The sequence below is a fragment of the Scyliorhinus canicula genome, chromosome 16 (genome assembly GCF_902713615.1).
Source record: "Scyliorhinus canicula chromosome 16, sScyCan1.1, whole genome shotgun sequence".
NCBI classification, from domain to species: domain Eukaryota; kingdom Metazoa; phylum Chordata; class Chondrichthyes; order Carcharhiniformes; family Scyliorhinidae; genus Scyliorhinus; species Scyliorhinus canicula.
This window is the reverse complement of record NC_052161.1, coordinates 22,702,573-22,774,661: the sequence shown is the minus strand read 5'-3', so window position 1 is coordinate 22,774,661 and position 72,089 is coordinate 22,702,573. Positions and strand designations below refer to the sequence as shown.

The 72,089-nt window shown below is 47.4% G+C and overlaps 1 protein-coding gene across 2 annotated transcripts; it reads left to right on the top strand.

The window, feature by feature from the left end:
• Positions 1–13,724: 13,724 nt before the first annotated feature.
• On the top strand, positions 13,725–64,033 carry LOC119950898 (pancreatic lipase-related protein 2-like). Of its 2 annotated transcripts, none has more exons than XM_038773811.1 (13): positions 13,725–13,787; positions 13,946–13,994; positions 17,214–17,368; positions 40,542–40,667; positions 45,399–45,533; positions 45,623–45,731; positions 46,629–46,748; positions 46,836–46,955; positions 47,134–47,252; positions 53,817–53,946; positions 54,055–54,166; positions 61,532–61,699; positions 63,469–64,033. In XM_038773811.1, the coding sequence occupies exons 1-13, from the start codon at positions 13,740–13,742 to the stop codon at positions 63,539–63,541; spliced, it is 1,464 nt and encodes a 487-aa protein (XP_038629739.1). In that variant the 5' UTR covers positions 13,725–13,739; the 3' UTR covers positions 63,542–64,033. The 2 variants fall into 2 exon arrangements, with proteins under 2 accessions (XP_038629739.1, XP_038629740.1); XM_038773812.1 differs by lacking the exon at positions 13,725–13,787 and adding an exon at positions 13,824–13,865.
• Positions 64,034–72,089: the final 8,056 nt, after the last annotated feature.

Sequence of the window (72,089 nt, the reverse complement as noted above, 5' to 3'; positions counted from 1 at the left end):
ACAGTTATTCCTTTCTCGGGTTCCTTTTCCAGTCCTCCTCTTGCCATCGGGTGTTCTCGAAGAATTGTGACCCTTCAATCAGGAGGGTCTCCAAGTTTCTTCTGAGCTAGGTCTCCCAGGCATTGATGTTGCCCTTAGTGTCCAAAATTGCCCTTAGTGTTGGGTGGGGTTACTGTGTTATGGGGATAGGGTGGAGGTGTTGACCTTGGGTAGGGCGCTCTTTCCAAGAGCCGGTGCAGACTCGATGGGCCGAATGGCCTGCTTCTGCACTGTAAATTCTATAATTCTATCCCTGCACATCGCTGGATATTAAGAGGGCAATTTAGCATGACCATTCCTGGAGACAAAAGGGCAAGTTAATGTGGCCAATCCACCTAACCTGCACATCTTTGGACTGTGGGAGGAAACCAGAGCACCCGGAGGAAACCCACACATACACCTGGAGAGCGTACAAGGTCCACACAGACAGTCACACAAGGCCTGCATCCATGGCGCTGTGAGGCAGTACAGTGCTAACCAATGTGCCGCCATGCCACCCCATTTCCTCCGGGTGCTTTGTTTTCCTCTCACGGTCCAAAGATGTGCAGGGTAGGTGGACTGGCCTTGTTAAATTGCCCCTTAGTATCAAAGGGTTAGGAGGGGTTATGGAGATAGGAGAGGGTCATGGGCCTCGCTAGGGTATTCTTTCGGAGTGTCAGTGCAGACGTTATGGGCCGAATGGCTTTCTTCGGCACTACAGTGATTCCACAAATACTAATCAAAACAAAATCAGATGTTGCAAGGACAGTGACAGCAAAAAGACTGGGGAGCTTTTAAAATCTTACAACCATAATCTAAATTAAAACATAGAAACCATAATATAAATTAAAACATAGAAACATTTTTAAGCATGCCACACATAACATTATATCATAATATATTGCAGATTTAAATAGTTTCATGGATTTAAAACAAATAATCAAACCTATGTTCAGTAATAAATAAATAATCACCTTTAATCAGAAAACAAAAAGAAAAATGACTTTAAAAGAATCAACAACAATGGTATGATGCCTGTTTAAATGAAAGAGCAAACAAATCTGTTTTTTATCCGGATGCCTTGAAAACACTGGTTATATTAGTTGCCTGTTGTTTCCTATCTATGTTTAAATGCGTGCCCTCAATGGGCATTCCCAAGCTGGCCTCTCCTAAAGGGAGAGCGGCTGCACTTCTTCTGTGCTGCGCTGGAGCCTGCGCAGACTGGGGTGCTGGAGGCCACAGGCTGCTATGGAAGGTTGGACGTATCATCAGAGCGCAGATTTCACTTTAACATCGGCAGCCCTTGGCTTCCCACCGCTAGAAGGAAGTTATGTGTCTATATTTCTCTTTGACGGATTAATTTTTCTTTTTGAAGGCATTTTCATTTTTAAAAATAATTTTTATGAAGATTTTCACAAAATATAAACAACAAAACAATATTAACAAAACAACCATGGTAAAAACCCAAGAAAAACAACCACCCAACTACAAAAGCAACTACAAAAACAACAAAAAAAGCAAACAACAAAAAGGAAAGAGATAACACCCGCCACATCCAACAAACCCATGTACCCAATTCTCCCTCCCACCGAACCAAACCCCTCCCCCAGGGTTGCTGCTGCTGCCGGCCTATTTCCCTACCATTCCGCCAGTCCTGGAAAGGCTGCCACCGCCTAAAGAACCCCTGTACTGATCCCCTCAGGGCAAATTTCACCTTCTCCAATTTGATGAACCCCGCCATATCATTGATCCAGGCCTCCACGCTTGGGGGCCTCGCATCTTTCCATTGAAGCAAGATCCTCCGCCGGGCTACTAGGGACGCAAAGGCCAGGACACCGGCCTCTTTCGCCTCCTGCACTCCCGGCTCCACTACAACCCCAAAAATTGCAAGTCCCCAGCCTGGCTTGACCCTGGATCCCACCACCCTCGACACCGTCCTTGCTACCCCCTTCCAAAACTCCCCCAGCGCTGGGTACGCCCAAAACATATGGGCGTGGTTTGCTGGGCTCCCCGAGCACCTAGCACACCTGTCTTCGCCCCCGAAAAACCTACTCATCCTCGTCCCAGTCATGTGGGCCCTATACAGCGCCTTGAACTGTATGAGGCTAAGCCTCGCAGAGGAAGAGGAAGAATTCACTCTCTCCAGGGCATCCGCCCACGTCCCCTCCTCAATCTCCTCACCCAGCTACTCTTCCCATTTACCCTTCAGTTCCTCCACCGAGGCCTCGTCTACCTCCTGCATTACCCGGTATATGTCCAAAATCCTCCCTCCTCCAACACACACCCCGAGAGCACCCTGTCCCATACCCCACGTGGAGGCAGCAAGGGGAACCCCTCCACCTGCCGCCTGGCAAACGCCCTAACCTGCATGTACCGAAACATGTTCCCCGGGGGAGCCCAAACTTCCCCTCTAACTCCCCCAAGCTCGCGAACCTCCCCTCCACAAACAGGTCCCTCAACCTCCTAACCCCTACCCTGTGCCAGCCCAGAAATCCGCCATCAATGCTCCCTGGAACAAACCGATGGTTCCTCCGTATCGGGCCTCCATCGAGCCCCCCATTTCTCCCCTATGCCGTCTCCATTGCCCCCAAATTTTGGGGGTAGCCACCACCACCGGGCTCGTGGTATACCTCGCTGGAGGGAGCAGCAACGGCGCCATTACCAGCGCCTCCAGACTCGTGCCCACACAGGACGCCATCTCCATCCTCTTCCATGCTGCCCCTTCCCCGTCCATTACCCACTTACGCACCATCGCTGCGTTGGCAGCCCAATAGTACCCACAAAGGTTGGGCAGCGCCAGCCCCCCCTATCCCTGCCCCGTTCCAAGAACACCCTTCTCACCCTCGGAGTCCCATGCGCCCACACAAATCCCGTAATACTCCTGTTAACTCTCCTAAAAAAGGCCTTCGGGATAAGGATTGGAAGGCACTGGAACAGGAACAAAAACCTCGGGAGCACCGTCATCTTAACGGATTGCACCCTCCCCGCCAGTGACAGCGGTAACATATCCCACCTTTTGAACTCCTCCTCCATCTGCTCCACCAACCTTGTGAGGTTGAGCTTGTGCAAGGCCCCCCAGCTCCCAGCCACCTGGACTCCTAGGTACCTGAAGCTCTTCCCTGCCTGCTTCAGTGGGAGCCTACCAATCCCCTCCTCCTTTAAAGGCATTTTCAAATGTACTCAGATTAAATATTTTGATCATGTTTTCTTTTAAAAATAACATGAGAGATTTTATTAGCATTGCAGATGGCATATTCCATATAAGTTATCTAAAGAAAACAAATGGTGCAACCCTGCACTTAAACATAATCTCAAAATAAACCTTTGGCTGTTCCTCTAAACAACAAATAGAAATAATCATAAAAGCAAGAAGTATTGGAAACATCCTGGAGTTCTGGCGCTATTCGAAGCATAACTTAATATTTTGGGACAGCTTTCCTTAACCTGCATCGGGTTCTCTTGTCGTAAAGGTTTGTCGAATGGTTGAATATCTTTATGGTTTATTGTCTTTTTATGCTCATCAAAATTATGTCTATTACTGCCGAGGAATGGATTGCATCATTTTTCTTGTCAAGCATTCAAAGTCAGTATGAACCATTCTCAGGATCGATATTCTCGGGCTGGACACTGCACTGCCTGCTGCCAGTAGCAGAGTTCCCAATGAGGCGGAGAATCCAGTGTCAGGGAAAGAAATTAGATTGGCGCCGTTTCCGATGCTCCGGTCGGGGTTGTGGTTAGCGCCACTTGCCAGCGGGAGGGTGCAAATGCGTCATTGAGACCTATTTGTATCCTATTAACGGGTCGGGTAACATATTCTCTGGACCTGTGTGATTCTCCGGTCCTTATGAGCAAAGAATTGGTACAGGTCCTGACAACCACATTCCTGACACGGTGAACCTTGCAGTGGGCTAGGGGGTTACTCTAAGGAAGTTGTCCAACACCACCCCCCCTCCCCCCCACACACACACACACCCAATGCAAGACCTGCCCATCCCACTGACCGCCTCCAGAGATGACCTAAATAAAGAGACACCACTACAGAGACCCACAAACTAAACAGAGCCCCCCAGAGATGCCCTCAATAACTTGATCCACCACAGAGATGGCCTGATTGAAGAGATTCCCCCCAGTGATCCCAGAAGAGAGACCTCTGCCTGGAAGCCCGAGAACAGTCCAGACAGAGGTAGTGGGTTCGGGGTGAGGGTGCTGAGTTGCGTTGTGTGTGGAGGGGGTGTGCGGAGCTGCAGGACCTCGCTATCGGGCCATCCACTCAAATGCGGCCCGATAGTTGCAATCCTTGCAATGCATAAATTTGCATGGCTGAGGATTAGGACTAATTTCCTGGTTTGTGCTCTGAGCGTGAGTGCAATTCAGTTCCGGCGGGAGAACATAGGTCTCCCAAATAGAGAATTCTACCCATGGTATCGGAAGACACAAAGTGAAGCTTCCCAACTTTGACTCAACGGGAAAATTCATGGGCTAAAATCCTTGCATTTCATGGAATTTGTGGGAGGGCACCTAACATACATTTTGGGCACATTTCTCCTTGCAGCTAGAAATCTCATGCTTACCTATCATTGCCCAGAATCATTGCTCTTCTTGCTAGTTTCTTGTGCATAAGTCCTTTACCTATTAAGCATACTCAAAAAGCTGCAGATGGTAACGTGTCTAGTAATTCAACAAAGCATTAATCTTAAATATAACAAAAACCCATAAAGAGTCATGCAAATTAGCTTTGCGTTTGCCTCTCACCCGCAAGAAGTTTAATGAGGGATTGCAAAGATAGCTTCACCAAGCATATTCATTCCATCAGGTGTCAAGAGGTCTCTATATAACTAGATAAAACATTCTGGAAATAATATTGTCTCATACTGTAGAACCATCCAATTGTTCAAATAGATTGTCAGAGAGGAGAGAATTAGGTTGGACTGGCCATGAAAATTGCCCCTTAGTGACCAAAGATGTGAATTTAGGTGGATTGGCCATGATCAATGCGTGGGGTTAGAGGGATAGGGTGGGGGAGTGGGCCCAGGTAGAATGCTCTTTCAGAAAGTGGGTACAGGCTCGATGGGCCGAATGACCTCCTTCTGCGCTGTAGGAATTCTTTGGATGCCTTTTCACACCATGCTGCTACTTATTATCAATGCTTTTCTCAGGGCCATAGCTTAATTGTAAACAATTATTAATGCATTTTCTAGGGCAACATACTACCTTTTTATATGCAAGTTTTCTTCTCTAATATTATCAATATCTTTGAGGGGAAAAGCCAAGCTCTTCAATCACACAATAGAAATATCTGACTCCATTATTTTCTGATAAACAGGAGTAACATAAAAACATTGTTGATTTTCTTAAATTCCACACTTTGTGACTAAAGGAGACCATTTCTGCTGCCTTGCAAACTTACTTTCTCATCAGACCTGATGCTTTTTATCATATTTTCTATTAACTTCTTTCAGGGTTCGAACAAACCAACCGTTATAATAAAGACATCCAGCAAGAATAACCTGTAGGCAGAAGATTCCAGTCTGTCCCAAAGATGCTATGTACTATCTCCCACCATGCTAACCCCAGGTAGCAATAGACTATCATCATTTTGCTGTTGCATTATGTTGGTACAGTTCTTGTGAAGTTTTGATGCATTGTTATATCAGTTTAAAACTTAAAAGGCAGGATTGAATGGCTAATATTCACCACTGCTCATTTCCAATTTCTCTAGCATTGCAGACCCGAACATTCAATTTTACCCGAAATTTGTTCGCTTTAGTTGGTTTTGCATTATTCGTCAAACCATTAATCTGTTGTTGAATGCAAAATCTTCCTCTCTCTGCAATTCAGTTCTCTTGGAGTTCCAATTGTTCAACTACGGTAGTGCCATTAGAAACATAGAAAAAATTGGAGCAGGAGAAGGCCATTCGGCCCTTCAAGCCCAGTCCTCCATTCATTATGATCATGACAGATCATCCAACTCAGTAGCCTAATGCCGCTTTCCCCCATATCCTTTGATTTGCTTCGCTTTACATGCTATCTAACTGCTTCTTCAACCATACAATGTTTTGGACTCAACCATTTCCTGTGGGATTCTTTACCAGGGTGAAACCACATGCTAAAGATAAGCTCTGCAACAATTAATCTTTATTAGTGTCACAAGTAGGCTAACATTAACTGCAATAACGTTACTGTGAAAACCCTGTAGACGCCATCTGTTCAGGCACACTGAGGGAAAATTCAGAATGCCCAATTAACCTAACAAGCACATCTTTCCAGGACTTGTGGGAGGAAACCAGTACGCCCAAAGGATACCCACACACACAGTGTGCAGACTCCACACAGACAGTGACCCAAGCTGGGAATCAAACCCAGATCCCTGGCACTGAGAAGCAACAGTGCTAACCACTGTGCTTACATAGCAGGCAGCATGTTACCTGGAACTACAATAGGTATCCGAGGCTTTCCAGACTTTCACTGAATAATTTGCAAACTTTTTCCATATTCCTGTTTGATTTGAAGATTTTCATTTGTTTGCTTAACATAACATTTGATATTGTTTGCTCAATCTTTAGCCTCTTTTGTGTGAGATTTAAGTTTTTAAAAAACCTCCAGACATACATTTGAAATCAACTGTTCGGTCTTTTTCATTCCTTTAATCTCTTTGAACACTTGGGGCAGGATTCGGCGGACTCGAGTTAAAGTCCGCTGAATGGCACATTTAGGGGGGAGGGGGGAATGGCACATTTAGGGGGGGGGGGGGTCTCTTGGTGCCTGTAGCACCATGAAAGATCCCGCTATTCATAGCCACTTTGCTGTTATATTTGCCTCAGCTCGCCAGTACAGGAAGACTCCTCGAGGATCAGTGCACCATTTTTAAAGGCAACCCCGAACTTTAGACCTTCCCCAAACCCCTCCCCAACTCCTTCTGCACTCCTACAGCAGCCTCAGGACCTCCCACTTCACCCACCTGACCTCTTCCGGGGTCCTCAAGCCCCTCCTCACCCCGCCTCTTGTGGGCAAGGCACCCCCTCCCCTGGCACCGACCCCTAACATAAGTAACCTGGCACCTATCCACCCTGGCACTACCAGCATGGCACCTTGGCAGTGCCAGGGCACCTACGTAGCAGTGCCAGTGTGCCAGTCTGGGTCCAAGGTTCCCAGGTGCCAGGAAGAGTGCCAGGGTGCCATGCAAATCTCGAAGCAAGGCTCTCACGTGATTCAACAGCCCTGCCCCAACACCAAGTTGGGTGCAGCAAGGCTGCTGAATCGTACCGAGAGAGAGAGAGAAATACAGCACAGAACAGGCCCTTCGGCCCACGATGTTGTGCCGAACTTTTATCCTAGGTTAATCATAGAATTTTGGACACTAAGGGCAATTTATCATGGCCAATCCACCCAACCTGCACATCTTTGGACTGTGGGAGGAAACCGGAGCACCCGGAGGAAACCCACGCACACACGGGGAGGATGTGCAGACTCCATACAGACAGTGACCCAAGTCGAAATCGAACTTGAGACCCTGGAGCTGTGAAGCAATTGTGCTATCCACAATGCTACCGTGCTGCCCTTAAGAAGAAATTAATCTACACTCCATTATTCTACCCTAATCCATGTACCTATCCAATAGCCGCTTGAAGGTCCCTAACGTTTCCGACTCAACTACTTCCACAGGCAGTGCATTCCATGCCCCCACTACTCTCTGGGTAAAGAACCTACCTCTGACATCCTCCCTATATCTTCCACCATTTATCTTAAATTTATGTCCCCTTGTAATGGTGTGTTCCACCCGGGGAAAACGTCTCTGACTGTCTACTCTATCTATTCCCCTGATCATCTTATAAACCTCTATCAAGCCGCCCCTCATCCTTCTCCGTTCTAATGAGAAAATGCCTAGCACCCTCAACCTTTCCTCGTAAGACCTACTCTCCATTCCAGGCAACATCCTGGTAAATCTCCTTTGCACCTTTTCCAAAGCTTCCACATCCTTCCTAAAATGAGGTGACCAGAACTGCACACAGTACTCCAAATGTGGCCTGACCAAGGTTCTGTACAGCTGCATCATCACCTCACGACTCTTAAATTCAATCCCTCTGCTAATGAACGCTAGCACACCATAGGCCTTCTTCACAGCTCTATCCACTTGAGTGGCAACTTTCAAAGATCTATGAACATAGACCCCAAGGTCTCTTTGCTCCTCTACATTGCCAAGAACCCTACCGTTAACCCTGTATTCCACATTCATATTTGTGCTTCCAAAATGGACAACCTCACACTTGTCAGGGTTAAACTCCATCTGCCACTTCTCAGCCCAGCTCTGGATCCTATCTATGTCTCTTTGAAGCCGACAACAGCCCTCCTCACTATCCACAACTCCACCAATCTTCGTATCATCTGCAAATTTACTGACCCACCCTTCAACTCCCTCATCCAAGTCGTTAATAAAAAACACAAACAGCAGAGGACCCAAAACTGATCCCTGTGGTATGCCACTGGTAACTGGGCTCCAGGCTGAATATTTGCCATCCACCACCACTCTCTGTCTTCTATCGGTTAGCCAGTTTGTGATCCAACTGGCCAAATTTTCCACTATCCCATGCCTCCTTACTTTCTGCATAAGCCCACCATGGGGATCCTTATCAAATGCCTTCCTAAAATCCATGTACACCACATCCACTGCTTTACCTTCATCCACATGCTTGGTCACCTCCTCAAAGAAGTCAATAAGACTTGTAAGGCAAGACCTACCCCTCACAAATCCGTGCTGACTATCCCTAACCAAGCAGTGTCTTTCCAGATGCTCAGAAATACTCTCAGTACCCTTTCCATTACTTTGCCTACCACCGAAGTAAGACTAACTGGCCTGTAATTCCCAGGGTTATCCCGATTCCCTTTTTTGAACAGGGGCACGACATTTGCCACTCTCCAATCCTCTGGTACCATCCCTGTTGTCAGCGAGGATGAATGGATCATTGCCAACGGCTCTGCAATTTCATTTCTTGCCTCACATTGAATCCTTGGATATATCCCGTCAGGCCCGGGGGACTTGTCTATCCTCAAGTTTTTCAAAATGCCCAACACATCTTCCTTCCTAACAAGTATCTCCTCGAGCTTACCAGTCTGTTTCACACTGTCCTCTCCAACAATATGGCCCCTCCCGTTTGTAAATACTGAAGAAAAATACTTGTTCAAGACCTCTCCTATCTCTTCAGACTCAATACACAACCTCCCGTTACTGTCCTTGATCGGACCTACCCTCGCTCTAGTCATTCTCATATTTCTCACATATGTGTAAAAGGCCTTGGGGTTTTCCTTGATCCTGCCCGCCAAAGATTTTTCATGCCCTCCCTTAGCTCTCCTAATCCCTTTCTTCAGTTCCCTCCTGGCTATCTTGTATCCCTCCAGCGCCCTGTCTGAACCTTGGTTCCTCAGCCTTACATAAGTCTCCTTCTTCCTCTTAACAAGACATTCAACCTCTCTTGTCAATCATGGTTCCCTCACTCAACCATCTCTTACCTGCCTGACAGGGACATACATATCAAAAACACGCAGTACCTGTTCCTTGAACAAGTTCCACATTTCACTTGTGTCCTTCCCTGACAGCCTATGTTCCCAACTTATGCACTTCAGTTCTTGTCTGACAGCATCGTATTTACCCTTCCCCCAATTGTAAACCTTGCCCTGTTGCACACACCTATCCCTCTCCATTACTAAAGTGAAAGTCACAGAATTGTGGTCACTACCTCCAAAATGCTCCCCCACTAACAAATCTATCACCTGCCCTGGTTCATTACCAAGTACCAAATCCAATATGGCCTCCCCTCTGGTCGGACAATCTACATACTGTGTTAGAAAAGCTTCCTGGACACACTGCACAAACACTAACCCATCCAAACTATTTGATCTAAAGAGTTTCCACTCAATGTTTGGGAAGTTGAAGTCACCCATGACTACTACCCTGTGACTTCTGAACCTTTCCAAAATCTGTTTCCCAATCTGTTCCTCCACATCTCTGCTGCTATTGGGGGGCCTATAGAAAACTCCCAACAAGGTGACTGCTCCTTTCCTATTTCTGACTTCAACCCATATTACCTCAGTAGGCAGATCCCCCTCGAACTGCCTTTCTGCAGCTGTTATACTATCTCTAATTAACAATGCCACCCCCCCCCCCCCCCCCCCCCCCACCTCTTTTACCATCCTCCCTAATCTTGTTGAAACATCTATACCCAGGGACCTCCAACAACCATTTATGCCCCTCTTCTATCCAAGTTTCCGTGATGGCCACCACATCGTAGTCCCAAGTACCAATCATTGCCTTAAGTTCACCCACCTTATTCCTGATGCTTCTTGCATTGAAGTATACACACTTCAACCCATCTCCTTGCCTGCAAGTACTCTCCTTTGTCAGTGTTACCTTCCCCACTGCATCACTAAGTGCTTTGGCATCCTGAATATCGGCTTCCTTAGTTGCTGGACTACAAATCCGGTTCCCATTCCTCTGCCAAATTAGTTTAAACTCTCCCGAAGACTACTAGAAAATCTCCCCCCAGGATATTGGTGCCCCTCTGGTTCAGATGCAACCCGTCCTGCTTGTACAGGTCCCACCTTCCCCAGAATGCGCTCCAATTATCCAAATACCTGAAGCCCTCCGTCCTGCACCATTCCTGCAGCCACGTGTTCAACTGCACACTCTCTCTATTCCGAGCCTCGCTATCATGTGGCACAGCCAACAAACCAGAGATGACAACTCTGTCTGTCCTGGCCTTTAACTTCCAGCCTAACTCCCTAAACTTGTTTATTACCTCCACACCCCTTGTCCTAACTCCGTCGTTGGTACCAATGTGCACCACGACTTCTGGCTGCTCACCCTCCCCCTTCAGGATCCTGAAGACACGATCCGAGACATCCCTGGCCATGGCACCCGGGAGGCAACATACCTTTCGGGGGTCTCGCTCGCGACCACAGAATCTCCTATCTATTCCCCTAACCATTGAATCTCCTATCACTATTGCTTTTCTATGCTCCCCCCTTCCCTTCAGAGCCCAGAGCCAGACTCAGTGCCAGAGACATGACCGCTAGGGCCTTCCCCCGGTAGGTTATCCCCCCCCAACAGCATCCAAAACGGTATACTTGTTTTGAAGGGGAACGGCCACGAGGGTTCCTTGCACTGTCTGCCTGTTAATTTTATTTCCCCTGACTGTAACCCAGCTACTCTTGTCCAGTAACTTGGGTGTGGCTACCTCCCTGTAACTCTTCTCGATAACCCCCTCTGCCTCCCGGATGATCTGAAGTTCATCCAGCTCCAGCTCCAGTTCCCTAACACGGTCTCTGAGGAGCTGGAGTTGGGTGCACTTCCCGCAGGTATAGTCAGCGGGGACACCAGTTAAATCCCTCACCACCCACATCCTACAGGAGGAGCATGCAACTGCCCTAGCCTCCATCCCCTCTTACTTTACAGAATTAGCTGCCCAGTAGACCAACTAGACCTCCGCACTCCGACTCTGCTTCCAGTCAGCTGTACTCTAAACTCCTGGCTCCCTTCACGCTCTTTGATAAATATAGGAAATGAAATGTAAGGAGCACTTTACTCCCTCCTCAGTCACCAAACTCTCACTGTAGCACTCAAATACAACAAGCTCAGCACTCCAGTGCAAACAAAGTCTGCACTATAACTAGCTCAGCTTTATACTGTGACTCTAGCCTCTGAAAACTGTCCTAATCCTTGAACATTATGTTTTTCTTTTCATTTTTTACACAGTAATTTATGTCAATTCCTCTGATTTTGACCTGAATTATGCTGAGCAAAACTGTGTATTATTTATCTTAGTAGTGCATGATTACATTTTACATTTTGAAAATTTCATTTATGTAATGTGGGCTCCACTTGAAAAAAAATTAATTTAAGTGATGTGGGCTCCACTGGCCTTGGCCCACATTTATTGCCATTCCCTAATTGCCCTTGCGAGGGCATTTAGGAGGGCACGTGGTTCCATAAATCAGAAAGTAAAGTTTCAAAAGGAAAATTTAACAGGGGATAATTTCCAAATTGTACTAGTGCTTTTCCTTCTCACTGACATTGCCTCGCTTCATCTTTTGTTTAGTTACATATGGGATTTCACTGTTACTATTTAATGTCAATCCCCATTTCAAACCATTACCACAATTGATGAATGTTAATTACTTCCCTTTTTTTTACCATAAATATGGAGATAAAGGGCAGCACGGTGGCGCGGTGATTAGCACTACTGCCTCATGGCGCCGAGGACCCGGGTTCAATTCCAGCCCCGGGTCACTGCCCGTGTGGAGTTTACACATTCTCCCCACATCTGCTTGGGTCCCACCCCAATCCAAAGATGTGCAGTGTAGGTGGATTGGCCACACTAAATTGCCCCTTAATTGCGAAAAAATAATTGAGTATTCTAAATTTAAAAAAAAGAAATATGGAGATTAATAGACTTTTGTTAACCAAAGGTAATACAGAATATATGGTAAAGGTAGGTATGTGGAATTAGTGCACAGGTCAGTCATGAACTCATTGAATGACAGAACAGGCTTGCAGGTTAAAATGGCCAAACCCTGGGCGGCACGGTGGCGCAGTGGTTAGCATTGCTGGCTCATGGCGCCGAGGTCCCAGGTTCGATCCCGGCTCTGGGTCACCGTCCTTGTGGAGTTTGCACATTCTCCCCATGTTTGCATGGGTTTTTCCCCCACAACCCAAAAGATGTGAAGGGTAGGTGGATTGGCCACGCTAAATTGCCCCTTAATTGGAAAAAGTGAATTGGGTACTCTTAAATTAAAAAGAAGAATGGCCTAATCCTCTTTCAATACTCAAATGTTCTCCTCCGTTCCGAGTACTCTGTTCCTCTGACTCCAGCCTTTTGTATATCTGTCCCTCACTTTACCCATCATTAGTGGCAGACTCAATTTCGACTTCAGTCACCCTTTCTGATCTCTCCCTTCCTGACTCAATGACCATTTTCCTTATGTCAAACTATGAAGTACTGTGGGACTTTGTTTAACATTAAACATCCTCTGCTGGATTCTCAGTCAGCGGGATCCTTTGCTTTGCTGGCAGCGCACCCACGCCCGCAGGTTTCCCAACGGCGTGGGATGGCCACAGTGGGAAACTCCATTAGCCTGCTGCCTGAACGGAGGACCCTGTGCTGGAAAACAGGGTTGGGGGGACAAAGAATCCAGCTCCCTATTTTTTATTGTTACATTTAGAAAATCATATTTCAATGCTCGATGACATCAATGTAGAAAATAAGAACATAAGAAATTGGAGCAGGAGTTGACCACGCAATCGTTCAATCCTGCTCCGCCATTCAATATGATCATGGCCTTCAATTCCATTTTCATGTTAATGCTGAGGACAGGATGAGACCATACATCTTTGAACCGTGAAGCAATGTTTTTCTGAAATGAAATAGATATTACCAAGTAATAAAGCATTCTGCATTCCACTTTAAGTGTCATGTATTATTCAGCTGACCAAAAGTTTATGACAGTTAAAACAATATCTGCCAGAGTTAAAAATAAGTTTTAGTGTTGCACCTGTGTAAATCACTTTACTACTTCACTGATAAGGAATATGAAATAAGCAAAAAATGTTTTCAATTTCAAAATATCTGTTTGCAATAGTCTGGTAAAGTTAAGGAAACTTTACACTCATAAAGCTGCTTGGCATTGTTTGAAGTTCCTCCAGGAACTAATTTGTCATCTGCCTGTTTCACATGCATGATCGTAGCGCCAATGTTACAGAGCAAACATTAGCACAGTGGGTATGTGTGTATATATATTTTTGTCCACCCATTATACTAATAGTTGCTTCTTGCTTCCACGCTACGATAGTTGCTAAAGTAAGTCACAATTCATGAATATGATTTCTGAATACAACACTTTCAATTTTTAAAAATGTTTTCTGCTGAATTCCATTTAGATGCTGTGGCTCATAATTGTAGCATTTACTTTGGGCAACACAGTAAAAGGTAAGAACAGAATCATACAGCTTGGTATCAATATGTCCAATTAAGTTGTTGTTAACTGTAAGATAACCAATATTTGCAGTATTGCAACTCCAAAAATATTGTAATTCTGAATGTATTCTTTCCTCTGTTTCTATCTCGAACATTATATATTTTTGTTTTTGACTTGTATTAGACAGATCATTAGATTCATTGAACGGGCAGACCAAGGATAGAGGACAAGATTTAACGGCCACCCCGCCACGTGTTTTTCGGTGCCGGGGGAGGCGGCTCACCAGCAGGATTTACCGACCCCACCGTAGTCAATGGGATTTCCTGGTGGCAGCACCCCTTGTCACCCGGGAAACCTGTGCGCCCGCATGGGAGCGGAATTTCCCGCAGGCGTGAACAGCTGGTAAATCCCACCCAGAATCTCATTAGCTGGCTGAACTGGTATTGGAAGTGGGATGGAGTTAGAATTTCAGAAAATCTCACCTCAGGACAATTTCCCGGCACATTCCCGCCTCTTCGATAGATTCCACTCCCGAGCAGTCTTGCTGGAGGTGGGGTCTGAATGGCACTGGCTCCCTGCTGAGTAATGGTGGATAGCTAATTATCAACAATTAATTGCCCACTTAGCAAATTGGTGACAGTACCAGGATCTTGCTGACAGCAGACTGACCTCTTGCTGAGCCCAAAATCAATAGGTGCTGGAGCCAAGCCGCAACAGCAGCAGGCCATCCCTGGAACCACTGGAGCCAGAGAGCCATATCTCTGACTGCAGGCCTTCTGTGGAAGAGTTCCCTCGCCACAATGGTGGCCTGGCAGCTGTAACCACCGTTTATTTTTAAGCATTCAAATGTTTTTGGAGGGTACCTCTATCTTGAAATGCCCTTGTGGTCTCCCTCTTACTCTGTTAGCGCCCACCATTCCCTGTGACACAACTGGCTTCCCAGAACCTTCTGCACTCGCATTGGCCTTTCTGGCTGCGTCACCCGCTCACCATCATTAATTAGACCGGGCTCCAGGAGTCGGCCTGTTAATTGTCATCCCCGGGTAAGATTGCTCTGCTGGGCAAACCTCATGAACTGTCAGGGATTGGACTCAGAAATTATGACATCCCACATTCAAAAACTAAGGCGGTAAGAGTCTATATTAGGCTTAAGTATGTTAGGTGTTGGCGTGATTGAGTAATTTCTACCTTATCATTCTCATATTACAGGTGTTAAATCATGTGAATTACTTTTTACAGATCCTCCTTTTTAGTCAGTTTATGATCCCATCAATGTCAAGAGATAAATGGAATTAAATTGCTTCCCCAGTTAGTTGCTCTCCAGTGACAGCAGATTCGATGGCCACTGGCAATATGCGCACACCTGGTCCACAGTGAAGGAAGCCTTACACTAAGATTCAGTGATCTCAGCAACAAAATGCCATAAAAGCTGAGCATCATGTGGCACGTGCTTAGACAGGCCGAGAGAGCTGACCCTCTGCCTGTCAACCCTGTGTTGGAGGTATTGTCTCCTTCGAACTGGGGCTCCATGTCCATCCCCTCTGTCCTGAGGAGCAGCATGTGGCGGAGGAGAAGGCAGCTGGTGCTGTTGATGTCAGTGTAGCTGTTCCTTTTCTGCATCAGGGGTCTGAGACAGAGCTGCACAAACTGTTCCAATGCTGTAGTGAAAGCTGAAACAAGCAAGAGAAAATCAAGGTAATGAAGTCCGAGATAGAGTAAATTACTTCAGAAATTGTGGAATTCTCTTGAGAAAGAGTGAAATTAGGTTCTCAGAACAAGTGTTGCAGTATAAGCCTTACCCGGAGGCAGGCCAGTAGCTCTTCACTGTTCAAAGGCTTTTTCTTAATCAATCGTCCCCACAGTATTCTCTCCTTGTTAATCCTGGCAGGTACCGCACAGCTCGGGAAACATGGTTCTCTGGTTGTCAAAGCCAGAGTTCATGTTTGAAGACTTAATTTATTTATTACGTAGATATTTAATTGCTTGATCCGACAATTTGCCTCCAAATGCAGCAGTGAACCCTGCAGGTGGGCTGGATCATGTTGGGTTTTAAACCCAGCAACATTTTTCAGAGCTTTAACCTCTGCCCCTGGCCACTCCCGAACTCGGTCCTAGTTCACAGTTGAAATCCTACCCTGTATTAAGATCCGTGTGGTCTGTTGCATGGTGTCGAGTCTCAATATCATGAACGGATATCTCTTGCCACCAGCTGTTCAATGAGCAGCTGAGAAACAAGAGGAAGTGGAGGAGAAATTGATTGAGTTCGGATTGTGATTAATGGAGGCGTGTGTAGATAAGTGATGCGGTAGTGCATCAGGGTAGTGGGCCAATTGGGGGGGGGGGGTGGCATTTGACAATTCAATTAGAGACCTTGATGTTTCATATCCGATCATTTCACTTTTGTGGTACTGTCCTACACACCCGCCATTGATTACCACAGTTATCTGCCCTTACTACCTTTTCTTGGAGTTTGTTTGAAGAACCTCCTGCTCCCTGTCAATTCTTGCCATCTTTTTTTCTCTATCTCTCCTCGACCAGGGTTTCCAGTTCAGCGTCAGAAAATCTTGGAGCACACTCGCTGTACCATTATTTAGTGTTTTTCTTGCTCACATTCGTTTTTGGCACGAATTCCCACACTTTCTCCAAATCATCCCCTTTGAAGGGTACAGACTGGCCTTAAGTAGTGCTAGCCACTCACTGTTTTGCAGCCCCTATCACCAAAGTTTGTGCTTGGCTGAATGCAGAATTTATTTTAAGAGCAGGTGGCACAAAACATAGGTGCTGCTTGTGTTAGAAGCAAAGGTCATGGATTAATCATGCATCACAATCTCTGTGATCCTTTTCCAGGCTGTACCAAATTTCATGGCTGCCATCTCTGCCAAGGTAACTGTCTATCGGTATAGACTAACTTATCAGCTTGTATATTATGCTCAAGTTTCTGATGCGGGACTGGAACCCATCATTTTTAAAGAGGCTATAATGCTAGTTCTGAGTCAAGGCTGACACATAAAAGCAGATAGTTGTCAACCACACATCAGAACAAAACGTCTCACATTTTCTTTTGTTTTTATTTACAATTTCTAACATTGGCAGGTTTTCTTTACCTATTAAATTACACTTTCTACTAATTAATATCATGTTCGGCACTGAGTGACATAAATGAAGGGACATTTGGTTTATCTAAATCTTATTTTGTGAAACTTGCTTAAAAAAATGACGTCTCTTCACAGCTGCTGAAGTCTGCTTCAACCATCTAGGCTGCTTTACGGATGATGTTCCATGGGGCGGGACAAAACAAAGACCAATTAAAAAACTACCCTGGTCCCCAGAGAATATTAATACGCGCTTTTTGCTTTGGACAAGACAAAATCCAGCAGCTTTTCAGGTAGTGAGAATTTTACATTTTTAAACATCTACATTCATCACAGCAGCAGAGGTGGATTGGAACATTGTATATATTAACAATGCTGCGTACCTCTTATCATTATATTTTTCAACTTTAACCATTGTCAGCTGGACCCAGCAGCTTCATTGATCTGTGGAATACTTATTTCAGGAGATTAAGGGTGTGATCCAATGGAAAATGACGCAATCTACCCACATTGAGACAGAGTCCCGGACCGCATATTAGCCAGGGTTTTCCCAGCACTCGCAGCACTGACAAACACACCACTATCTAACATCCAACCGGGTAGATCAGGGGCCTCAGCAGGGAGCTCCCCGACAAGGCCGCACTCAGTCTCGTATTCTGCACTGAGGAACTCCACTTGCCGGAAGTGGCAGTGCCATCTGGGCACCATGGTAGTGCCAGGCTGGCACTGCAAGGGCGTCCAGGTGGCACCAGCAGTGCCAGGGTACCACACTGCCCTGAAGGCATGCACCTGGGGGCTTCCAAACCCCTGGGAGACCCACACAAGTGCCATTCCGTCTGATGGAGACCAGCACGGAATAGCGCTTGCCCGATGTCTCCAAGGCAACGGGGTTAGGTTCCACACCTTGGGTAGATCTTGGGAATCTAGTGGGATGAGTTGCCTCACTCCAATATGGAGATTTTCCAGAAAGTGATCCCACCCACAATGGGTTAGATCTCCATTTGATCTCCCAAGACGTGGCGAGCTGGGTAGATCCCGGACGTGGGAAACCCCGGCATCCACCGGTCATGTTGCACCACATTGCTTTTCGGGACCAGTAGATCCTGCCCTAAGTGCCATTTGTGGCAGGTTTTGCTGGGGGTTTCACCCTAGCTCTGGCGGCGAGTTCCCCACCCCTATCTAACCATTTTTGGGGCATTGGGAAGTTTCTCCCCAATCAAGCCCACACTTCATCACTGGCGAGCTGGCCAGACCGGCTCCTCCGATATCGGGCCACCATTTTGAAAGAGTGCCCTGAACTCTCAGTGGGTTTGTGGGTCCCCCACACCTCCAACCCAAAGGTTGTCACCCCTCCACATACATGGGAATTACCACAAACCCCCCCCCCCCCCCCGATAAGTGATGACACCCCGCTATGGGGTTGCTGAAGGTCGCCCTTTTCAGGCATTCCCACGCCACCTTTCGGAACCCCATTCCAGGACACCACCCTTCACTCCCCTAAACCTTCCAGAGGGGCCCCTTTATACCCGCCCTGCACCCCCACCCTTCATACCTCCCCTTGACCCTTCTTTCACGGGCATGGCCCCGTAAGGCCCTGACCCTTGGCAGTGCCACCCTGGCACCTGGGCACCCTAGAACTGCCACCCCGGATTTCTGTCAGTGCTCCTGTTGGGTTTGTAATTTCATCCGGGAATCATGCCAGTTGATAACATTCAGGTATTGCCAGGGTACCACCCGGATACTGCCCAGGCATTACCCTCCATCAACTGAGCGGTGCACTCACCTGAGAGGTCTGCTCACCAGATGCATGTCTTCGAACATCAGTCATGTATCATGTTGTTTTGCCATTACACCACCATGGGTGGATTTTCTGACAAGGGTACTGCGGGATGAATCTGACGTAAGGGCCTAATAATGACATCATTCATTATAATCATGATCCCGAAGTTGTACATCGGGAAACGAGCCTGTTCTCTAATGAGGTGGGGAACATCGACATGAACTGCGATTTTGCAGTTCTCGCAATATTTTCCACTCCTGTAGTTGAACCTGCCCAACGGGAAAGGGAGTGGGAAGGAAGAAAAACCAAGTCAACACCATCAGGCAAAGCCCATCAGGCCAAGATGTTCCGTAAAAGAATAGTCAGGATTTGTACTGTGCAGTGAGATAGAGTTAGTACGATGTGACTTGAGACATGGAAACGAAGGAGTGTAAATAATTAGGAGTTGGCCAAGAACTGAGGAGAAATTAAGAATAAAATGGCACAAGGGAGAAGAAATGGCAGGAGTAAGGAAAAGAACTGAGAAAAGTTGGAGGCAGCACGGTCGTACAAGTGGCTAGCACTATGGCTTCACAGCGCTAGGGTCCCAGGTTTGATTCCCCGCTGGGATACTGTCTGTGCGGAATCTGCACGTTCTCCTGGGTGCTCCGGTTTCCTCCCACAGTACAAAGACCTGCAGGTTAGGTGGATTAGCCATGCTAAATTGTCCTTAGTGTCCAAAAAGCTTAGGAGAGGTTATTGGGTTACGGGGATAGGGTGGAAGTGAGGGTTTAAGTCGGTTGGTGCAGACTCGATGGGCCGAATGGTCTCCTTCTGCATCTATGTTCTATGTAGAGAAGAGAAATCAGCCTGAAAAAGGATAAGCAAAGGAGAAATATCAGAATTAGGTTAGACAGTAAGAACAAAGATAATGAAAGGCAGTGAAGCAAACAAATAAACATATTAGGGAAGATTTCCTCTTATAAAATAGCTGTGAGCCTGATTATAGAGATACCCTTCCCCCATTGTGTAACTGAAACTGATATTGAGAATTCCACCAGCTGTCATTTGAACCCTTGTCCCAGAACATTGAATTGCTTATCCAATGATATTACTGCCACCATCTCCCCACAATAAAGGGAAACAAAACAGCAGAGAAATAAAATGCAAAGTTTAAAAATGGACTGCAGACAGTAAAGAGATTGACAGGGTCACAATAACACTGTTAAAAAGCAGCTTGATTAGGAAGACCAGGGTCTTCCTGAACCAGACAATACTGTTATTTGTTAGAGTGTCGCATTATTATTCATAGAAACCGTACAGCGCTGAAGGAGGCATTCAGCCCATCAAGTCTGCACCGACCCTTTGAAAAAGCACTCTAACCAGGTTCCCATCCTATCCCTGTCAACCTGTAACCCCACTTAACCCGCATATACCTAGACACCAAAGGACAATTTCGTTAAGATTGGTGGGGACCTAGTGAGATTTAAGACAGGATAGAGTGGACTGAATTTAAACAAAATACTTGTTTCATTACTCCGTGTTTTTTTTTTGGACAGTGTTTGCTGACTTGAGTGAATGATTCTGAGAGAGAGAGGGACAATTGAAAAAGCACAAATAACAAAGCAAACGCGATTGCAAATAGAAGTTATGACAATGTTGTTTATGAAATTGCGGGTTTGTTGTGACAGTTTTATAAACTCAATAACTATAGTACCTAATAGTTGTAAATGCAATAATTGGCAACGACTAGTTAGCTAACTAACGATGGGTTTATTAAGAATTCCAAAGCACAGACAGAGTACTGTAAGCTATGTCTTCATGGGGCTAGCTACTACATCTATCCCTCTTTAAGGGACTTGTTACACAGTACATTGATAACTTATACATCTTTCAAAACATTTACAATAATGAACGATTTTTAACAGACTTTATCAGAAACTCAGTCTGTCAGGGGACTTTTCCTTTGGCATCGACGTAGCTCAACTGGTTGAGCTTCCGCTGTAGAGGTAGTTTCAATTTGACTTTCTTCACTGCAACACTCTCTTGGTAGAAGCACATCACTTTCCACTACTTTCTCAGTCTCACTGGGAACAGACCTTTGTCCTGCCATTGGCTGAGGAGCTGCTTCACCCCATCGACAAACAACACTACTTGCCGGCTCAATAGGATCGGGCAGTAACACTGGCACCTGGGAGAGCTCCTGCCTCCGCAACTGATCTACGTGTTTCTTCAAAGACTTGTTCTGCACTTTCACTTCAAAGGACAGTGGACCCGTCTTCGCCACCACAACTCCCGGGACCCAATTTGGGCCCGTTCCAAAACTCTTTAACAAAAGCTAAATCGTCTGTCTCAAATGCTCTTTCCACATCTGCCGAATCGTGGTTCCTTTTCTGGCAACTTTGACTTGTGTCCACCCTCCCCACCAAATTTATAACTACTAGGCTCAACCTGGTTCTCGAGCGACAGCCATCAGAAGCTCAGCTGGAGTTATACCAGTAGTCGTATGCAGGGTTGCTTTGTAGGCTAACGGGAACCGTGCTATCTTGGTTCCTCACGATGCAGGTGATTGCTTCTTCAGACCAGCCTGTCACGTCTGAACTGCTTGTTCAGCCAACCCATTTGACGGGAGGGGATGTGTAGCGGTCTGAATATGTTTTATTCCATTAAACGTCAGGAACTGCTGGAATTCCGCATCTGAGAATGCCATTCCATTGTCCGAGAAAATATTTCTGGTATGTCATGAGTGGCTAAAATTGCCGCAGTTTCTCAACTATGGCGTTGGAAGTTGTGGACTTTATTTCAAATGCCTCCATCCATTTTGAGTGAGCGTCCACTAGCAAAAGCAACATCATGTCCTGGACTGGGTCAACCAGCCATTCCGAGGGGTGAAAGGGAGCTGCAGCTGGCAATGTCTGGTATAACTGGCATTGACCACATTGCTTCACAACCCGTTCTATATCCAAATCAATGCCAGGACACCAAACATAGTTTTTCATAGAATCCCAAAGTGGAGGAGGAGGCTATTTGGCCCATCGAGTCTGAACCGGCCATCCAAAAGAACACTCCACCTAGGTCCACTCCCCCACCCATTCTGCCCTTTCACCATAACCCTGCAACCTCACCCACACATGCCTGTAAACTCAGGAACAATTTATCAGGGCCAATTCCCCTAACATGCACATCTTTGGACTGTGGGAGGAAACCGGAGCACCCGGAGGAAACCCACGCAGATACAGGGTGATGCACCATCGATTGCACGCGAGGCGAGTGATTTACCAATGTCAGGCTTTAATTAACTAGAACACAGCCTGGCGATCGTCTACAGTGGAAAGGGACGATCGTCAGGCTTCTGAGCATTTATACCTCGTTGATAGAGGCGTGGTTAACTCAGCCTCTCGGCCAATCGGTCGAGAGGCACATGACCGACCAGGGCCAATGGTAAGCCGACGTTCTGGCCCAATGGCAGACGAGTATGCAGATCATATCATCACACAGGGAGAATGTGCAAACTCTAAACAGTCACCCAAGGCTGGAATCCCTGGTGCTGTGAGGCAGCAGGACTAACTGCTATACAACCAATGGTGGCCCTTCACATTAACATTCTCACGAGCATTTTCATCTTGGACTGGTCCGAATGTGCGCTATGAAATTCGTCAAGCAGAATTCTCCTGCTGGTATAGGGACAACCACCCTCGTTCCTCAAAGGATGACATCATCTTTAATAATGACATGGGAGTCCACAGTGAGTAAAATAAGAATCAAAGTTTATTTACGAGAATGTTATGTATCCGGTAGATCCTTGACGGGTTCTCCTCTAGTCGGTGCCTTAATCCAACCTGAGCTCATAAACTGGTTAACGGGATATCCTCACACTCCGCGAGGAGCACGGGGAAGACCAGCATTCCCATCCCGTAGGTCCCATGCGGGATATTACATTCCTCCCCCCTAAAGTCCAAAGACCCCCTCGACGAGTGATGTGGCGGAGAAGGAGGAGCAGGTGGAGGATGTCGGAGTTTCTTTGCTCAAGCAAGACTTTCTGGAGCTGACTTCCGGTGGCATTTGCGAGCGGGGCGGCCACATCAAGAAGAGCTCCCACCAGTGAAGAAACCCACGCGGGTGTCGGGCAGCGGGGGCTGAGGCGCTGGGCCCAGCGCAGCGCAGAGGTTGGAGCAGCGGGGGCGGAGCTCAAAGGAGGCCGAGGTGGCAGACCCGAGGCCAGGGCGCGATGTAGGTGGGATGTCCCACATCGGATGGCTCCCACCTAGGATGAAGAAGGAAGGCTGATGTCCAGTCCCAGGGGAGCTCTGGGGAATGTAAAAGAGAAGAGAAAGGAAGTTTAAAGAAGTTTGGTGAAAGGTTTTTCTTCTCCCCCTTTTTTGTGTGAAGGAAGAAAAATTGTTTTATTTTTCAAAAAGAAAATTCAGATCGATGAAGGACGGGTGGGTGGAAGGGGGAAGAAAAGAAAGGAAAAACAATAAGCCGCTAAAGGATGCGAAGAGCAGCGTCAAAGAAAGGAGGAAACGCGGGTTCAGCACTCAATGAGAGGATGAAGTGCTGACAAGATGGCGGAAGCCGAACCGCTAGGCCCAGTTAGGGTGGCTGTGGCAAAGACATCGGCCGAGGTGAGAGAGCAGGGTGAGAAGGTGAAGGAAGTGGAGGAGGCTGTGTCACGGCACAGCGACCAGTTCACCTTGATGGGGGACGAGCTGCGGAGGGTGGTGGAGATCAACAAAAGACTCCGAGCAAAGCTCGAGGACTTGGAGAACCGGTCAAGGCAACACAATTTGAGAATTGTGGGCTTGCCCGAAGGGACAGAGGGCCCAAGACCAACACAATACTTCACTAAGAAGTTGGCGGAGCTGATGGGGGAGGGTGAGAACCCCTCCCCGGTACGAACTAGACCGAGCTCATCGGTCATTAAGGCCAAAGCCCAAAGTGAACGAGCCGCCAGGAGCAGTAATTATCTGCTTCCATAAGTTCTGCATGAAGGAGAAGGTATTAAGCTGGGCAAAGCAGAAGCGTGAGGTGCAGTGGGATGGTACTGCGGTTCGGATCTACCAGGACTTGACGATGGAGTTGGCAAAAAAGACGAGCGCCATTCGGGTGAGTGAAGGTGGCATTGTACAAAACGGGGGTGCGATTTGGTATGGTGTGCCTGGCGAAGCTGAGGGTAATGTATAACGCCAAAGACTTTTATTTTGAGACAGCGGAGGTGGCTGAGGCGTTCGTGAGGGCAGAAGGCTTGGGACAGACGCGAGAAGTGGAGCTGGAAGAGAGACTGTGGACTGTTTGGGCAGCTGGAAAATGTATAAATGCTGCAGCTTTCTTTTTACTGATGTGTATTGTAATTTACTTCTCTTTGCATTGTTACAGAGTTCAAGTTAATGGTTGGGTTGATTGGCGTTCTGTGTTGCGACGGTTAAATCTTATGTTAGTGAATTGTATGGGTTGGATTGTTGGTTTTGTTTTTTCTTTCTCTGGGACTGGGTGGAAGGGGATGATATATCTTGGCGGGGGGAGCCACCCGCGCTAGCTAGCTAAAGTGAGCTAGTGAACGGAGGCGAGGTGAGAGGAGGACTGCGGACGTTGGAGCCTGGTTAGCAGGTTTCAATGGGCCTACGAGGCGAGCGAGAGGGGGGGGAAGGGATTGATGTTTTTTCAAGGGGAAATGTAGGGGGGGTTCTTGGGAGGGGGGGTGGAGTTCGATGTTAACAATGGACAGGGGCGGGTCAGGCTTATGGGGCTGGGCCCCATGGTATGATGGTGGTGGATAAGAAGGGTGGTGGAGGTTGAGAGACCCCCAATTAGGATAGTCACGTGGAACATGAGAGGGCTAGGAGGTCCGGTTAAGAGGTCAAGGGTTCTTGCGCATCTTAAAAGTTTGAAGCCATTTGGCAATGCTGCAGGAGACTCACTTGAGGGTGAAGGACCAGGTGAGACTTAAAAAGGGCTGGGTTAGCCAAGTGTTTCACTCTGGATTTGACGGAAGGGCTCAAGATGTAGCGGTGCTGGTCAGTAAAAGAGTACGCTTCCAGATGGAGAAGGTGGTGGCAGATCAGGGGGGTAGATATGTGATTGTGACAGGGGCGCTGGAGGGGAGGTTAGTGGCGCTGTTAAGTGTATACGGTCCCAATTGGGAGGATGTGGGATTCACAAAGAAGGTGTTTGGGGCCATCCCCCGACTTGGACACACACAAACTGATTGTGGGGGGGGGGGACTGGAACATGGTGCTGGAGCCAAGGCTGGACAGGTCACGGCCACGCTCGCTGGTCCCATCAGGGGGGGCAAAGGCGCTGGCTGGGCTAATGGTGGAAATGGGAGGGGTGGACCCTTGGAAGTTCCTGCACCCAAGGGAACGGGAGTACTCGTTTTTCTCAGCAGTCCATAAGGTATTCTCACGGATCGACTTTTTTGTGGTGGGGAAGGCTTTGCTGGCTGGGGTCAAGGGGTCGGAATACTCGGCAATTGCAGTGTCAGATCATGCTCCGCATTGGGTGGATATGGTGCTGGAGAAGAGGGTAGCGCAGAGGCCGGGGTGGAAACTGGATGTGGGGCTTTTGGGGAACCAAGGGTGAGATTCTCCGCAAATGCGGAGAGCCGTAAAGGCTGCCGTGAAACTGGCCATGTTTCACGGCAATCTTCACGCCCGTTCCCGGGACCCGATTCTCCCCCCCCCCATCGGGGCTAGGAGCGGGACCCCGGGAATCACGGCATCACGGCCATAACGACCGTCGTTAAGGCCGCGCGCCAAGATAACACGCGGCCGGCTCCAACCCGCGCATGCGCGGTTCCGCATTTCTCCACTGCTGCCCGACAAGATGTGGCGGCTTGATCTTGTCAGGCGGCGGAGGGGAAATAGTGCGTCCCTTTTGATCGCAGGCCCGATGATCGATGGGCATCGATCGCGGGCCTGTCCCCTCCCGAGCACAACGGTGTGCTCCTGCCCCAAACGGGCCTCTGGATGCCCCAAACGGGCATCCAGCACCCGTTTTTACGATGGCAGCAAGCAGGTGTGTTTGCTGCCATGATAAAACGGGCGTAAAGGCCCGGCTGCTCGGCCCATCGGCCGTGGAGAATCGTCGCTCGCCGTAAAAAACGGCAAACGGCGATTTGTGACGTGGGTCGGGCGGGGGGGGGGGGGGGGGGGGGGGGGGGAGAATAGCGGGAGGGCGTGAAAATGTCGGGAGGCCCTCCCGCTATTCTCCCAACCGGCGTGGGCAGCGGAGAATCGCACCTCAAGTGTTCTGTGAGAAAATTGAAAAGATAATTGAGGAATATGTAGGTTTCAACTGTACGGGTGAGGTGTCAAAGCCAATTGTCTGGGAGGCTCTAAAGGTGGTGGTGAGGGGTGAGGTAATTTTGTTTAAGGCCCAGGGTGGACAAAGAGGAGAGGTTGGAGCGGCAGAGGGTAATAGATGAGATGTTGGAGGTAGATAGGAGTTATGCAGAAGATGGGGACCCAGCCAAGCTGGAAAAGAGGAGGGGACTACAGGCGAGCTTCGACCAACTGTCTACCAGGAATGGTAGCGTATGTTAGCAGGTCTGCTCCGGCGGAAAGCAGTGGCAAGGGAAATTCTTCAGGTGAGGGATAGGGCAGGGAGGTTGGTGGTGGCTGCGGAGCTGATTAACAAGGTTTTTGAGGAGTTTTATGAGAGGTTGTACAGGTCAGTGCCACCCGGGGGAGACCGTGAGATGCAGGAATTTCTAGATGGGTTGGAGTACCCGAGGCTAGGGGAGGGGGACAGGGCTACATTAGAAGGAGCAATAGTGGAGCAGGAGATAAAGGATGCAATTGGGAGAATGCAGTCGGGGAAGGTGGCAGGGCCGGATGGGTTTCCGGTGTAATATTGTAAAAAATTCAAAGATAAGCTGGCACCCCTGATGGTGGGGATGTTTGAAGAGGCGATAGGGAAGGGGGTGTTGCCACAAACCTTGGGGCAGGCATTGATTTCCCTGTTGCTAAAAAAAGATAAGGATCTGAATGAGTGTGGATCCTGTAGGCCCATATCACTTCTTAATGTGGACGCAAAAGTATTGGCGAAGGTACTGGCGGGTAGGCTGGAGGGGTGCCTCCTGAAGGTGATAGGTGAGGATCAGACGGGGTCCGTGAGAGGGAGGCAGCTTTCTTCGAACATTAGGAGGGTTTTGAACGTCTTTATGGCACCGGCGGAAGGGAAGGAAACAGAGGTGGTTGTAGCATTGGACGCCGAGAAGGCGTTTGGGTAGAATGGGGGTACTTGATGGCAGTTCTGGAGCGGTTTGGGATTGGACCAAGATTTGTGAACTGGGTAAAACTATTATATAAGGAGCCGAAGGCGAGTGTCCGCACAAACAACATCAGCTCGAGATACTTTTCTCTCTACAGTGGGACAAGGCAGGGATGTCCTATGTTCCCCCCCCCCCTCCCCCTGCTGTTTGCACTCGCGATTGAGCCGTTGGCCATTGCATTAAGAAGTTAGGGAGCATGGAAAGGAATAGTGAGGGGGGGATAGAACTTAGGGTGTCCTTATATGCTGACGACTTGCTGATGTATGTGTCGGAACCGAGTGTGTCGACAGGGGAATATTGGAGCTACTGCGGGTATTTGGGTCTTTCTCGGGGTACAAGCTGAACCTGGACAAGAGTGAGTATTTTGTGGTGTCTCGGCCAGGGGTGGGGGCAGGGGTGGGGAGGCTGCCATTCCGTAAGGCAGGGACTCACTTTAGGTATCTGGGGGTGCAGGTTGCCCGGGTGTGGGGGAGGCTTCACTAGTTTGGTGGGGAGAGTGAAGGCCGATCTGGCAAGGTGGGATGGTCTCCCTCTGTCACTGGCGGGTCGGGTACAGACGGTTAAAATGAATGTGTTGCCGCGATTTCTGTTTATTTTTCAATGCCGACCGATTTTCCTGCCAAAGGCTTTTTTCAGGGAGATTGAGGGGAGGATTACCTCGTTCATATGGGGAGGGAAGGTGGCCAGAGTGAGAAAGGTGCTGCTAGAGAGGGGAAGGCAGGCAGGGGGTTTGGGTCTTCTGAACCTGATGTACTACTACTGGGCGGCGAATGTGGAGAAGGTGCGGAGCTGGGTCAGAGGGGTTGATTCCCAGTGGGTCAGAATGGAGGTGAGTTTGTGCAGGGTGTCGGGACTGAAAGCACTAGCAACAGCGCCGCTCCTGATAGCTCCGGGGAAATACTCGGGGAGTCCGGTAATAATAGCTTCATTGAAAATCTGGAGGCAGTTTCGCCAACACTTCGGGTTGGGGGCAGGGTCAAGGGAAATGCTGATTCGGGGGAACCACAGATTTGAGCCAAGGAGGTGGGATGGAAATTTTCGGAAATGGGAAGAGAAGGGGATTAAGACACTAAAAGATTTGTTTCTTAGGGGTCGGTTTGCAGGATTGAGGGAGCTGGAAGCGAAGTATGAGCTGGAGCGGGGGGAAATGTTTAGATACATGCAGGTTCGAGATTTTGCCAGAAAGGAGATACAGAGCTTCCCGGAGGAACCAGCCTCCACATTGCTGGAGGAGGTGCTGACGACACCGGGACTGGAGAAGGGGGCAGTGTCAGCGATGTACGGAGCTATTTTGGAAGAGGATAAGGCACCACTGGAAGGGACCAAAGCAAAGTGGGAGGAAGTGTTGGGAGAGGTTATAGAGGAGGGGGTCTGGTGTGAGGCGCTCTGGAGAGTAAATGCCTCCACCTCATGTGCGAGGTTGGGGCTGATACAGCTGAAGGTGGTATACACGGCACACCTCACGAGGGCGAGGATGAGCAAATTCTTTGAAGGAGTAGAAGATGTGTGTGAGCGTTGCAGGGTGGGGGGTCCGCTCATCACGTTCATATGTTTTGGTCCTGTCCAAAGCTAGAGGATTACTGGAAGCAGGTGTTTAGGATAATTTCCAAGGTGGTGCATGTGAAACTGGACCCAGGTCCCCGGGAGGCCAGATTCGGGATGTCGGACCGGCCAGGGTTGGAAACGGGGGCGGAGGCAGATATCGTAGCCTTCGCCTCGTTGATCGCCCGAAGGCGGATCCTGCTGGGTTGGAGAGCAACCTCTCCACCCTGTGCCCTGACTTGGCGGGGGACCTGTTGGAATTCTTGACTCTTGAGAAGGTTAAGTTTGAACTAGGGGAAGGATGGAGGAGTTCTACAAGTCATGGGCATTATTCATTATGCACTTTCAAGAACTGGATAACATTGAACATTAGTTGGGGAGGATGAGTGGCAGGGTTGGGGGGAGGGGGGCTGTGTATATTAAAGATGGCTATGGGTAATCCCTGATTCCTTTTTGTCATTTGTTTATGTAAACATGCGGGCTGATGTTTGGGGTTTGGTGGGAGGATGGGATCGTTGTTACTGTTATGGGGATTAACATATTTGTTGCTGATTATTGTTTATTGTTGGTGGGTGTAAACTCAGGAGAAAATGTGAAAAAGGAGGAGAATAAAAATATTTTAAAAAAAAACTTTATGGAGCTGATGTGCCGAAGCAATCAGCGTATACCGTGCTGCTATATGTCGGCTGTGGCAGGAACATCGTGGAGGAAGATTATCGGGAGGCAGCTGAACTACATAGTTGGCGTCTGAGACCTCGAGTTCAGCAGCTCTATCTTGGAATCAGAAGACATGACGTCAGCCATGTCGGCATCGAGTGAGACTGGAGATATAACAGCAGGCTGGTTCAAGATTGGAGTCAGACGATCTAGTACAGGCTGTTTTCGAGCCACTTCCCGAGGGAGCTACCTCCATGGGCGGTGACCCAGGTGCCGTTGACTTAGTTGCCCTTGGACCCTAACCTAGTACGAGACTGGCCCCGTTCGATGGATGACAATCCCAGAGAGCCGGCAAGCCCCGTTGTTAAAGTTGCAAATGAACATTGCGTCATCAGGTGCGGTGTCAGAGAGAGGCTGAAGTTGAATGAGCAACGCCTTTGCATCTCTTGGTTACAGCATACTTTTGCCTCAATGTCTGGTTTAATCAAACTCAGCTGAGTGCGAAGTCTATGACCCATTAACAACTCAGTGGGGGCTACCCCAGTAACTGTGTGTGGCATGGTTCGGGAGAAAAATAAAAATCTTGCCAGTCTGGTGCCCATTGAGCCGGACGTCTGCTTCTTGAGCCCTCGTTTGTGCAACACAATTTATATTTCTGTTCCTGGAGAAAGGGGAAATAAGCCAGTTCTTGAGTTACGGCTGTACTAAATTTATACAGCATGCATCATTCTTCTCAGAAAAATTCACAACCACGATGTAATCTAAATTTTTGCTGAGCTGCTAGTATATATTTGATTGACAAACCTTGGGCATAATATTGTTTGGGGAGATGGTGGGGTCATGGTATTGTTATTGGCCAGGGTTTAGAGAACCCCAAAGTGTATCATGGAGTTCACCTGACCCACAACTTTTAATAGATTGTGGTATGGGGAGCACACGGCCCACTCTACAGCAGTGGTACAGCAGAAATGGAAAAGTATTTTTAAAGCAAAATGATGTTTATTCTATGAACTCAAGATAACCTTTTTAAAACATACAGTGAACATCTTAGCAACCATTAATTCAAATACAACCCCCAAATAATACAACACTACGTAATCCTTAAGCTGTCCTTTTAACATCCAGAAGACTTAAAAAACCTTTAAACAGAAGCACATCAGGTTAAAGTCACGACTGAGAACAGTTATTAGTTTTAACTCACCAAAGGATCGATTTATAGTCTTTAGAATACAGAGAGAGAGACTCATACACCTTCTGGCTGTGACTGCAGCTATCCAGCTCTGAAAACGGAACTAAAACACACCCTGCAGCGAACAGCCTGAAACAAAAGTAAAAAGCTGACAGACAGCCCAGCTCCACCCACTCTCTGACATCACTGCAGTAATAAACACCCATTTCTTAAAGGTACTCTCACGACAGATATCTATATACAAAACCATTTATAAACACCCATTTCTTAAAGGTACTCTTACATTACAGTATTGTCACTGGTCTAGTAATCCAGAGGCCCAGGTTACACACTGAGGACAGGCGTTAAAATCCAACAGGGCACTGGTGGAATTTATAAATCCAGAGATCGAAAGCTAGTCTTACTAATGCCCTTTGAGGAAGGAAATCTGCCACTCCTACCTGGTCTGGCCTATGTATGACTCCAGACCCACAGCAAGTGGTTGACTCTTAAATACCATCATTCAGTTGGAATGGGCAACCAATGCTGGCCATTTACCAGTGATGACCACCTCCCAAGAATGAATAAAGAGAAAATATTAGCATAAAAGCGGCAGATGCCATTTTTGTGGTAGACTGTAGGTTGGTGCCAAAGTAGTCAGAATGGAAAGGTTTAGCTCCAGAATTGAAATGTTTAGTAAATTTAGTGATTTATTTGTAGACACTTTGCTCACGAGTTGATTTTTCTATGATTAAATATCCTGAGAGAATCAGCATTGGGCCTCCAATCATTCTGCATGCCACACGCAGGCATATGCAAGACAGACAAAACCTCCATTTATACAGCAGCTTTCATGATGCCCCAAATCACTTTACACCCAATTAAATATTTTTGAGTTGTAGTCACAGTTATAATGCAGGCAATGCTATCAAATAATAGAGTGGCTGAATGGCTCCTCACTCCTGCTCCTCGTACATATACTCATATGTCATCCTGGATCAGTAAGATGAGCTGGGCTAGATGGCCTTTATCATTCATAATTATCTTTCAACAGAGGGTGGCGCCATGGTTGGAGTTCTGCTTATTTTAATGGAAGTTGACTGTGCAGGCTTTGTGTGGTGAAAATGCCGGGATAGGAGCGCATAGCAGGCTCACAGTGAATCAGTGACTTTTCTATTGACTTCAATATTGTCCTTTTGTCTATTTACCTATTACCCCACTCTAACTTGGTGCTTTATGAGTTTTCTGAGGTACAGAATATATGACTTGCTTCAGTATCGGAAAAGTTGAAAATGGTGATGAAGCTTGTATGTCCTCAGTGAAAATCCCCACTTCTGGCTTTATGATGGAGGGAAGATCATTGATGAAGCAGCTGAAGATGTTTGGGCCAAGGAGGACACTACCCTGAGGAACTCCTGCGGCGATGTCCCTGGACTGAGATGATTGACCTCCAACAATAAAATACATTGTCCTTTGTGCTGGGTATGCTTTCAAGCAGTGCAGATTTCCCCCCCCCGATTCCCATTGACTCCAGTTTGGCTAGGGCTCCTTGATGCCATAGTAGGTCAAATGCAGTCTTGACGTCGAGGTAATCACTGTCACCCCACCTCTGGAATCCATGTCTTTTATCCAGGTTTGAATTTAGGCTTAATGAGGTCAGCAGCTGACTGGACCTGGCAGCACCCAAACTGGGCACCAATGGGCAAGTTGTTTCTGGGTAGGTGCCACTTGATAGCACTGTTGAAAACCCCTTTTATCATTTAGCTAAAGAGGGGGACAAGAATTGGCTGTGTTGGATTTTACCTGCTTTTCGAGTACAGGACATTCCTCAGCAATTTTCCACATTGCCAGGTAGACAGCAGTACTGCAGCTGTACTGGAACAACTTGACGAAGGGTGCGGCAGAATAGCCTTTGCAGTATTTGGCACGTGCAGCTTTATATGATGTGGAGTGAATCGAATTGGCTGAAGACTGGCAATGTAAGAGACCTCAGGAGAAGGCTGAGATGGATCATCCACTTGGTGTCCGATATAAAACACATCTTCCTTTTGTGCTAGGTATGCTTCTAACCAGTGCAGAGTTTTTCCCCCTGATCCCCATTGACTTCAGTTTGGCTAGGGCTCCTTGATGCCACACTAGGTTGTTGCAAGTGCTTCTGCCTTGCCTTTTGCACTGATGTGCTTGGCTCCCCCATTACTGAGGATGGGGATATTTGTGAAGCCCTCTTCTCTAGTTAGTTGTTTAACTATGCAACACCATTCACGACTGGATCTGGCAGGACTACAGAGCTTCGATCTGGTTCGTTCGTTGTGAGATCTCTAGCACATGCTGCACTCAATGTTTGACATACAAGTAGCCTGTGTTGTAGCTTCAACAAGTTGACATCTCAATTTTAGTTATGCCAGGACGGCGCGTGGTGTAGTGGTTAGCACTGGGACTACGGCGCTGAGGACTCAGGTTTGAATCCTGGCCCTGGATCACTGTCCGTGTGGAGTTTGCACATTCTCCCCATGTCTGCGTGGGTTTCACCCCCACAACCCAAAGATGTGCTGGTTAGGTGGATTGGCCAAGCTAAATTGCCCCTTAATTGGAAAAGAAAAATAATTGGGTACTCTAAATGTAAATTTTTTTTTAGTTATGACTGATTCTGCTTCTGGCATGCACTCCTGCACTCTTCATTGAACCAGGATTGATCCCCTGGCTTTATGGTAATAGTTGAGCAGAGGATTTGTAAGGCCATGAGGTTATAGATTGTGATTGTTTACAATTCTGCTGCTGCTACTGATGGCCCACAGCACATCATGGATGTCAAGCTTTTGAGTTGCTAAAACGGTTTGAAATCTATTCCATTTAGTATGATGGTAGTGCCACACAATACGATGGAGGGTATTCTCAATGTGAAGTCGGTACTTTGACTCCACAAGGACTATGCGCTGGTGACTCCTGGTAGATTGGTGAGGATAATATCAAGTAGGTTTACCCTTGTTAGTTCCCTCGCCAACTGCCTCAGACAGCTGGTACTGTTTAATAAGCACAGTAAATTGTCGCATACATAGTAATTACTCTAAGTTAATTAAGAAAATAATTAAGTTAAATTAACTAAATAAAATAAATATCAATGACAGGACAGATGTGTTATAGTAGGAATGAGGAGCTTTTGGATGCCAAGGCAAGCCAGGTGAAGCACGTCTGCAGAAAGTTTAAGCAGCGAGAGGAATTCTGGATCAGGGTTATTAATCTAGAAGCTGAACTGCAGACATTGCACAACACGGGGGAGGGGAAGGAATACCTGGGCACTTTGTTCCAGAAGATGGTCATACATACCTCTTGGAAGAGAATCATCTGTCTTCGTCAGCAGTGAGGGACAGGAGGGTGTGACCACGAGTGGAGGCAGTTAAAGGGCCGAACAAACGGTAGTGGAGGAGTCTCAGACTTTGCAATTATCAAAAGCGGTTTTAGATGCTTACAGAGAGATCTGGGAGTTCTGGTCCATCGTACCCTGAAGGTGGCAACGCAGGTTGATAGAGTGGTCAAGAAGGCATTACAGCATGCTTGCCTTCATCGGACGGGGTATTGAGTACAAGAGTAGGCAGGTCATGTTACAGTTGTATAGGACTTTGGTTAGGCCACATTTGGAATACTGCGTGCAGTTCTGGTCGCCACATTACCAGAAGGATGTGGATGCTTTGGAGAGGGTGCAGAGGAGGTTCACCAGGATGTTGCCTGGTATGGAGGGTGCTAGCCATGAAGAAAGGTTGAGTAGATTAGGATTGTTTTCGTTGGAAAGACGGAGGTTGAGGGGGGACCTGATTGAGGTCTACAAAATTATGAGAGGTATGGACAGGGTGGATAGCAACAAGCTTTTTCCAAGAGTGGGGATGTCAGTTACAAGGGGTCACGATTTCAAGGTGAGAGGGGGAAAGTTTAAGGGAGATGTGCGTGGAAAGTGTTTTTACGCAGAGGGTGGTGGGTGCCTGGAACTCTTTACCAGCGGAGGTGGTAGAGGCGGGCATGATAGCATCATTTAAGAGGCATCTAGACAGGTATATGAACGGGCGGCAACAGAGGGAAGTAGACCTTGGAAAATAGGAGACAGGTTTAGATAAAGGATCTGGATCGGCGCAGGCTGGGAGGGCCGAAGGGCCTGTTCCTGTGCTGTAATTTTCTTTGTTCTTTGTTCTTTGTGTGGATGAAAGCAAGGTCTACAAGGTGGATGATCAGGCTGGCTATGGCATGATGATACAGGGAGCCATTCAAACTGGTGAGGAACAAAGGATGGAGTAGGAAGGGGCAGTGTGGTAAGGGGAATTAACACTGTTCTCTGCAGCAAAGATTGAGAGAGTCCAGTCTCTGAGTTGTCTGCCTGGTGTCAGTGTTCGGCACATTTGCTCAGGGCTTCAGGGTTGGAGAGGAAGTTACAGTGAAATGGGGGAGGATAGAGTTGTCATTGTCCATGTAGATACCAATGACATAGACAGGATAAGAAAGGAGTTTCCGCATAATCAGTATGAAGAGCTAGGCACTAAATTAAGAAGCAAAACTGAGCCGCCACGTGCAACTTGATTTAAAGATGGTGTGGTAGAAGTGGGTCTGGTTCGTGGGGCACTGGCCTCAGTAAAAATGGGGGATGTACCATTGAGATGGTCTTTACCTGTACAGTGTTGGGCTCAGTGTTCTCGCAAGCCATATAACTAGGGAAGTAGAGAGGATTTTAAACAGTACATGGGGGTGACGGATCAGGCTCGGATAGCTGTAATAGGGGTAGGGTCAAGATGGGAAATCAAAATAATAATATTGGAAATGAGGGTCAGAGGGTAGCAGGAATTGGCAGAGAGAAAAACAAATCTAAGAATACACCAATAGTCAGGACTAGATGTTACAAAGATTAAAAACAACTAAAAGATTTGTATCTGAGTGTGTATAGCATTGAAGACAAAATAAATTAACTGATAGTACACATTGAAGTAAATAAACATGATCCGCTAAACATTATGGAGAGGTGGCTGCAGGATAATAAGGATTGGGTCCTGAATATTAAGTGGTATATGACATTCAAAAAGAATAGGAAAGTAGGTAAAGGTGGAGGGGTATCACTGTTAATCAAGGACGGCATTGATGCAATACGTAGCAATAACCTTGGTTCAGAAAATCAGGACGTACAATCAGTTTAGGTGGATATGAGGAATAGTAGGGAAAATAAGTCACTAGTGGGAGTGGTCTACAGGCCCCCGAACAGTAGCCACAATGTAGGACAAAGGTAGCTGAGGCAAAATCATGGGTGCGATTTAAAGGCCGGGTCGCGCCCGGCTTGTGACGCAACATTTACCCGACTCGCCACACCTCACGAGATCTAATGGGATCTCGCAAAACGTCGCGATCTGGATCCTGCCCACAATGGGCAGGGCCTAAATTTGAATATTGAAGTGTGCAGTTAGGTACATTTGAATATGCATTCGCCGGACCTATCCAGCCCCTGTGATCTAACAGCTTGCTGAGGAGACACCAGTCGGGTAATGTTTAGCACTGGTCTCCACAAACAGGGGTCAGGCAGAACGGCACTTGAGAGGGGATTGGATGCCCCCAGGCATTCGGTCTCTGGGCAGGGTGGCACCCTGGCACTGCTGATGCCACCTGGGCACCTTGGCATTGCCAAGCTGGCAGGGAGGTGTGGGGGTGCTCGATTACCCCCTTATAGGTGAGTTGGGGCATTGGTGGAAGGGGGTGGGCGTCGGAGGCTGTGGTGGAGGTTCTAGAGATGGCACCCTAATTTCCTCCTGCACTTGCGAGCAAAGCTTGCTGGTGCAGGAATGGGGACCAAGTGTGGTCTCAGTGGGGCATTCCTCACTGAGGCCCACAAATGAAGCCGAGTACCGTCTAATAGTGTGGTCGGTCTTGGCGCTGCCTGCGCCAGGAAAAATCCGGCTAAATGTGCCCGACACGGGACTATGTTCCATTTCCGTTAAATGGGTGCGGGAAGGTGGTTTTAATCTGCATACAAACTTGAAAAATGAGATTGGCAGTAGAAACATAGATGAGGATTCATAGAATGTTTTCGATAGTGTCTTCGAGCAACCCAGAGCATGTTCTGGAATCAATCAGAGAGCAAGTTATGTGAGAGTTGACATTATGTAATGTGACGGTGATAATTAATGACCTCAGAGTAAAGATACCCCTGTCCTGCAGCAACCACATTTTACATGCAGTTTGAAAGGGTTTAAGACTCACATGTTGAACTCAAACAAAGGCAACTGCGTGGGTATGAAAGCTAAGCTAGCTGAAGTGAATTGATATATTCAACCAGATGATAAATCAATTGAGAAGCAATGGCAGACATTTAATAGGATATTCCAGAATACTCAGAATAAGTATACTCCTACGAGAAAGAAAAATTCCAAGGGGAGGATCCACCATCCGTCATGAACTAAATATGTTAAGGAAAGCAGCAAACTTTAGGAAAGAGCATTAAACATGTGCTTAGATGAGTGGCAGGTCAGATGATTTGATCAGACTATAAAGAACAGCAGAGAATGACAGAAAGGTTAATCAGGAGAAAGAAATGTGTCAGGAAACTAGCTAGAAATGTAGAAACAGACAGCAAGAGTTTCTACAGGTATTTAAAAAGAAAAAGAGTAAGTGAAGTGAGTGTTGGACCTCTAGAGAGTGACATGGGGAATTAATAGTTGATAATATGGGATGGCAGATAAAAGGACAAACGTTTTGCTTCTGTTTTCACTATAAAAGGTACAAAAAATATTCTCATAACACGTGGAAGGGAGAGAGGAAGTTGGTGAAATTGCAATCACAAGGGAAGTGGTACTGAGAAACCTGAGGGAGCTGCGGGTTGACAAGTCACCGGGTCCTATTGGACTTGCATCCCAGGCTCTTGACAGAAGTGTGGCTGATGAGGTAGCAGATGCGTGGTGTTCATTTTCCAAAATCCGTTAGACCCTGGAAAGGTCCATTAGACTGGAAAGTAGTAAATATAACCCCTCTATTCAAGAAGAGGGTGAGGCAGAAAACAGGGGGCGAATTTTCAAGCCATTCCCGCTGGGAGGACCTTCCAGTCCTGCCGCTGGTGACCCCCGCCACGGGTTTCCCCGGTGGCGGACGATGTAGACAACAGGAAACCCCGTTGACAGCGGCGAAGGCGGGCTGCCTTTGCCACCACAAATCACACCGCTGGGAGAGTGAAAATTCCTGCTCCAGGACATTACAGGCCAGTTTGCTTGATGGAAGATGAACACTCGGAAAGTTGGAAATGCACAGAAGCACAAGCAAGCTAAGAAGAAAGACTCATAGCATGAAAACCTTGATGGATGACCGAGAGTATATGGAATTCCAGGATATATGAATCTTCTCCATTCCTTTAAACGTTTCTCCTTCTACATTAAATCTTGTCCTTTCTTTAAAGCGGACAAGCTGGGAGTACACCTCAGTCTCAAATGTACGCAGCCAAGAAATAGCATTACATGACTCTGCAAAACATGTGAACCAGGTTATGCCACAAGCACACTTTACATTAAGGGTGAGGCATCACTGATGCTGGGAATGATAGGAGTATGGGAACACACTGTGGTGACATGGAATCAGACTATATAGACTCATGATAGCGACACGGCAATGAGTGTGGGGGGAGGGAAACAAAAGTAGATGCTAAATGTATGCAATTATATTTACATTGGTTAGTATTGTAAACATGTGGTGCACACCTGTGCCATTGTTGTACTTCTAATATTTCTTAAATTTCCTAACCCTACTACTACGTCTTGGTGCTTCCCCAACATCCACAGTGGAGCTAATGTGGTAGCCTGCTGACTACCACGTCCTGCTGTCTTTGATGACTTCTTCAGTGGGTGTCTTCTGGAAAGTCAAGACCTGATGTGCCCCAGGCCTTTTCAAAATTTGTTCATGAGGTGTGGATGTCGCTGTGGGGCTGGGCCAGCATTTATTGCCCATCCCTGATTGCATTTAAGAATCAACCACATTATTGTGGATCTGGAGTCACACGTAGGCCAGACCAGGTGAGAACATTAGTGAACCATGTAGCTTTTTCCAATGGTTTCATGGTCATCATTAGACTTTTAATGCCAGATTTTTATTCTTTTCAAATTTCACCATCTACCATGGTGGGATTCGAACCTGAGTCCCCAGAGCATTATCCCAGGTCTCTGGGTTACTAGTCATGGCCACAACTTTGGGTCTCCTGCTGTGGGGCAGGTGCAATCTCCTCGACCTATGCGCTGGTGCAGAGTCCAGAGGCTTGTCTTCTGACTGAGATTCAGCAGATTTGTAACCTTCAGCTGTCCTCTGAGTGCTGGCCACCCTAGATATCTCTGCACACACCTGCTGTGGACCAGATTGTGTGCTGTGCTCACCGGATTGTGAATCGGAACCTGATCTAGATACAAGTCCTACTGAGGTATGTCTGTGCAGGTGTGGGTGAGCGCTGTGCCAAGTCTAGTGCTGGCTTCAAGTTCCTCATCCGAGGTGTCCTCGGGACTTGAGTTGAGGGTCTGGTTTGCGGGTGGCCTTGTGTGCTTTCCAGAGGTGCCTGTAAAAGAGCATAGAGAAAATAATTAATGCATGACAGGCACCTTGAAAAGAAGGCAATGCACTCCGTGTCATCTGTGGGATAACCTGGTGCAGGATCTTCACTTGGGCATGTACTGCCCCTCTTATCACCACCACAGGCAAAGTCTACGTTCTTACCAGCTAGTGTGACGGCACACACCTCAAACAGAATAAGGACCCTAATGTCGGCCTTCCACCCCGGTCCGGGACTCTCCCTATTGTTGTGGATGATCTTTTCCTGGATAAAGACAGATGGGGAAAGTATGATGCATACAAAGATGGATGATAAAGATGCCTGATATGTATGTATATTGAGTGTGTGAATGTGTGTATGTAAGAGTGAGTGGTGATGTTCCTTGAGTTGACAGCATGCACGATGCCAGTGAATATGTGATGGGCAGGTGAGTCTATGAGTTAAGAGCAATGAAGTGATGGATTTACCCTGGTGGCACAGCTGAGATCATTCATCCTCAGCTAAAGTGAGGTAAGGATTGTGGGGCTAAAAGATAATTTGTTCTGAGGCATCTAATCCTTCTGTCCCGCCTCTCCATCCCCTGTCTGTTGTTTGGTGTCAAAGGCCAACTTGCCTAATGGACATCTTCCCAATGCAGCCAGGAAATGGGGATAACAACTGTTAGTCAGGTCATCAAACTTAGCAGGACCTGAAGGAGGCCCGATCTTCCCCAGCACCCCTCCCCTATTCCCTCCCTCCTCTTGAGTTGGAATCAGGGCCAATATCTCTGAGTTGGCAGCACCCTCTCAGTCCTGCACTGACGAAACACCCCGGTCCGGGATTCTCCGTCGACGTCACCCTCTGCTTCGTCGGCAGGGCATCCACACCTGCAGGTTTCCCGACAGCATGGGATAGCCACCACGGGAAGCTCCATTGGCCGGCTGAGAATCTCGCTGCCAGCGGGGATGCGCTGCGCCGGAAAACGGGGCTGGCGGGATGGAGACTCCCGCCCCTTATATTGAATGTTGAAATCCTTAAATGCTCAAACATCTGAGTCAGAGGCTACAGAGATACCTCTCAGCTTGATATCTGGATGTAAATTGGATGGGTAGAAAAACAGTGAGCTAGACTGTGGTACAGAAATTAAATTGTCATTCAGCAAGAAATCATATTATGTAATATATTTAATCAGTAGTTGAAACGACAGTAATTTTACAAGGAATATAAGGGAACAGGGATTTAAATTAAGCTCCATTGTATATTCTACACAATTTTCATTACACTAAATGTTGTATTTTAGTGTGTAAATCTCACATGGAACACAGTTCTATCTGCTGGAAGTGAAAGTTATTCTAATTCTACAGTATTTAAATACTTAATAACATTTAAACAATGTGAGTATGGACATGGTGATACTATCATGCATTGTTAAAACATACGCATTGAGAATATGAGAGCTGTATTGTTCGATCTTCTACCAAGATAATGTAGCTGCTTTAATGTTGTTATTTGAGAGCACAATTACAGATATACTTTCTCCACAGGAAATTACTGCCATAAATCCTTCAACAATAAAAGGCTCTAATTTTGACCCGACCCACAAAACCCGCTTCATAATTCATGGGTATATAGACAAGGGGGAAGAATCATGGCTCTCTGACATGTGCAAGGTAATCGCTGGAACAAATATAAAATACAAAATGTTAATATCATCGCAGTAGTTCTGATTGAAACTCATATACGTTCACCTCTTAGTCAAATGTTTAAATGCAATCCTTACTGCTACTTTCTGCTCCCTTGAGCGTTTCCTCTTGGTCAACCCTCTTTTCTCTCCATGAAAATCCTTGTTATCAACCACACTTACAAACCCTACCCTTGCTTCTCATCAAAATAGTCTCTCTCCTCCTTTAGCCTTTGCCCTGAATAACTGCTCATCATCAGCACATCAATCTCCATCTCAGTTCCTCTTTGACTTCTCTTCTTCTTTTTAATGTATTGCTCTTCCATCAAACCTAAGCCATTCCCTTTATATAAACTATTGTATCCATACTCATGCAGATACCTCGCATTGCCTTTTTCCATTACCTCTTTGCTCCCACGATTTTGATCGTTGATGACACACAGATCACCACTCTTTTCAAACCCAATTCTCCATTCACATTACTTATAACTGCACTTTCAAACTGACAATGCTTAGCCTGTGGTCTATTCTCCACAATAGTTCTGTAGCTCTTGATTCACGTAATTATTTAATGTCCTTTCACCAGCAAATCCCTCACCCATTCTACTTTTCCCATGACGTGACTCCTAATTTTGCTGCTTTAAGTTCAAGAGACTTGAAGCTTTCTGGTACAAAGCCAGTTTAATCATCTGCCACCAGATCTGACTGGGCCACACCAAGCATCAGCAAGTCTCGCTATCCTCCAAAAAATCTTGGGCGGGGTTCTCCGATCCTGGGGCCAAGTTTTGACGCCATCTTAAATGGCAGAGTGTTTTACGATGGCAACATCTGGACCGTAGGATCAGCGATCCTGCGGCGCACAGGGGGGTAGCACAGCACAGGAGCGCCTCACGCAGCGCCAGCTGCCGAGAAGAGCGGCAGCACAGCCGGCACGAGTTCACACATGCGCGCCACGGCCGGCGCGAGTTGGCGCATGCGCGTGGGTTGCCTTCTCCGTGTCGGCTCCCGGGCAACATGGCGGAGCCCTACAGGGGCCCGGTCCAGAGGAACATAGCCCCCCCTCCCGCCCCGGGGATCGCAGGCCAGGCCACCATGGAGGCCCCCCACCCAGAGTCGGATCCCTCCTCCCCCACATTAGGGACGGCCCCTACAGCATGAACGTCGAGGTCCCACCGGGTAGGACCACATGTGAACAGCGCTGGCGGGACTCGGCCGAACTCACGGGGGGCATTCGGCCCGTCAAGCGCTGAGAATCGCGGGGGGGGGGGGACACACACGCGTTGAGCGACCCCCGACTGGCGCCACACTGACCGTGCCGGCGCCATTAACACCGATTCTCCGGTCGCCAGAGAATCGACGAGCGGCGTCATGTGATTCGCGCCCGCCCCAGCGATTCTCTGACACGGCATGGGGTCGGAGAATCCCGCCCCATAGTCTTTAAGATTATGATGAAAAGCAAAGATAAAACTGGTTCTACTCTCCACAAATATCTTTCTCCTTAAACCCCTCTCTGCTGTTCTCCCTTTCTCCACACAGCATATTTCAGAAATTGATGAACGTTTCTATCAATAAGATTAAAATGATCAGTTAAGTTGTATCAGCTGTACCTTCCTCTGTTGCCCATCAAGCAAAACCCCACCCACAGCCCCCATAGATTCCCCGAGTCATAGCCTTAAACCCAGTTTTGTCTCTTGCTTTTCTCTATTTAAACCCTCCAAACGTTCACCCTGTCCATGAGATCAACTCGCGCTTCCTGACCCATTTTCATTTAACCTTTTATCATCCAATTTTCAGTTTCTGACCAGTTGATACTGTACCATTCCCTTCTCCCTTTCAAATCCCACATTATCATCTTCCTTACCAAAGACCCCAGCATCGATCCCCCTGTTCTTGCAAACTATCAGCTTGGGCTGGACTTTATGCTCCCACACAGGGTTTGAAGGTGGGAGGGCATGTAAAATCCAGCGAGTGGCTTTCCCGCATTGAGCTGTCCTCCGTCTACCTGTCTGCAACACCAGTGTGTGAAGGAGGCATGGAGAAGTCCACCCACCGTTAGGCCGACTGACGCTTCTAAGTGGCGAATAAGGGCCTAATCTTGGTATATTACCTCCAGCAGGGGAGAGCCACACCATGTGGGAAGTTCGGCAGCTTTAGCTGCATGGCTGGTTTGGGGAAAGTGGTGGGGTAATCTCATTCACGGACCCTCTGTGTCCATTAGGGAGACCCCCTCCCCCCCCCCCCCCCCCCAACCCTCTGGCCATCCCCTCTTAAACACTCCCTCCTGGCCTCTTAACCCCAAACCACCCCCTCAACGTTTCACCAAGATCCCGTACTACAGACTTGCCTGGGCTGTTTGGCTCAGGGAGTGCCTGTAATTATAGCGGTAGCCACCACTCTCGGCTGCCACAGTTGGGACTACAGAGCTAGTGGCCAACTGGATTGGCTGGCAGCTCCATAAGCCGGACCTCCTCCTGAAAAAGAGGTGATGTTTTGCTCAGAAACAATTAACCGTGCTTCTAGCGTTAAATTTCTGGGGGAAGGCGAATGGCCACCCCCCCCATCTTTTAGCCAGGCGAGAGTGGCCGGGGTGGGGGGAGGTCACACGGACTGCGATACCCGGAAAGTCCAGCTCCTTATTTACAATCTCATTTTGTTTTCCAAAGTCCTTGCAATTGATTTTTTTTAAATTCAAACTTGTTTCAAAGTAGGTTACAGCAAATAAACACCCCGGGAAACATCCTTCCCAACAATCACCTATCCAGTGTGTACAGATTTTTCTCCTTTTTCACCCCACCCCCACCCCCCCTACGATGAACAGCTCCTCAAACACGGTCACAAACATCCCCCACCTTTTCTCAAACCCCCCTGCTGAGCCCCTTAACTCCATACTTTACCTTCTCTAACCGCAGGAAGTCATACAGGTCACCCAACCATGCTGCTACCCCCGGTGGTGATGCTGACTGTCACTCCAGCAAAACTCGTCGCCGTGCAATCAGAGAGGCGAAGGCCAAGATATCGGCCTTCCTCCTCTCCATGAGCTCCGGCTTCTCTGAAACCCCAAACACCGCCACCAAAGGGTCCGGGTCCACTCCCCCCTCCACTATCCTGGCTAAGACCGCGAACACTCCCGCCCAGAATCTTCCCAATTTTTCACAACCCCAAAACATGTGCACATGATTTGCTGGCCCCCGCCCACACCTCTCACACTCATCTGCTATCCCCTGAAAGAACCCACTCATTCTCGCCCGAGTCATATGCACCCTGTGCGCCACCTTAAACTGTGTCAGGCTCATCCTTGCACAAGAGGAGGTCCCGTTTACCCTTCGCAGTGTCTCACTCCATACTCCCCAATTGATCTCCATACCCGACTCCGCTTCCCATTTCTCCTTGATCTTCACCACCCGCTCGCCTCCCTGCTCCCCCAGCCACTTATATATATCCCCAATTCTTCCCTCCCCTTCCACATCCGGAAGCAGCAGTCGCTCCAGCAGGGTGTATCCCGGCAATCTAACCCTAACCCTAACCCTAATTATTATTTTTTTTATTTCCTCCCCCAATCTAATCTAATCTAATCAATCTAAGCCCTTCCAGACCTTTCGTGCAAAGTCCCTAATTTGTAGATACCTGAACTCACTCCCCCTCTCTACCCTCTACAGCTCTACCCTCTCCCTTAGCTCCACCAGACTGGCGAACCCTTCCTCCAAATACAAATCCCTCACCTTGACCAGCCTCACTTCCCTCCACCTCCTGTATTCACCATCCATCCCCCCCAGCTCAAACCCATGATTCTCGCACAGCGGCGTTAGCACCAACATCCCTTCCACCCTAAAATGCCTCCTCAACTGATTCCATGTCTTCACTGTGGACTGCACCACTGGGCTCCCTGAATACCTACTCGGAGCCATTGGCAATGCTGCTGTCACCATAGCCCTCAAAGTAGACCCATTCCAAGATTCCTCCTCTATCCTAACCCACTCTACCCCTTCTCCTTCCCACCACTGCTGCACCTTGTCCACATTCGCCTCCCAATAATAATGAAGGAAGTTTGGCAACGCCAACCCCCCCTGCTGCCTCTGCCTCTGTAGTAGGGTCCTCCCCACCCTCACTCCTCCCCTTATCACCTTTTCTTTTACAGTAAGAAGTTTTGCAACACCAGGTTAAAGTCACAGTGGCACAGTGGCACAGTGGGTTAGCTGTACTGCCTCACAGCGCCAAGGTTCCAGGTTCGATCCTGGCTCTGGGTCACTGTCTGGAGTTTGCACATTCTCCCCGTGTTTGCGTGGGTTTTGCCCCCACAACCCAAAGATGTTGGGCAATGGGTAGGTGGATTGGCCATGCTAAATTTCCCCTTAATTGGAAAAAAAATGAATTGGATACTTTAAATTTTTTTTTTTAAAAGTCCAACTTGTTTGTTTGGAATCACGAGCTTTCGTAGATCAGCTCCCTCATCGGGTGATGATGACTCACTTGATGAAGGAGCAGTGCTCCAAAAGCTAGTGATTTGAAACAAGCCTGTTGGACTTTAACCTGGTGCTGTAAGACTTCTTACTGTGCTCACCCCAGTCCCAACGCCAACATCTCCACATCATGACCTGTTTTCTAATGTGTCTTTTTTTAAACTTCTGACAATCTCTCTGTGAAGCATCTTGGGAAGTTTTACTACATTAAAGATTGCAATATAAATGCCAATTGTATTTATTGTTGTGGATTTATTTTTAAGGAACTGTTTGAAGTGGAAGATGTGAATTGCATTTGTGTTGACTGGGTACGTGGTTCAAGAACCCTGTATGATCAGGCCGTTAACAATATCCGAGTGGTTGGTGCAGAAATCGCATATCTTATTGATGTGTTAGAGGTAAAGCCAAACTTACTGAAGAGTTACAACATATTATACTTCTAAGAAGAATAGTAGTCATATTAAAATCTACTCATTTATGTATTCAGAAAGATTTTAACTACACACGTTCCAAGGTCCACATTATTGGCCACAGTCTAGGCGGTCATGCTGCTGGAGAAACAGGAACACGCATTCCAGGGATTGGAAGAATCACAGGTAAATGTTTCAGTATTCAGGAAATACTGTAAAGAAACAAGCAAAAACCGTCCGTTGTTCTACAAATGTGTTTTAATCTTCTGTTTCCTTCACTGAAGCTAAAATATTGTCCCCAAGGAACTTCGCTGACAATGACAAAATAAAATATTGCATGCGTGTCATGAGTTAGTGTTCTGTTGTTCATGCACAGTCGCTGAAGACTGTCACGCTCGCTTGATTTGTTGATGTATGTGTGAGAGAAGGCAGGTAATTACCCAAGGCTGCCTGAGCGAAAGACTGCAGAAATGTAAAACAACATTTTAGAAGCACAGGGAGTTCAACGGAACATGCATTAGAATTTAGTCATTCTGCTAGCTGAATTGGGATTCAGTCTAGACCAGCGAGATGAAGGTCTCTTGTACCTGCCAGTCGTCAGCGTTCTGAGTGAAGTAAATTTGGAAAGTGTCAATCTAGATTCCAATGATGTGTAATGCACAGCATAAAATTATGCAGAATTTTACACTAATTGGCAGTCTGACTCAGAAATGAAGGCCGTGAAGACAACTTCCACAGGGAATAGATGAGGCTTAGAGCTAGTGTATTACTCATGCTAGGCGTACTACATACCTATGGTGGGGCACAAAAATGTAGAAATGTTGCATATTCCGAAACACACTGACAGCTACGCCTGGGTACCTTTCACCTGTGGACATAGCTGCTTGGGACTAAATTGAGTCAACCATTGGAAAAGACAGTGGTCATCATATGTGTACAATAATCAGTGGGGCTCAAAATGTAAAAGTAAGTGCACTCTGCATACAATATATCCAAATATATAAATAACAATAGTGTGTCATGAAAAACTACTGTGAAAAGTTTGCATTCACTGCAGTTCATTAAGTTTATTATTTACTGTAGGTCTAGATCCAGCCAAACCTTTTTTTAAGAACACGCCCATTGAAGTTCGGCTAGATATTTCGGATGCAGTGTTTGTTGACGTTATCCACACTAACGGTGCTCCATTGATTCCTTACCTTGGTAAGATTTTCTGCAAAAGATTATTCAGCTACAGAAAGCTATAATTGATTTTTACAACTTTCTATTTGTAATTCAATAATGTAACAGGCTTTGGATTGTTCGAACCCGTTGGACACCTTGACTTCTATCCAAATGGTGGAGAATTAATGCCCGGATGTGACAAAAATATTGTTTCAACTATAATTGATATTAATGGCATTTGGGAAGGTACGAAAACATTTTTTTATTCATTGCTTGCTTCAGAACACTTAAATTTCACATTCATTATACTAAATCAGTATATGTAATTATCTATCAGTTAGGTGTTGACAGCTTATGCTTTATTAAAATATGTTTTTTCATTCTTTGCAATAAACTGTGCAAATATGTGCTGGTTCTTTTAAAGGTACACGTAATTTTGCAGCATGCAACCACTTACGGTCATATAAATATTACACAGAGAGCATCCGAACCAGAAATGGATTCATTGGTATTCCATGTACGAACTATGATGAATTTACAGCAGTAAGTTTTGTCTTGCAAGTTCTCCCACTAATTCGAGCTGCTCAGTAATTTCAGTTTCTAAGTCAGTTGCACATCCTAGTTCTTCTTTGTAACAAAATCTTAATAAACTTTAAACATAGTTCAGTTAGTTTCAGAGAACACCACAGACTGCTTTGTAAAGAGCAGCGTTATAATTCAGGCAAAGACAGGACACTATCCAAGTGCGAGAGGAATGGTGGAATAAGACCATAAAACATAGGAGCAGAATTAGGCCACTTGGCCCATTGGGCGCGATTCTCCGCAAGTGCGGCGAGTCGTAAAGGCTGCCGTGAAACTTGCCGTATTTCACGGCAGCCTCCGCGCCCCCTCCCAGGACCCGATTCTCCCCCCCCGGGCGGGGCTAGCAGCGGGGCCCCGTGAAGGACGGCATCGCGGACTTAGCGACCGTCGCTAAGTCCGCGCGCCAAGAGTCACGGCGGCTGACGTGCATGATGACGTCAGCCGCGCATGCGCGGGTTGGACGGCTCCAACCCGCGCATGCGCGGATGACGTCATCACGCAGACGCGTCAAACCCGTGCATGCGCGTGCCGTCATGCCCCTCAGCCGCCCCGCGGACTGATCCTGCGGGGCGGCGGAAGAACAAATAGTGCGCGGGTATCGGACCCACTGATCGCAGGCCCATGTCACCCTTGGCACGGCCGTGGTGTGGCCGTGCCAATCGGTGCCATGGTTGTCCGGGACGGCACTTTGCGGCCGTTTTCACGAACGTTGAGAGCAGGTGTGATCGCGTTCGTGAAAACGGCCGTAAAGGCCTGGGAACTCGGCCCATCGGCCAGGGGAGAATCGCTGTTTGCCGTAAAAAACGGTATCGGACCCGCTGCCCGAGGTCGGTGCCCACCGATCGCGGGCTCATGCCATCCTTGGCACGGCCGTGGTGCGGCCGTGCCAATCGGTGCCATGGTTATCCGGGACGGCACTTTGCGGCCGTTTTCACGAACGCTGAGAGCAGGTGTGTTTGCGTTCGTGAAAATGGCCGTAAAGGCCTGGGAACTCGGCCCATTGGCCAGGGGAGAATCGCTGCTTGCCGTAAAAAATGCCGAGCAGCGATTCGTGTCGTGGGGCGGCCGTGGGGGGGGGGGGGGGGAGAATAGCGGGAGGGCGTGAAACTTGTCGGGAAGGCCCTCCCGCTATTCTCCGACCCGTCGTGGGCAGCGGAGAATCGCGCCCATTGAGTCTGCTCTGCCATTCAAACATGGCTGATATTTTTCTCACCCCATTCTCCTGCCTTCTTTCCAGAACTCCTGATCCCCTTATTAATCAAGAACCTATCTATCTCTGTCTTAAAGACACTCAGTGATTTGGCCTCCGCAGCCTTCTGCATCAAAGAGTTCCACTGATTCACTATCCTCTGGCTGAAAAAATTCCTCTCATCTCTGTTTTAAAGGATCGTCCCTTTAGTCTAAGATTGTGCACTCTGGTTCTAGTTTTTTCTGCAAGTGAAAACATCCTCTCCACGTCTGCTCTATCCAGGCCTCACAGTATCCTGTAAGTTTCAATAAGATCCCTCCTCATCCTTCTAAACTCCAACGAGCACAGATCCAGAGTCCTCAACCGTTCCTCATACGACAAGTTCTTTATTCCAGAGATCATTATGTTGAACCTCCTCTGGCCCCTTTCCAAGGCTAGCACATCCTTCCTTAGATGCAGGGCCCAAAACTGCTCACAATACTCCAAATGGGTCTGACCAGAGCCTTATACAGTCTCAGAAGTACATCCCTGGTCTTGTATTCTAGCCCTCTTGACATGAATGCTAAAATTGCATTTGCCTTCCTAACTGCTGACTGGACCTGCACGTTAGCCTTAAGATAACCTTAAGATCACATTCCTCCATTCCTCCTTCCAAAATGCATAACCTCACACTTTTCCACATTGTATTCCATCTGTCATTTCTTTGTCCACTCGTCTAGCCTGTCCAAGTCTTTCTGCAGCCTTCCCGCTTCCTTAATACTATCAGTCCATCTACATATCTTTGTATCATCTGCAAACTTAGCAACAGTGCCTTCAGTGCCTTCTTCCAGATTGTTAATGTACATTGTGAAAAGTTGAGGTCCCAGCACCGACCTCTGAGGCACATCACTAGTTACTGACTGCCATCCTGTAAATGACCCTACTCTCTGCCAGTCAGCCAATCCTATATCCATGCCAGTAAAGGTACGGTAAAGTGACTGTCATCCCAGATGACCATAGGCTGCTTTCCCGTTTGAGGGAGAGAGCTGACTGCTGGTAGTTTAACCTGAGAATCACCACACATCAGGTGAGGGGCAAAGTTGAGAAGATGGCACCCTCATGAATAACCTTTTTCCCTGAACACCATGGGTTCTTATCTTATTTAGCAGCCTCCTGTAGGGCCCCTTGCCAAAGGCCTTCTGGAAATCCAAATAGATCACATCCACTGGCTCTCCTTTGTCTAACTTCATCATTCCCCCTTAAAGAATTCTAACAAAGTTGTCAGACATGACCTCCCCTTGATTAAGCTGTGTTGATTCAGCCTTATTGTACCATGCCCTTCCAAGGGCATGGTAATCTTATCCTTAATAATAGACTCCAAACTCGTATTAACGACCAAAGTCAGGCCATTTTGCTGTAATTCAATATGCAGGTGGACTGGGAAAATTAGGTTAGCAAGAATGGACATTGCAGCACTGAAAAATGATGCTGGTGAAGTAGGTAATGGGGAACAAAGAAATGGCAGAGGAACTGAATAGATAATTGCATCAGTCTTCACGGTGGAAGACACCAGTGGCACACCAGAACTTCAAGAGAGTCGGAGGGTAGAGATGAGTGTAATGGTCATCACTAAGGAGAAGTTGTTGGAAAAGCTGCAAGTTCCAAAGGTGGATAAATTGGGCTATAATTTCCTCCATCTTTTGCTTCCCTCCTTTCTTAAAGAGGGGAATCCTGCTTTCCTCCCATAACCTTTGATCCCATTTGCCCCAAGTGCTATATCTAGCCACCTCTTGAATATATTCAATGTTTTAGCATCAACTACTTCCTGTGGTAATGAATTCTACAGGCTCACCACTCTTTGGGTGAAGGAATGTTTTGTCATCTCTGTCCGAAATGGTTTACCCTGAATCCTCAGACTGTGACCCCTTGTTCTGGACACACCCACCATTGGGAACATCTTCTATGCATCTACCCTGTCTAGTCCTGTAACAATTTTGTGAGTCTCTATGAGATCGCCCTTCATTCTTCTGAACTCCAGCGAGAACAATCCTAACCTAATCAATCTCTCCTCATATGGACCCTGCCTGCCTCCAGTGATTCTTGAAAGATCACCACCAATGCTTCCACAATCTCTTCAGCTATCTCCTTCAGAATCCTGGGTGTAGTCTATCCTGTTCGAGTGATTTATCCACCTTCGGAACTTCAGCTTTTCCAACAACTTCTCCTTAGTGATGGCCAAAACACTCACCTCTACCCTCTGACTCTCTTGAAGTTCTGGTGTGCCACTGGTCACTGGTGTCTTCCACCGTGAAGTGTGATGCAAGTACCTATCCAGTTCCTCTGCCATTTCTATGTTCCCTATTACCTACTTCTCCAGCATCATTTTCCAGTGCTCCAATGTTCATTCTTGCCAACCTGATTTTCCCAGTCCACCTGCATATTGAAGTCCCCCATGACTTTTCATTATTGCCTTTCTTATATTTCTTTTCTATCTGCTGATTTATTTTCTGTCCCACATTCTGACTGCTGCTAGGACCCTGTACATAACTCCCACCAGGGTCTTATTTCCTTTGTGATTTCTCAACTCCTCCCACACAGGTTCTACGCCTTCCAACCCTATGTTACTACTTGTTATCAATTAAAATTCATTTCTCACGTGCAAGGCACCGTCACCCCTTCTGCCCACCCGCCTGTCCTTTCAATAGGACACGTTTCCTTGGATATTTAGATCCCAGTCCCTTTGAAGTCACATCTCTGTGATGCCCACATCGTTCCTGTCAATTTCAATACACAGATACATAGAACATACAGTGCAGAAGGAGGCCATTCGGCCCATCGAGTCTGCACCGACCCACTTAAGCCTTCACCTCTACCCTATCCCCATAACCCAATAACCCCTCCTGACATTTTTGGACACTAAGAGCAATTTAGCATGGCCAATCCACCTAACCTGCACGTCTTTGGACTGTGGGAGGAAACTGGAGCACCTGGAAGAAATCCACGCAGACATGGGGAGAACGTGCAGACTCCGCACAGCCAGTGACCCAGTGGGGAATCGAACCTGGGACCCTGGCGCTGTGAAGCCACAGTGCTAAGCCACGTGTGCTACCGTGCTGCCCCAATGTGCGCTACAAGCTCATTTATCTTGTTTCGTATAATGCACGCATTTAGGTGCAACACCCTCAGTCCTGCATTGACTGCCCCCCTTCTCATAGTTGTCCCCTTATCTGCTGTGCCTGAAGTTAGATTCTTGCCACCTTCCATACTCTCTGTTCTATTATTTGTTCTGGTAATGTTACTAACCTCTCCTGAGCCCTCCCCTTTACCTAGTTTAAAGTCCTGATCATTTTCCTGCACTTCTACCTTCGCCTTTAACGCTGTTTCTCTAATTTTCCATACAAGTGAACTCGCACAGGGAGCAAGAATCTCAAACCTGTTGGTCAAGGACAAGGGCTGAGGCTCCTGCAACCCTACCTCCTGGATCCCTCTACCTGCCTCACTCAAAGTCACACCTTCCTGTCCCTGACCACTAGCCAAATTCCAGGAGTTATCTAAGGGGTGTGACTACCTCTTGAAACAAAGCATCCAGTTAACCTCTCCCTCCCTGCTATGTCACAGCGTCCAAAGCTCAGATTCCAGCTCATCAACTCTGAGCCAAAGTTGCTCAAACAACCAACACTTGCTACAGATGTGTTCATTAGGAACCTCAATGGGGTCCACCATCTTCCACACCACGCAGGTACAACACATTGCAAGGCCCTGCATCTCTGTTTTATTTAATTTCCAGCTGATTTTTTTTTTTAGTCTGTAAAATATTTATCTTTTTATGTTTAATTTGAAAGCAGCTTAGAACAGCAATGCCAAGATCTGTTAAGATCTTTGACATGCTCTCTTATGGGTTCCTCTTTCACCCAGGGATAGAAAGCTGCTCTGGAGCCATTTTAGAGGTGGGATTTCCAACCTTCCTTATCTCCATAACCTGATGTAACCCAGAACATTCCGAGTTATCTGAAATCCTGTAATTCTGGCCTCCTGAGCATCCTGATTTTGAATTGCTCCACCACTGTTGACCATTCCTTTTGCTGCCCACAGACCCTATGAGCTCAAATACCCTCCCTAAACTGCTCTGAGTCTCTACCTCTCTTTCTTCCTTTCAGACACTCCTTAAAACTGACCTCTTTGCCAAAGATTTTGGCCATCTATCCTAATGTGGCTTTGTGTGACTTGCTGTCCAATTTTGTTTTATAACGGGTGCTGCTCCGTCTTTTGCTCGTACGTATACGCACATTACAAATTGCAATGTTTTTGAAATTGTAGTTGAAATATATTTATTAATTACAAGATTGCAATAAAAACTCTGAATCTGATCATTTATAACTAATTCTCTCTTGTGACGTGCCTTGGGTGTTTTATTATGTTAAAGCTGCTATACAAATATTGCGGCGCGGTTGTTTTCAATGCTGCAGAATAATTTCCCAGTGCAATAATTCCATTTTTCACAGGATGTGCATTAGAAAAAGGCAGACAAATGAGCTGAACCCACAAACTGCAGTGCAGCCAGCACTGGACAGTATCAGCTGTGGGCCAATAACCAGAGTAAATGGCTTTAAGGAGTTTCAGGGCTGTTTCCTCCCCATTTTGACACCTATACTAAGCTATTAAAGTAAAATATTTTGCAAGCAAGATATGCTGAAATGAATATACCGCAGTATTTTAGCATTCAGATGAGACATTCCAGGGAATGGTTTCCTTCATCTTTCATGGGATTTAATATTAACTAACATTCCAAAGACCGATGATTTCCATTGAGTAGGTAAATAGATGGCAACTTGTCAATGATAATACCTACAGCTTGCAGCCATTTATTAACTATACAAGTCCATTCTACCGACTTATTTTGTTTAATAATGTAGAAAAACTTGCCAGTTCTTTACTATCACTCTAATGAAACACAGGGCAATTAGGGACAATGGAGCTACAATGTTATTGTTAGTCTTGAAGATTCAGCCGACAGAATTTACAACAACCATTGTTGTTTCTTGCCTCTGTAGATTTACCTGGCTGTTTGAACTGACTTGGGCTTTTTCGTGCTTTAAAGGGAACATTTTAGCACTTTAATGCCTGGTTATGACCTGGACACCCTTGAGACTTGTAGGTCCCATATATGTTATATTTGCTGAGCTAATCGAGCTGTCGGATTAACTCATTGGCCAAGGTTACATGGATTATTGGCTTTAGATTGTTTTGTTAATTTTCAACCAAACTCTCCTGTGGCCTGCTGAGTTGCTTGTAAATATTTAATAAAAAAATAAAACAGCTGCCAGTGATGAGCTTCACAATATGTTTGCTTTTCTAAGGGGAGTTGTTCAAGTTGCCCACCAGAAGGCTGCCCCACAATGGGTCACTTTGCTGATACCTATTTTCATGGAAATGTTACTACTGAACCTAAATTTTTCCTGAACACGGGTGCTTCTCCAACTTTTGCTCGTATGTATATACACATTACAAATTGCAATGTTTTTGAAATTGTGGTTGAAATATATTTATTAATTACAAGATTGCAATAAAAACTCTGAATCTGATCATTTATAACAGGCTGGCGATACAAGGTTACTGTTCAAATTACCTGCACACGGAAAATCAGAGGATTTTTCAAAATTGCCTTGTATGGTTCCAAAGTCAATAGCCGACAACATCAAATTGCAAAGTAAGTTAATGGCTGCTGACGAGGACATATTTTCTCTGAGGCCGGAATCTTCCATTCTGGAGTCTATGTTCGGTGGCAGGCACATTAGTGGGAGTGATGTCCGCTGCCCGATCTTGCACCATTCGGTTAATTAAATACTCATCCATAAGCATCTCACCAATTTTCACAGCAGAGGTTGGCAGGAAGTCGCTGTCCCTGCCATTACCTCGAGGGGCCGAATGTCCAGGGGTCATATGTAAAGGAAAACTGGGCAGTCTTCACATTCTTTTCACCTTTGCCTGGTCACTGCTCCACCTTTCACCGTTAACCCTTGGCCATCATCCACACATCTTGCACAGCCACCATCTCGTCTGAAGCATAGGCCGGCATTTGCAGATACTTCCCAAAGAGGATAATTTGCAGCAGCAATTCACTGTGAATGATGGAAGAGGTCTACCTCGCCAGATATGCGCGACTTATGTGCAGTCGTAAAAGTGAATGTTCTCATTTCCCACTGGTGGAGAACCTAATTCCAACAAGTAGGCCTTTTAGTAAGCATGAATGGCATGCTAATGCATGCAAAAGGGCTTCCCGACATTGTTCATCAGGAAACTCGACCCACCTTTAGCCCGCCTTTAAAGTGCCGAGAGCTTAATTGCGAAAGTTCATTCCGCCATCAGGAATTTGGCCTCATACCAAATTAAGTTTCCCCGCCCGCCAAGCTTCCCATTGCTGGTGGGACTGGAAGATTCCCTCCTTGGTGTGTGAAAAACTTTAACGTCTGTATAGTTATCACCCAATCTAATACAATTAACATCCCTATTTTGTCATTTATTTAGTGGTGTTTTAAGATTGTGTCTTGTAATGTGGGCTGCACAGACAAGGCCACATTTATCGAGCATCCTTTAATGTACTGAGTAGGCGATGGTGTACCCTCTTGAATGATGTTTTGTAACTATGCAACTTGTGAGACCACTTGAGAGGCAACTAGTCAACGACAAAGTTGGAATATGTAGGCCACGCCGGGTACAGATGTTCCCATCCCCGAAGGATAGTAGTAAAGCAGCTGAGTTTTACCACAGCCGAGCAGCTGTCATGGTTATGTTTTTCTGGCACAAGCTCACAAATGGCCAAATTTATTTGCCTGGAATTTCTGCCGTCGTTTGTTTCAATCTTCTGCTGTAACTTAAACAGCAGGTCAACTGAAACTGTGAAGAATGGCCTAAATGGATTGGGGAATCGAGAGCATTTAATAAATCCTGCAGTTTGCATTTAGCAGCTATGTTTCAGGAAGACATTGGGGGCGATTCTCCCATGCTGCGCCTCCCATGCCGCGCCGTCTGGGAGAATCGCTGTTCTCGCCAGTTTTTCGCGCGACGCCGATCCGACGCTGTTCCGCCATTCTCCCAACCGGCGAGAACGGCTTCATCGGGGTCGGCGACGCGCATACCTGAGAATCTGCCGAGCAGGCAGTAGAGCCGATTCTCCCAGCCCCTCGCTATTCTCCGGCCAGGTCATGCCGTCGCCGTTCACCCCTGCTAAATAACTTAATCGGCCAGTCGTGCTGGCTAACAAAGCGGATGAGGGAGGTGAGTAGGCGGGCCCATCCCCCAGCAACCAGGAAGTAGCATACACGGACGGTGATGGCAGGTTGGGGGGGGGGGGGGCTGTAGGAAGCGTTTTCCACGATCCCCCATGGGGGGGGGGGGGAATGGGATGGGGGGGCGGGTTGGGGGTGGCATGGGGGAAGGGGAAGTGGGGAAGGGTGGACGTGGTTGGGGGGGGGGAGTGGGGAAGCGTGGATGTGGTTGGGGGGAGGGGAGAGTTGGGAAGAGTGGAAGTGGTTGGGGGCAGGGGGAAGGGTGGACATGGTTGGGTGGGGAGGGTGAGGGGGGAGTGGGTGGGAGGGGGGAGTGGGGAAGGGTGGACGTGGTTGGGGGAGGGGGTAGCGAGGAAGGGTGGACATGGTTGGGGGAGGGGGAGGGGAAGTGGGGAAGGGTGGATGTGGTTGGGGGGAGTGGGGAAGGGTGGAAGTGGTTGGGGGGAGGGGGAGGGGAAGGGTGGACGTGATTGAGGGGGAGGGGGTGTTTGGAATGGGCACGTCAACCTGCGTGCACCAACACGGGACAGGGACATCTTCCTAAACAGGAAGGGCACATATTTAATGAACGTCCAGGTGGTGTGCGACCAAGGAATGAGAATAATGCACGTGTGCTCCCAGTACCCAGGAAGCGTGCATGACGCCTTTATATTGGCGCCGTCCTACATCCCCGCAATTTTTGAGGGTCACCCACCCCGTATGAGGGGCTGGTTGCTGGGCGACAGGGGTTTTCCGTTGCAGCCATGGTTGATGACGCCCATACGGAGGCCAGTGACCAACGCGGAGAGCCGGTACAATGAGGCCCATGCGGCAACCAGGGGTGTAGTGGAGAGGTGCTTCGACCTCCTGAAAAATGAGGTTTCGGTCCCTGGACCACTCCGGAGACGCTCTGCAGTATGACCCCGACAGGGTTGGAAGTATCGTCATCGCCTGTTGCGTGCTGCACAACATCGCCCAACAGAGGGGCGATGTGATGGAGGAGGAACAATCAGGTGAGGCCGAAGAGGCCAGTGACTCTGAACAGGAGGATGAGGAGGAGGAGGAGGGGTAGGGGGAGGATGGGGAGGGTGGCGGGTCACAGACACCATCGGGGTGCGGGATATGGCCGGGAGGCCGCACAACGCCATCTTTTGGGACAGTGGGCACGCGATGCGTTGATCGCCGCACCATTTGCACACTAGAGGGAGGGCATCATTGTTCAGGGCACTGGCACCATTGACTGCACACACTGGCACCACCCAGCACCCCCCTCACACCCCTCACCCACCTCCCGCACCATCGCACAAACCTACCACACACGGCACCACCCTAAAGCAACACAACACCTGCGGCACCTCGTTACTGTCAGTAGACTTTGACTTCCGTAAGCGGGTATGAACAGTGCCATGTTGGATGATGACAACCCACTCTGCAATGAGCTGTGAGCTTCAGATCGCTACTGATTGTCTGACTCATGGCCATATCTGAACACCCCCACCTTGGTGTCCCCTCTATGCGTCACGGACACTCCATCACATGTCCATGTGGGGCAGCGGGCGTCGGAGTACTGAGGACGGCGGCGTGGTTGCTATGGGGTGGGGGGCACTCTCGGCCTCACCCTTATGATGATCGTCGAACACCACCATCACCGGGCACCCTCACCTCCCCACCCTCCAGGCACCCGAAATAGGACAGACGCATGAAGGTTTGGTGTAGCAACTTTAATTGTGACATTAACTGACACATGCCCTAGCCCCTATCACTAATCCGTTCCCTCCACCCGTGCCAACTTACTACATGTCTAACTTTTTGGCCTTACGGGCCCTACCACTGCGTCGAGCTGTTTCCCCAGAAGGTACATCAGGAGTGGAGGCGGACTGCCCTTCAACGTGGCTCCCCATTGGCGCACGCTTCCTGGGGCGGCCCAGCCTGGATGGGTCAGGCAGCTCGGCGGGAGTGCTGAATGGAATACTGCCACCCTCCTCTGCCCGCTGCCCACCAGATGCACCAGGGACAGGACGGGGGGAGTGCGAGTCTTCCGGTCCCTCCCTTGCTGTGGTTACCGGGACAGGCACCGGGACCTCCTCCTCTGTCGGAGAACCCGGTGGCCCCCGGGCCTCTTGAAGGGACGGTGGTACGCGCGGGGGCAAGCTCCGTTGCACCACCGAAACCTGGCACTGCCAGTCCTGGAGGCCCGCTGTGGAATCGACCAGGGTCTGAACGTTCCTGGCGATGAAGCTGAGGGAGTCAGGGACAGCTCTACCTCCCACTGGGTCTGGGCGACTCCGTCCATCACATGGACAAGGCCGCCGATGCTCTCAGCGATGGCCTTCTGGGACAAGGCCATGGCCTGCTGAGACTGGGCCAGACCCCGGAGCGCGGTGGCAATGTCCATGTGGCTCTGGCGCATGGCTGCCTGTCAGAGGGCAGCCCTGTCCTGAGCCATGGATGACGAGTGCGCACTAAACCCCACGCCCTGAAAAACTTGACCCATGGCCGAAACCGTTTCCCCCATTGCCTCCATCGCGGACGCCACCCGTGCTGTGTTGGCCTGGGTGGTAGCCATGACTGGCACCACTCCCTGCTCCTGGACGCGGATGGACTCCTCCTACTGCGTCTGCAGCTGCTGGAAGACGGCCGTCATCCCGTCGTCTGGTCACTGGGGTGGCGAATGCATCGGGTCTGTGGGTGGGCCTGGACTGCCCAGGAACCCGGGAGCCATCTGGGCAGCAGCTGGGTGCTGGGCCCGGGCTGCCCTCCGACCGTCCAGCCCCTCGGCTGCTCCGACCTCCACCTGCTGTACTGGTTCGGCTGTGTGGTGCTCACCAGTCTGTGAATCAGAAGCTTCGTCACTTACTTGCCCAACTGAGGTGAGTGTATCTGCGATGTTGGAGAGTGTGGGTGACAGCAGTGCCCCGGCCGCTAGGTCCTCGTCTGTCCCCAGCTCTGTGTCTCCTGTGTGGAACCTTGGCCCGGTGCATTGAGACCATGGCCGATGCCAGGTGCTGTGCCCCCGTGCCTCGAATGTCACAATGTCCTCTGTGCGTCACTGTCCGGGCTCGCTGTCCCTTCCTCGTCCGTCACACTGTCATGAGAGTCATTACCATGTAGGGGCTGGTTTAGCTCACCAGGCTAAATCGCTGGCTTTTAAAGCAGACCAAGCAGGCCAGCAGCACGGTTCAATTCCTGTACCAGCCTCCCCGGACAGGCGCCGGAATGTGGCGACTAGGGGCTTTTCACAGTAACTTCATTGAAGCCTACTCGTGACAATAAGCAATTTTCATTTTCATTTAATTTCATACTGTCCGTCCAGACTTCTCTGTCTGTCCTCTGTGCGTCACACCTCGATGGCCCGGCCTCAGAGGATGGCCATCCTGCCCGTGATCCTTCCCCTCTATCCCGTTGGGGCTGTACGGCGGCGGGGTGAATGGGCAGTTCCACGGTGGTGCTCGTGTGGCCCTGCAGACCACAGTATGACACGTTTTGTTAGAGTCATGTGGTTGTATGTGAGGGGGTGGAGGGGGCAGTGTGAGAGTGTGGGCTGTGGGGTGGTGCAGTGTCAGGTGGTGGGGTAGTGAGTGTGCGGACTGTGGGGGTGGTGCAGTGTCAGGCGGTGGGGTGTGAGGGTGCGGACTGTGGGGGTGGTGCAGTGTCAGGCGGTGGGGTGTGAGGGTGCGGACTGTGGGGGTGGTGCAGTGTCAGGTGGTGGGGTGTGAGGGTGCGGACTGTGGGGGTGGTGCAGTGTCAGGCAGTGGGGTGTGAGGGTGCGGACTGTGGGGGTGGTGCAGTGTCAGGCGGTGGGGTGTGAGGGTGCGGACTGTGGGGGTGGTGCAGTGTCAGGCAGTGGGGTGTAAGGGTGCGGACTGTGGGGGTGGTGCAGTGTCAGGCGGTGGGGTGTAAGGGTGTGGGGGTGGTGCAGTGTCAGGCTGTGGGGTGTGAGGGTGTGGGGGTGGTGCAGTGTCAGGCGGTGGGGTGTGAGGGTGCGGACTGTGGGGGTGGTGCAGTGTCAGGCGGTGGGGTGTGAGGGTGCGGACTGTGGGGATGGTGCAGTGTCAGGCGGTGGGGTGTGAGGGTGTGGACTGTGGGGATGGTGCAGTGTCAGGCGGTGGGGTGTGAGGGGGGGGGGGGTACTGATGGGATGGAGGACTGCATGCGTCCGGTGGATTCTCACTTGGTGCTTCGCCTCCGACCTGGCATGGTGCTACCTCCCGTCTGGCGGCTCCCCCAGCGAGGTCCAGTGCCCTTTGCTCATAGACAGTCAGGGGGTGCAGCTCAGGTGATCCCCCTCCGGGTTCTGGCACGCACCCTGTGATTGTGAGCTGTCTTGCCCTTGGGGGGGGGGGGGGGGGGGGGGAAGGAGCAGAGCCTCAGGGTTAGGCGGACATTGGCAGGACGCACACCTGAACACAACATTATCACAAGGTGGGGTCACTACGACCCACGCCATGGCACCTGCCCACTGGGTGGGGTGGGGGGTTCCACATGTGTCCCGGGTGCAACGTCGGGCCCCAGCCACCCCCCCCCCCCCTCCCTCGGCCTGGGCGGGGGGGGGGGCATTGCCCAGGGGGACTGACCCTCGCTGCCCTTGTGAGGACATGCAGTTTCTTCCTGCATTGGTCTCCCGTGCGGGGGATGTGCCCCACAGCGCTGACTGTCACCCCCACCTCTCGCCATCCATGCCTCACGGTGCTGCGTGGCTGCTGGTGTCCGCATCTGGGGAAGAGGATGGCCTGGCGCTCCTCCACTGGGACTGGTTTAGCACAGGGCTAAATCACTGGCTTTGAAAGCTGACCAGGGCAGGCCAGCAGCACAGTTCAATTCCCGTACCAGCCTCCCCGAACAGGCGCCGGAATGTGGTGACTAGGGGCCTTTCACAGTAACTTCATTTGAAGCCTACTCGTGACACTGAGCGAATTTCATTTCATTTTTCGTTTTCGTTTCACTGCCTCCAGAAATGCCTGCAGGTCGCTGTCCCGGAAGCGGGGAGTGGCGCGACGGGGCTCTTCCATGTTGGGCCCCGGTGTGTGTGCGTCGATCCGTGCACTTCCTTATACGTAGCGCGGCATCATCCTGGCATTGAGTGATGACGCCGCCGATCCTGCGCAATGCCCACCGTGTTTCTCGCGAGCCGCTGCTGGCCCCTTTTCTGCCTGTGAATTAGTCGCGGCGGGGGCCATTCGCGCCGTCGTGAAACGCGACGGCATTCACGACGGCGCGGGCACTTAGTCCCGCGATCGGAGAATCGCCCCCATTAAGGTATTATTATGCCCACCAGAAGCCTGGCCCCAATGGATCTCTTTGTTGATACCTATCCACTTTTTTTCTGAACACGCGTCCTGCTCCATCTTTTGCCCCTGTGTATATACGCATTATAAATGTCAATGTTTTCAAATTGCAGTTGAAGTATATTTATTGCGCGGTAGCGAAGTGGTTAGCACTGTTGTTTCACAGCGGCAGGTCCCAGTTTCGATTCCCGGCTTGGGTCACTCTCTGCGCAGTCTGCACATTCTTCCCATGTCTGTGTGGGTTTCCTCCGGGTGCTCCGGTTTCCTCCCGCAAGTCCCGAAAGCCGTGCTGTTAGGTGAATTGGACTTCTCCCTGTGTGTATCCGAACAAGCGCCGGACTGTGGTGACTAGGGACTTTTCACAGTAACTTCATTGCAGTGTTAATGTCAGCCAACATGTGACAATAAAAAGATTTTTAAAAAACAATAACATTCTGAATTGATAATTTACTTATCTTGAGACTGTGAACATTAATATGCCACAAATTATTCAGGCACTGATCTATGGATTTTGCTTTGTAGAGCACTGTTGCAGTCTGGAAAAACATTCACAGCTGACATCGATGTGGCGAAAGACATAGGAGACATTATTAAAGTCAAATTTCTCTGGAACAATTTGTTGCCAAATCTTTTTGGGCCAAAAATTGGGGCAGAAACCGTAACCATATTAAGAATATATGACCAACAAACGTAAGTGCACATTTATCAAATTATTGACCAATACTGATTCAGACACTGACTGTAATACTATTTTTATATCTAGTGTGAACCCTGGGGCGGGATTCTCCGAACCCCCCCCCCCCCCCCCCCCCCCCCCCCCCGCCAGGTGGGGGAAAATCCCGGCCCTGGTTGCAAAATACATTTGGACAGATTCCCAAAAGACGTTGAGTCATTGGATGATCATTGTATCAGAACAATGCAATGCTATAATGTCCTGCTATTCTGGTTTGGCATGTTGCTAAAAGCCCTGATGCATTGCCTGATTCCTATCACATGAAAGTCAAACTTCCAGTTATATTTCTCCTGAAAATAAGCTAATAAAATTCTAATTTACTGAAGGTAAAGGGAAGGCTTTTGAGTTATCTCAGAAGAACTTAAATAAGTCAGTTGCTTAAACCTATTCTCTAAATGTGGGGATCATCAAAACTCACCAGTACTTTGACTCCTCTGTGCAGAATGCCAGTTTCTGGGTGGAAGGAATTGAGGTAGCGATTGAGCAACATAGCAGAAAAAGATTCATAAACATTTTTTAAAAGAGGACAGTTACAGGAGCCAACTTAACTCATCCCGCCTATTAACCTTCCCATTCCAATTGGTGTGAATGATTCCAGACTGTTTGACTCCACTACCTTAACCAGAAGACCATTCTGGGTATTGATCAGCCTTTGTGTGAAGACTGCTCATCTCCCTCATGGATTTACATTGCATTAAGCTGTACACTGTTTCTTACCAATACTGGGCAGAAAACCAAGTTCTTCAGGCTCCACAAGGAAAGTTAAGCCCTTGCCTATCCTCACATCCCCTCCCTTTCCTGAATGAATATAAGACACAAAGAGTCCATACCGAGTTGAATAAAAGAAACAAAGGTTTATTAACAAAGCTTAAGGTATACTGGTACCTCTGAGGAGGCCGGTCCCGAACTGGCCGACTTTATATACAATAACACTTAAGCTTCCCCTGACAACCTTAGTGGGGAAGCTCATATTCCGCAAAGGACACTGGGAAGTCTGGAGCGGACGCTGGTTATGTCAAAACTGTACAAAAAAACCACAACTTACCCTTTGGTTGACAACCATTCCTTTGGTGGTGGCTGGTAGCCTCCTGCCACCTGAAATTCTGCTCCAGCTGCTGATAAGTTGTTGTTTCCTGCATATTTCAGGCTGTTAAAATTAACTGAGCATCAAACCGGGATGACCAGGAGGCATTTAATGCCTGCCTCAGGCTCTGCACCCCATCTCCACCCACGCCATTACCACTCCCGGTTACAATCAGACCTTACAAGTATATCAGAAATTCAGCATAAAATTGAGCAGTACAAATGTTGGAAAACGCAAAGAATGGGTTTTAGAAAATGTGCTTTAATCAATCATTCTGTCTACTGGATAATACAAGCACTGACACTAAACATGTTTCCAGATACGTTATGTTATGAGTTCATTTATTTCAAATTCTGTAGTTGCTGATTTGGACATTCTTCTAATTATCAGGCTTTCAAATAAAAAAACAACTAATTTCAGTGATTTAATTAGCGTTTCCGCATTGTAAAAATGTACATATTTAATTATCATTTGCAGTAGAATTGAGTCACTTTTATAATTATGACGTAATCACAAAAATGCAGATTTACATTAACTTGTAGCACATAGGGAGTCAAACTGCTGAAATATAGGAATGTTGAATAGATGTTTCATACATGTAAAAATCATTTATTTATTCCAAGGTAATATTTTGTTTTGCAGCTTTAAATTTTGTGGAACTGGGGGTGTTGGCGAAGATGTTCTGCAAACTGTTTTGCCTTGCTCCAATGCTTGAACATTACTTCACGATCTTGTAATTTGGCCACGTGAAAATGAATAAAACTATTAGCACACTTTAAATTGTAGTTTGTTTTACATTTCTCTACATCTATAATACAGAATAATTACCACAGAATAAACAGGCATTCAAACTGTTGTCAATGCTGATTTAACCCAATTTAATTTTTTCCCGTTTGCACAGCTGTATGTAGATGGTGCCTTCATAATTGATAATAACCTGAAAACGATAGTAAGTGTTGTGTATTATACATAAGACTAACACTTGCTCTGATGCAAGCAGCCATTAGTCAATTAATTTTATTTCCACCTCCCCTACAGAGAGCAGCAGAGAAGGCAATATAACAAATTGCTACTGCAAGGTATTAATTGAACTAAATCCTTTCAATTACAATTGATCTTTATTGTATTCATCAGATTTCTTATCTAGAATTTGTCATAGTGGAAATACCACAGGTTGCTCGAAAAATAAAACAAATAAAATACTTGAGTATGTTAATTGATCATTTCACTTGGTTAGTGCTCGAAGCTGATCCACACTCAGGTCACTGTAACATTCTGTATCTTCAAATGGACACTGTTAGATATATATTAGAAGGGACGATGAAGTTCAACATAGGAAGATGTGAATAGGATTAGGCCATTTAGCCCATCCAGTCTTTCAGTGAGATCACTGAACTGATTGGCAGGAACGCAACTTTCAGTGTCGAGAGTTGGGTGAGTGAGGGGAAGCTGTCATCCTTGCTTTTTCTGGTATTTCTACCCTGTAGGAACTGTTTCTTACTCTACTGCAAGGAAGAAGCTAGTTGTTTGGTGAGTGGCTGCTAAATGTTAATGGTCTATTCTATTCCGAAGGTTTAAAATAATATACAAACCGGTGGTAAGGTTAACAAAATATGTAAAGGTGCAAAAATAATTAATTGAATGCAATAATGTAAGTGCTTAATAAAGACACATTAAGAATGGCAGGGTCATTGAGCTGGAGGCCAAGCTGCAGACACTGTGATACATTAAAGAGGAGGAATGTTACCTGGACAGTTTGTATCGGGAGATGATCCGATTTGGTCAAGGACACTGTGTGACTGTGAGTGAGGCAGGTAAGGGGACGAGAGGGCAGGAGTGCGGGAGCATCAGCCTCTGCAATTGTTTGGGGTTCTTCCTGCTTTTCTGGGTGAGAGTGGAGGCTTCAGAGTGGATGAGCTATCAGGCCATGGTACCTTGGGACAGGTAGCCATCCAAGTAAGGGAAGCAACAAGAAGATAGTGGAAGTAGGGTACAGTATAGTGAGGGGGATTGATATTGTGTTCTGCAGCAAAAGGTGATAGTCCAGAAGATCATGTTTCCAGCCCCATGCTAGGCTTCAGGTCTTCTATTCAGGCTGAAGCTGAACTTGAAGTGGGCGGGGGACCATCCAGTCATTGTGGTCCTTGTATGCACCAGTGAAATAGGCAGGACAAGGAAAGAGGCTCTGCATGTCAGTTAGGCACCAAATTAAAAAGAAGAACCTCAAATGTAATAATCTCTGGGTCACATAATCTGAGCCACATGAAACTGGTAGAGGGCAAATAAGATTAGAGAAATTAATGCATGATTAAAAGATTGGTATGTTACAAGTGGGTTCCAGTTCCGGTGACACTGGCACTAGTACTGGGGAAAGTGGGAGCTGTACACATCTGGGACGATCACACCTGAACCATGCTGGGGTTGATGTTCCAGTGAGCCACATAACTAGGAAACAAGCAAGGGTTTTAAACTAAACAGTGGGTGCAAGGGATCAAATTTGGGAAGATGTGATAATAAAGGAAAGAGACAAGGCAGGAGGGAAATATATGAATGAGAAATGATAAACAGGTCATGACAGGAAAGGATGAGTAAGTCAGCAGATCAGGCTGGATGTTACAAAATAATAAAAGACAAACTAAAGTCTCTGTATCTGACCTCTGGCGATGACCTCTGCCCCCCTCCCCTCCCATATGGTGTTCAGACTGGGGAACATAACCATTTAAAATTGGCATCCCGATCTTGTCATAATATCCACTCATGTATATCGTGAGATGCAGAAAGGCAGTGATTGACACACAGGATAACCAATGAACACACACGACACAGAACAACCAATCACCAGACAGGACACCACCACTATAAAGCCCACAGGGCATTAAGGCTCTCCCTCTCTCACAGGACACGGCCAGGGAGATAGTCGCAATGCACAGGCCAATGAACATCATCACCATGTGATAGAGAGCTAGTCTGGTCAAGCCAGTAGGAGGTTATCAGTTAGGTTAATAGAGTGTCAACCCACAGCAGATTATGTACAGCAATTAACAGGTTCAATAAAACAGTGTTGGACCATCTCCTGTGTCGGTAGCCTGTTTCTCGTTTTACTGCATCCAGTTGCAGTCGATGTTAGACCAACACAGATAACACATCAGATCTCTCGTTACAATGGAGAGTTCCGGCCAGCAGAGCTCACCAGTGTAAAAAATGGTGCTATGTGTGACCTTGGTCACACGTTCCTCGTTCAGGCCCTTTTTTAAACGCGATTCGCTTTGAATAGTCGTGTTTCTTGGCACTGCGAGTGCCGGGAAACACGCAGCTAAATGCAGTCGCTAGGGGACTTTCCCTTGTGGGAAGATCGCGCTCATTGACTATCACTTTTATAACATTTTCTTTGGTCATTTATGTGCACTTTTAGTTTAAAAATCTGTTTTAAGATATAAACAGTCAGCATTCCCAGTTTTTAGACGATAAATTTGCATCAAATCTTTTGAACATTAAGGCAGCACATTGCCATCTGCTGTATTAATAGTTGGTGATAGCATAATGCTGTTAGTCTGTTCGAGACACTTTCGTAGAAACACAACCATTTACAGATAAACTTTGTAGCAAAAATGAATAAATTGTGCAATTGTTACTGATCATTCAGCTTTGAAAACAATACACACAGGGCTTTGTTTTCAGAAATACCAGGAAAGCACTTGAGAGCACACAGGCACTTTGTTAAGAAACTAATGGTGAGGGCCGATGCAGCTGGATTCATATCAGTTGGAAGAGAGGATTGCAGGTTGAATTATAACACACTGTACCCTTAATGTGTGATGCATCACAAAATTCTCAGACTATTAGCGTTCTTTGGTCTTCATGTGCAGTTCTGCAAGTAATCATTTTGACAAAAGCAATTCCCAAATCCTTTGAGGACCTTTGGCTGTGGGAAACCAAATACAATTAAAAAAGTCGCAGAATGACTTCATGTGGTGATTTGTTTGAATTAAAAATATGCTTCCACTTCAAAAAAAATGTAATAGTTGTTTACTCCTGTTGAGTTCACGGAAGCGACCACACAGGAAGCCTAAGGGACTTATTCACAGAAGAATGAGGACACTATATACACTGGCCCCAGAAGGGACACCCAGCTCACGCTCGGGCTGGGTTTTTATCACCCGGTTTGCTCTTCTGCTGATGAAGGAGCTCTGTCCCGAAGCGGGGTAGCTCATATTTCACGCGCCCCACGGGGAGCCTAATCGGCCTGGCCCCGTGGTTCTCGCGTAGGTTACAACAGCTCCCTCAGTTAAAACACAAACATTAATCAGCAGGTGAGGAATGCTAAACCTTACAAGTGTCAGAAACCTGGTGAATTCTGTGCTCTGTTCGGGATATATTAAGAAAAAAACAATAGGCCAGAATTTTCAGGATGGCGGGGACTCTGGCTTTGACCATCCAAAAAGTCAACAGGCAACTCATTCCTGCCAAATCCAGCAGGCCCAATGCCATATTACACTTTATCGAGAGCTGATTGGCACATACTCAGGGGGAAGTCCCACCTTGGAGACCTGCCAGCCAATTTGATTGGTTGGAGAGCTGCCGGCCAATCTGATTGGCTGGCAGCTGTCCAGTCCCTCCACGTACAGCGCTGCAGTCGCCGAAAGAGACACTGCACAAAGTTCCCAGGCACTAAGTCCTGGGAACCAGAGGAGAAGATAAGTGGGTGGAAGGGGAGTGTTAAATTCTGGCCAGAATGTTACTGTAATGGAACAGGACTGTTACTATAAAATTAAAACTATACGACTAAAATGTATATTTCGGAAAAATTTCAAACAAAAGTTAGGTTTTTAAAAAATTCTTCTGTATGACCTGGCCTATTTTTCTCTATACTATTTCCTATACATAGAATTATAAACTCTTACATCACAGTTGGAGCCATTCAGCCCATCACACCTGTTCCAGCTCTTTAAAAGAGGTGTTTAGTGTCCTCCACAGCCCAGCTTTTCTTCGTAGCCTGCGTGTTGGACCTCTTCAAGTACATGCCAAATTGTCTATTGAAAGTTTCTATGGAAGCTGCTTGTACCACTCTTTCAGGGTAGTGCAGTGAAAGCGGGCAACATCATCATAGATCCCTCACACCCGGGTTATTCTCTCTTCCAACTTCTTCCATCGGGCAGCAGATACAAACGTCTGAGAGCACACACTAACGGATTGAAAAACAGCTTCTCCCCGCTGTTAACTGAATGAACCTCCTAAAGACTGCACTGATCTCATCACACATCTTCTCTACTGACTGGTTCTACACTCCGTATGCTCACCCGATGCCTGTGTCTATGTATTTACATTGTGTATTTATGTATGGCCTATGTTTTTTTCATTCATGGAATAATCTGTCGACTGTATGCAGAACAATACTTTTCACTGTACCTCGGTACACGTGACAATAAATCAAGTTCAATTCAATTCAAAACTTAATAGTCAAATGTGTAGAAAAAAACTTTTCATTTGTCCTCTAATTATTTTGCTAATTATCTGTGATCTCTGGTCACTGAATCCACCTGTTAACAGAAACATTGGCCAGAATTTTGCACTCTCAGAGCGGGCACACAGCAGGCCTGAGCTTGCGTGGGTGTCCTGATGTCGTCATGCTGTCACGCAACATTATGGTTGGCGGGCACATGTGGGAGTTGGCAATGCGCCTGCCGACCACTAAAGGCCAATTTAGTGAATTTAGTGAAAAGCCAATTGCTGCCAATTTGTTGTGGCTCATGCAGCCTAACGGTCGTCCACTAGGCCAGAAAGCCATCCCATTTTAATTAAAGCTTGATTCTGGGTGAGATAAAAGTCGAACAGAGCCATGGCAATTTGAGTCGGTAGGATTTTTCTATAGGCCTCCGAAAGGTTCCAGAGATTTGGAGGAAAGAATTGCAAAGCTGATTCTGGATAGGAGCGAAAGTAACAGGGTAGCTGTTATGGGGGACTTTAACTTTCCAAATATTGACTGGAAATGCTATAGTTCGAGTACTTTAGATGGGTCCGTTTTTGTCCAATGTGTGCAGGAGGGTTTCCTGACACAGTATGTAGATAGGCCAACAAGAGGCGAGGGCACATTGGATTTGGTACTGGGTAATGAACCAAATGAAAGAAGTGGCCGAGCAAGGGAACCGTGGTTTACTAAAGTAGTTGAATCACTTGTCAAGAGGAAGAAGGAGGCTTATGTAAAGATGAGACGTGAAGGTTCAGTTAGGGCGCTCAAGAGTTACAAATTAGCTAGGAAGGACCTAAAGAGAGAGCTAAGAAGAGCCAGGAGAGGACATGAGAAGTCTTTGGCAGGTAGGATCAAGGATAACCCTATGTTCTATGATTGGATTGGATTTGTTTATTGTCACGTGTACCGAGGTACAGTGAAAAGTACTTTTCAGCGAGCAGCTCAAACAGATCATTAAGTACATGAATAGAAAATAAGTAAAAAGAAAATATATAATACATAATAGGACAACACAAGGTCCACATCTAGTATAAAAATTGAGTATTATATGTTGGTTTACTGAATTTTAAATGACTGGACTCTGCTGGACTCCACTGGGTACCTCATCATAGACACGGGCATCGGGTGAAGCATACAGGAGTGTAGTATTAATCAGGTCAGTCCATAAGAGCGTCGTTTAGGAGTTTGGTAACAGTGGGGAAGAAGCTGTTTTTGAGTCTATTCATGCGTGTTCTCAGACTGCTGTATCTCCTGCCCAATGGAAGAAGTTGGAAGAGTGAGTGAGCCAGGTAGGAGGGGTCTTTGATTATGCTGCCCGCTTTCCCAAGGCAGCGGGAGGTGTAGATGGAGTCAATGGATGGGAGACAGGTTTGTGTAATGGACTGGGCTGTGTTCACGACTCTCTGAAGTTTCTCCCGGTCTTGGGCCGAGCAGTTGCCATACCAGGCTGTGATGCAGCCAGATAGGATGCTTTCTATGGTTCAACTGTAAAAGCTGGTAAGGGTTAATGTGGACATGCCGAATTTCCATAGTTTCCTGAGGAAGTATAGGTGCTGTTGTGCTTTCTTGGTGGTAGCATCGATATGTGATTTTGATACTCACCACTATTGTTAGAATTCCCCCTATACCAAAAAGGGCCGACATTCTAAATGGTGAACAGGGATTCTCACTCCCTGACCGGTCCGATGCAGGCTTCGGTGGGTGCTATTCAGGTCAAACTATATTTTCAAGTTATCCCCCGGTATAACCCATACCTTCACCGAAGATTTTATCTACTTACCACTTAGTAGCATCGATGTCCTGGGTCCTACATTGCTAAGTAAGTAAAGTAGACTTTAGGAATAACCACTTTTTCAGGTTAAGTTAAGTTATTTTATTATTATATTTTTTCTTTTAAAAGCTGCATACACTTTCTTTACAGAAAGGTAAAAAGATCTTGCTTCAGGATCCTGCTGGTTGGTTGAAGGGACCTTCAGGCCCACCTTGACAATCAATCTTCTTTAAAGTCTGGTGTTCTTGATATGTGTTCGCTGGTTAGCTCTGTTGCTGTGTCTTGTCGATCCTATGTATTGAGCTATGAGAGCTGGTTCTGCTAGCTATCTCTCAGCTGACTCTGACTCCTGTTTAAATTCTAGTCTTCCTTAGATGTATAGCTGTTTAAGCTCGGCTGCTCGTCTTGTCTTTCCCATGACCGAGCTGTGAGAGCTAAATATGCTTCTCTCTCCTCTCTCTGAGTTCTCTGAGTCTCCTGCTCCCTGGGTTTATATTCTCTTTCTAACAGTTAAGTTTTTTTGACCTTATTGTAAATTAACTTATTTCCACTTTGATTGTTTAAAAGTATATTTGATCTAAACATTCTAATACAACTAAGTATTCATTTTGTGCATGTCCTCACCTCTCAGATCTGATTACATTGTCCTTTGTGATGTTCAAAGTGCTTTGGTTTCAATAGAGGTGTCATTTAAATAGTTTAATTTTCCAATTGTCCCCAGCTCATAACTTTGCCTTTGATTTTGACTTTAAATTATGTTTCTCATAGACAGGTTGTCTCCAATTTTCTTTAATTTACTCAATGTTAGTAGAATCTCACACTTAGAATTGACACCAAAATCAACTGAACATCATCTATCCTTTCCAGCTGTTTACTGAGAGAGATAATTTCAATGAAGGTGTGAAACCTTTGCTTTTTACTGTATGCTAAAATTTCACTTTGTTATGACTTGAAAGACCTGCCTGTTTTAAACATTCGTCACTTAATTCAATTGAAACTCTCATCCATGCTTTTCCAGATGCTTCCTAAAATAGTTACATTCAATGAAGGTGTGAGCCATTGTTTTAGCTTAATACATGAAACCTGTGTGTTAGCTAAACCTGCTTGTGAGAAATAATCTGCATTTTATAATCCTGCTGTTTGCAGCTGCTATTAACCTTTTGTGGGATCTTTCCCTGTATCCTCTCGTGTTTCTCTCAGACCAGATATTGCCAGACTTCCATGTTTCAAATGACACATTTTTCTGTATTTTCAAGAACAATGGCTTATGTGTGAGTTGACTGGAGATAATTTTCAGACAGGTCAATGCATTTCCTGTGTTTTCTGGAGATTTCTTTGGGTTACATTCTTTCTTAGAGGCTTTCTGCTGAGTGCCCCCTTCAGTTTACAACCTGTGCTACCTATATTTCAGCAAGTGGAGATTGTCTACTTTTTTGGAGAGACCACCTCCGAAGAGGAGCAGAGGGCCAGAAGGCAGAGGTGGCCAGGTGTGTGCGGGCAGCAACCTGTGGGAAGAGAGATGCAGACAGAGAGGGTGCAGGGTCGGCAGGAAGGGTGAGGTAGAAGGGTCCACAGAAGACACCATTATCCCATAGGCAGAGTCTAGGAATTGTGCTTGCCAAATGGACATGTCTGAGGTCCAATGCTCAAGGGGTTTCTGCCACTCCAGGGATAAATGTTTGGTCCAGAGTTCTCCTCAACTACATAGGTGGCCAACCTATCCCAACGTTCTTAAAGATACAACAGCCTTAAATCTTTTCACCTTTAGTTTGTTACAAGAGTCAGTGGGCGGTCTATGTGTTGGGCGGATGGCACGGTGACACAGTGGTTAGCATTGCTGTTCACCGCACAAAGGACCCGGGTTCAATTCCAGCCTTGGATGACTGTGTGGAGTTTGCATGATCTCCCCATTTTGATATGGGTTTCCTCCGCTTGCTCCAGTTTCCTCCCATAGTCCAAAGTGCAGGTTAAGTGGATTGGCCATGCAAACAGTGCCCCTTACTGTTCAGTAATGTGCGGGTTAGG

Excerpts from the sequence above, each read along its gene's own strand:
- LOC119950898 (XM_038773811.1), top strand. The coding sequence starts at position 13,740 with ATGCATGATCGTAGCGCCAATGTTACAGAGCAAACATTAGCACAGTGG. Across the intron at positions 17,369-40,541 it reads AAAATCCAGCAGCTTTTCAG|GAAATTACTGCCATAAATCC; the intron begins GTAGTGAGAATT and ends CTTTCTCCACAG. Across the intron at positions 46,749-46,835 it reads TCCATTGATTCCTTACCTTG|GCTTTGGATTGTTCGAACCC; the intron begins GTAAGATTTTCT and ends ATAATGTAACAG.